Source organism: Berghia stephanieae, chromosome 1, assembly GCF_034508935.2.
Source record: "Berghia stephanieae isolate SIO BIC M18660-M18661 chromosome 1, UCSD_Bste_1.3, whole genome shotgun sequence".
Taxonomy (NCBI): Eukaryota; Metazoa; Mollusca; class Gastropoda; order Nudibranchia; family Aeolidiidae; genus Berghia; species Berghia stephanieae.
In genome coordinates, this window is record NC_088360.1 from 96,465,041 (window position 1) to 96,537,129 (window position 72,089).

At 35.3% G+C, this 72,089-nt stretch overlaps 2 protein-coding genes across 4 annotated transcripts in view; one reads left to right on the plus strand and one right to left on the minus strand.

Annotated features, from left to right (window-relative positions):
* Positions 1 to 4,437, minus strand: part of LOC144964880 (uncharacterized) — a 28,465-nt gene extending 24,028 nt beyond the window's left edge. Inside the window, exon 1 of the mRNA XM_078899615.1 lies at positions 4,400 to 4,437. The gene's annotated coding sequence lies outside the window, so the exon portion shown is untranslated. The remainder of the gene's footprint in view (positions 1 to 4,399) is intronic.
* A 2,288-nt stretch (positions 4,438 to 6,725) lies between these two features.
* On the plus strand, positions 6,726 to 58,374 carry LOC144962463 (microcephalin-like). Of its 3 annotated transcripts, none has more exons than XM_078895425.1 (13): positions 6,726 to 6,810; positions 20,015 to 20,057; positions 23,039 to 23,243; positions 23,933 to 24,038; positions 24,306 to 24,491; positions 28,867 to 28,981; positions 41,508 to 41,579; positions 44,191 to 45,760; positions 46,403 to 46,565; positions 51,020 to 51,097; positions 51,873 to 52,013; positions 53,721 to 53,808; positions 55,066 to 58,374. In XM_078895425.1, exons 2-13 carry the CDS (start codon positions 20,033 to 20,035, stop codon positions 55,152 to 55,154), a joined length of 2,838 nt encoding a protein of 945 aa, XP_078751551.1. In that variant the 5' UTR covers positions 6,726 to 6,810; positions 20,015 to 20,032; the 3' UTR covers positions 55,155 to 58,374. The 3 variants fall into 3 exon arrangements, with proteins under 3 accessions (XP_078751551.1, XP_078751553.1, XP_078751552.1); XM_078895427.1 differs by having other exon boundaries at positions 6,746 to 6,894; XM_078895426.1 differs by having other exon boundaries at positions 6,762 to 6,934.
* The last annotated feature ends 13,715 nt before the right edge of the window (positions 58,375 to 72,089 follow it).

Consider the following 72,089-nt stretch of genomic DNA (forward strand, 5'->3'; position numbering starts at 1 on the left):
CCTTAAAGTTTTAATCGAGAAGCAACAACAGCGATATGACTCGAGTTTCATTCAGAGCTCAAATTGCATTTCACTGCTGTCTTGATGATTAGAGTGATTGTGCCGGTGGTGGTAGTGGTTGGAATAGTGGTAGCGGGTGGTGGTGGGTGGAGGAGGATGTAATTATGGTAGTGGTTTTGGTGGTGCTGTTGGTTAGAATGATAGTTGTGGAGACGATGACGGAAATGTTATGATGATGTTGATATTGTTTTTATTGCTATTGTAGTACTTGTTGTTAATATTGTTGTTGTTGTTAATGATGAAGAAATGATGATGATGATGATGATGATGATGATGATGATGATGATGATGATGATGATGATGATGATGATGATGATGATGATAATGATGATTATGATGACAACGACGATGTCGTCGACAATGATGGTTACCATACGATATTACAAAGTTTATTCAATCTTAGGCTTTCGACAATAAATCATACAATTTGATGACCACATGAAAGTGGGAAAAAAATGGTAAATGGAACCAAACAATAAACTGATACCATTAATAACCACACAAAAATACAACAATAGTAATACCACCAATACGTACAATAATAATAATAATAATAATAATAATAATAATAATAATAATAATAATAATAATAATAATAATAATAATAATAATGATGATGATGATGATGATGATAATAATAATAATAATAATAATAATAATAATAATAATAATAATAATAATAATAATAATAATAATAATAATAATAATATAATAATAATAATAATATAATAATAATAATAATAATAATAATAATAATAACAATAATAATATTACCATCATCATTACTACCACCACCATCATTACTACTACCACCACCGCTACCACTATCACTACCACCATCACCATCATTATTACGTTTCCAATCATTTTTTCTCGTTTAAAAAAAATTGATATCTATCAAAACAGTCGAAATTCCGGTCATTTTTTAAAAGGGTAGTTAAAATATCTACGATTTTATTAGCCCTGAAAACTACGATTTTTATTTTCCTATTTCAAGTAGGCAGCTCTGCTATGACAAGTACTCGTATCAGTATCAGTTCCATAGTCAAAATAAGACAAACAAAAACAACGTTTATTTAATCTTAGGCTTTCGCCAATACTTCATACAATACAATTAAGACAAAATAATGTTACGAATTTCTCCTCATGCATTCGTTAGACTATAACAATAACGACCGTGTTATCTTTACTCCTTACCCAACCAACCCCGAGCTTCCCGCCTCTTCATCGCGAACTATCTTATGTATGTATTAGCTTCAGGACGGGCAAGTACGGAATCTGCCCACCCTTCCGTATTTCCTCTATAAGTCAGTTAGAATTCAACTCTCTCCTTTTCTCAGAAGAGTATTTCTCGTATACTAATTCAAATGTTGAGCAAACCAAAATGGTGGTTGTATTTTATATATTTATTTAGTCGTGACTTTTGAATAAAAGTGTTTTGTTTTATTATACGGAATACAATAGAAAATTACATTGTTTTGCAAAATTATTTTGTCTGGCAATAAAAATACAGGGGTAATTACTTTAAGAATTAAAAAAAAAAAAGAACTAACAAATTAATTTGTTAAAAAACAAAAAAAAAAAACAACAAACAACAACAACAAAAAACAAATAAGAAAACAATTTAAATAAATGAGTTTTGAGAAGCACTAAAGAAAACGAGAAAAAAAAGAAAAGTTTAAATGGATAAACAAATATATAAAAACAACACAAATCAATACTAAATTGATGTAAAATTAGTAAATTAATAAATTTAATTCAATACTGGAACATTCCCAAAGTCATTACATCAATGGTACCAGCACAAGTAAGGCAATAAATAAGAAAAAGTTCGTTTGCCAAAATCTCTATTTAGTTTTCACTGGTTAATAATATGGGCTCATTTGAATTAGCCCGACCTAGTACTAGAGAGGCCAGGCAGCAAAAATCGGAGTTAGTTCACCGTCAGGCGACGAGACGATGAGATGACGATGTGGGCGGAGTGGAGTGGTTGGGGGGGGGGGGGGGGGGTGATAAAAAAAGAACAGGAGCGTATCCTGGTTTATGCATTAAGGGATGCATGGTGATTCGCAATCTATCAAAAATACACACAAATTGATTTCAGTACGAAGTATAAAGTTTAAGTAGTAACTTTTGAAATTATCTAATTTAAATTTGATTATTTCAGACCTGGTAATACAGCATATAACTTGAAAAAACAGGCTGGTATTTGCCCACCCTGCCCATTATTACCAGCCGTCCCTGACCATGGTTATACAAACCCATGGCAGGCCGCCAAACGTCACTTGCTATCCTTCACACAATGCAAGGTAGAATGCGTGAAGTACGTTCGGGGCCGGAAGATAGCAAGGCATAGTGAAGGCTACTGTACTGTGTACGTCCGTGAATGGGTGACCAAATCATAGTACAGAGAATGCAAATCTGTTACTATATGTCCCAATAAAAGTATAACACAGAGAAGGCCGAAACTGTGTTATACAAGCCGGTACAGAATAAAACAAATATAACACAGGAGACCAAACACTGTGTTGTAAAATATCAAAAGCTGGTCGGCCGGTGACGAATAAAAAAGCGACATATGTCGTAATATCACATCTCAATAAAAGAGTGTGATAATAAAAAGGTGCCCGTTAACAATTGAGTCGGTCAAGTCTCTATCCAGATCCAAAAGGATTGAGCTAAACATAAAACAAATTTGAGAAGCACGGTTATTCTCAATATTTGTTGGGTCGTGATCCGGACAGAGTGAAATAGTGACCACGTTACACATATTCATGAAAAATCAGAACAACGCTGTGTCAAGATTACAGAGAGCCAAACTCGAGGCGACAACAAGACAAGATTTGTTGTATTGTATTGTCTTTATATGTTACTGAATAGGTACTTTTTGGTTGTCAAAACTTTCATTTTTATTTTGACATTTTCTTTATTTTAAAAAAATAAAATTATAATTTAATTTAATCAGCAGACTTGTTTAATAATTTAAAGCTATACTTTTGTGGGGACCTTTTGTAATATCATTAGTCCGATTGTAGTTGAACATATCTTTACATTTTAATGTCGTAAAATCAGTGACACTGTGTGACCCCCGAAAGGTCAGATTCAAGTTCCAATCGGACAAAAATATTATTTTGTATCTGCTTTTCTGGCTTATGAAGAAAGTTAAACTTTTACACGAATCCGAAAAGCGAAAGGCCTCGAGGGCCGTACCATTACTGTTTCCTGCATAATGCATATTTATTTTATAACAAGATGATAGGCAATAATAATAATATAGAGCAGTAAAGTTAGGTGCCCCAAACGTAAACAAAGGTCGAGAAGCACGTGGCAAACCACATGTTCCTGTCTTGACAGCTCACGTTCCAATGTAAATAATAGAAAAAAATAACCTTTAAAATTTGGCTGTTAGGTGGCAAAAGAAACACATATTCATAAATACTCGATCATGCATCAAATAATGTCTAGATATGGATATTTTATGGAACAAAAGGTAAAATTTTCTAAAATTTATCAAAAGTTACAGTCTATCTATTGTTAGACCAGAGCAAATTATTGCGCTGGTGTGAACAAAACGAGAATTATTCGGAGCCTGATTTTCATAATAATTTAGCCTTATATTATTATTTCTGCAACTGTTAGATTTTATGTAAACATATTTTCAATACTGAAAGTGTATTGCCTACAACTCAAACTACAAAATTGGGAGACCTATATTGTGCGTAAATTATTCCGGTCCCTAACGGAAATCACTAGCAACTTGTTATTGTTTACGTTTGGGGCACCTAACTTTACTGCTCTATAATGATCTACCATCGTATCGAATCGTACGGTATCGTTTAAGAGCTAAAGGGTTCTAAAAACCTGTAAGTGCTCTATGTAACTTTTATGCATAGATACAATTTATCAATTATATAAATAGTATACACTGGCAATTAATTGACAATATTGAGAATTAAATATCTTGTACATAAATAAGTGTCATATTCAATATTCGTAGTATAATTTACTCTTTTTACATGCATTCGGCAAGTTCAAGTTGTAGGCTACATTCGCGAGTTTTAAATAATTGTTATACAAAAGACAATAATCCAATGTCATTTTACATTATTCATCAAAATCAAATGTTATGCGATAAGCTCTTTTTCAATGTCATTCTTAAAATTATTAATTGAATCAGAATTTCTTGTCTCAAACTTTAGATAATTCCAAATATATATCATTATTATGTCATTAAGTATTATAACATAATAATCTACCATCTTGTCATTTTTATTACATGAAAAGTAAAATCTGAATGTCAGCTGTCAAGAGAAAATTGCAAATTTTTTCATCGACTTACCTTTCTTTTTTTTTATGTGTGTGTGTGTGTTGATTGTGTGTGTGTGTGTGTGTGTGTTGATTGTGTGTGTGTGTGTTTTAAAATTCATTTCCCAATACTGTCATACTCTGAAAAGAAAAAAAAAAAAACACTTATAAAAACGTTTGACCAGAAGTCTCGTCCTTCTATAGGGAATGAGATTAGCGGAAGAGTAGCGTCCCTTGATTGGACGTCACCCATAGTCTGTGACGTCACCGGCGGAAAAGTTATTAGAGAGAGAACGTCATGTTGGTTGTGCGCATTCGTCTCTCGTCCTCCTGACGTTCTCTCTCTAATAACTTTTCCGCCGGTGACGTCACAGACTATGGGTGACGTCCAATCAAGGGACGCTACTCTTCCGCTAATCTCATTCCTTATTATCAATCGATGAATAAGACCTTCATCTTTTCAAAAACTCTAAAACTTGGGACGTGATTGAAATCAAAGAGTTAAGAATTTTTGTCAAACTGAGGGTCATTGATCGATGTTTGGAAGGCATGTTTCTGGCCAATTAATTTAAAAAAAAACAAAAACAAACAAACAAAAAACAACAACAAAAACTGTTTTTAGAGCACTCAAAATCCTAATAGATATATCTTATATCACATAATATATCGTACACTAAATTCCAATACCTATAGAGCAGTAATATTAGGTGCCCCAAACGTAAACAAAGGTCTAGAAGCACATGGCAAACCACATGTTCCTGTCTTGACAGCTCAAGTTCCAATGTAAATTATAGAAAAAAAAATAACCTTTAAAATTTGGCTGTTAGGTGGCAAAAGAAACACATATTCATAAATACTCGATCATGCATCAAATAATGTCTAGATATGGATATTTTATGGAACAAAAGGTAAAATTTATCAAAAGTTACAGTCTATCTATTTTTAGACTAGAGCAAATTATTGCGCAGGTGTGAACAAAACGAGAATTATTCGGAGCCTGATTTTCAGAATAATTTAGTCTTATATTATTATTTCTGCAACTGTTAGATTTTATGTAAACATATTTTCAATACTGAAAGTGTATTGCCTACAACTCAAACTACAAAATTGGGAGACCTATATTGTGCGTAAATTTTTCCGGTCCCTAACGAAAATCACTAGCAACTTGTTATTGTTTACGTTTGGGGCACCTAATTATACTGCTCTATTAGCCTAATTTGTGCTTCTGGTGTTAAATCTAGAGAAGGCTTTTTCTCAGGTTGTAAATATTTTTCTCCGGTTGTTCATTTTTTAACACCAGGACAAAAATTAAAAGTGAAGAAGTGTTATATTATAAATGTGCTAAAGAGACATAATTTGCTTTCTACTTATTCTACTTATAATTAATTCATTTTGCCATAGTGCAGAGGTATAGCTGCACCGAGAAAATCACTGCCCGGACTTACACTTTTCTTGTATATTGTAGGCACTAACATCATCGTCGTCGTCATCATCATCATCATCATCATCATCATCATCATCATCATCATCATCGTCGTCGTCGTCGTTAAGTTGTTATAAACTCAAGTTTAGGAGAGAATGGCATCACCTCATCGTCGTCGTCATCATCATCAGCATCATCACCAACAGCAGTAAATAGCAGTAATCATTTATTACTGATATCACTATATCACCCTCTCAATTTCATTGTTGCTGAAGGGACAGGAGGAGGGGGGGGGTGTAGAGAATAAGGAAAAAAAAATAGAAGAAAAGAAAAGTAAAGAGCAGTAAAGTTAGGTGCCCCAAACGTAAACAAAGGTCGAGAAGCACGTGGCAAACCACATGTTCCTGTCTTGACAGCTCACGTTCCAATGTAAATAATAGAAAAAAATAACCTTTAAAATTTGGCTGTTAGGTGGCAAAAGAAACACATATTCATAAATACTCGATCATGCATCAAATAATGTCTAGATATGGATATTTTATGGAACAAAAGGTAAAATTTTCTAAAATTTATCAAAAGTTACAGTCTATCTATTGTTAGACCAGAGCAAATTATTGCGCTGGTGTGAACAAAACGAGAATTATTCGGAGCCTGATTTTCATAATAATTTAGCCTTATATTATTATTTCTGCAACTGTTAGATTTTATGTAAACATATTTTCAATACTGAAAGTGTATTGCCTACAACTCAAACTACAAAATTGGGAGACCTATATTGTGCGTAAATTATTCCGGTCCCTAACGGAAATCACTAGCAACTTGTTATTGTTTACGTTTGGGGCACCTAACTTTACTGCTCTAAATGTTTTTTCGATTTAATCGAAATCTCACTATGAAAGATATCGATATTTTTCTTCTCGGGCAACTCTTTTACGATTGAAGATTTAAACTGTTCCCAGGAATTGTTGCGGGATTTTTGACAACGTTTTTCAAGTAGAAATGAATGCGAAAAAGTTTCACAAGTAATACAATGTTACAATTCCACTTTTATTTTCATTTTGAATTCTTCTCATTTCACACAGATTGAAGCTGCTGTTTGTTAGCAGGTTAGAGAAGCATAACTTGTCCCCTTGATTTGACCAGCAGGTAGAAATCACATGATTAATCGGTCTTTGTTTGTCTCTACAGAAGGCGATAATAATGAATCAATGAATGATAAGGTACTGACTGATGAAGTTGGGAAGATATGTTTCAATGTTTCAAAATCAAGATTAAAGAGCACATGCTGTTCAGTAGTTGTTGTTTTTTAGTGATTGTCGATGTATATCGATTACAAGTACAGTGATAAATGATTTTTCAGAAGGTCTCCCCCATTCCACGTCAAGTTCAAGTGGACCAAGGGTGGGAACCACACCCCTTTTGATTTTCCTCAAACTGGGCTCAATTGAAGATACTTATGAGATATGAAGAAAACCAAATTTTCAGTTCAGAATATAGATATTTGAATTTTTTACAATTTTTTGAAATTTTGTCTCAAAACGCGTCAAAACCAGATTTGTTCATGGGTCCATTTTTGAGAGGCTATAACTTTTTTATTAATCAAGCTAACTCTTTCAAATTTGGTAATCCTGTACAACTTTTAGCATAGATTACAATTATTTAAAAGAAAATGAAAATATTTATCATTTTTTGGAGTTATCTGCCCTTGAAGATGGCTCCCCGTGCTGTTCGACAAAAAAAATGAATTTTTTCAATATTTTTTTTCATGACTTTTATGTTTCATTTTTGGTCATTGATGATTTTTATATCAATAAATAACATGGTCCAACATAATATAGCAAAAATATTTGTCTGGTACGATAATATTTCGAACAACAGCGCTTGCGTAATGCAACGTTCACCAAAATCGCAAATTTTTGTCAACTTAAAGGCTCAAAACGGTCAAAGATGTCGGCTGGGATTTTTTTCAAAATTTGATATATTGTGCAGATACACTATTTCTATAAGCACATGGATTTCCTTGTATTTTTAGGTGCTTCGTGGTAAAAATCACCTCCAAAGAACCTAAGTATCTCAATCTTAGGTTACAAAGGGGCATAACTCAATAAATTGTTTAAACCCCCGAAATCAACTTATATTACACTATACTGATAATAAAAAAAAGCTTAAAATATTTGGCTTATGACAAACTGTTAAAAGAAAATAAATTCAATGCTTTCAGTTTATTATAATGCATTAACTGTTCAATAATTGTAGACTACACATTCATTCAGATATATCAGGGTGGCATCGATGAAAAAAAATATCCAGCTCCTTTAGATTTAACATTTTGTGTGTTGGAATGTTCTCCAGTTAAAAATGAAATGTAAAAAAGTGAGAAAGTTAAAAAAGGAGAAAGGACTTTTTGCCGAACCCGATTCTAAAAGAGGTAAAAGAAAAGCAAATGGGATTAAAGGAAAGGTAATTTAATTTATATAACAACAATGAATATTTCCGACTGTGTCCTGGAAAGAACAACTGTGTTTCATTCACAATTGATGGGGAAAAACCTAAAGTGCAAAAGCGTTTGATACTTGTTAATTTGAATGAACTACATGCTGAATGTTTTGAAAAGTTCCTACCATCGATATGATATTAGTTTATCAACATTCTGTGAACTTAGACCCAATGGTACTGTAGGACCATAAGGATTGCATTCAGTTTGTGTTTGTGAAATAAATCAAAATTCAAAATTAATCATATATAGCTGTTCCTAGGGATAAATTCATTAATCTGAATAATTAAATAAAATTGTGTGTAATATTGGAAATCCAGAATATATACCTTGTCCTGAAAAATGTGCAACAGACAATCTGAAAGCATTTCTTTCATTTTGTGGCCAATATAGATGTGACTGCAGGATGCATGAATTTGATCAGACCATCAGAATTTTCCTCAGAGGTCAGCTACAGTTACTATATTCCACTTTCATTCCTGATCATAAATCGCTGCTGCATACATGCCTACTCGAAAAGAAATCTGGTTGACACCCTCACTCATATTCATATCTAGAAATGAATTGCTAGGGCCATGATCCACAGAAATTCTACTAAAAGAAATTTTTTTAATATAGATATTGGTCTAAAACAACTCTGATGACTCTGTGTTCCAAGAATTCTCTGTGCTGATTCAAAACATGTAGTGGGGTTATAGAATTAGCTTCCACTTCTTCAGAAGTCTCATATGCGATCTTATGCCATGTATGTAGCTGGAGCACCATTCATAAAGTTGTTTTGAACATAAGATCTGGTTGTCATATAGAGCTTGTAGACTTGTTCAAGGTGCTAACTGTTTCACAGTTCCCCTAATTCCATCACAAGGCGATTTCCCCATGGATTGTTGCAAAAAAGTGACATTCCGCATGCAATCCAAAATCTTCATGATGATGACATAGGTTTGAAAAGTTTTGTAGTTTTTATATTGTGATGCTGCTCCATCACTGAAGTTAATCACTTTATTTTTGTGCTAGGGAGAGATGACTTCAAATGTCCCACTATGAGTCTTATAAAAATGTGTGCACTGGTGCAATGTTATGTGATAAATAGTCACTAGCGATACAAAAACTAATGTGATTTAATTTTCCATTCTCCCTGTAATAGAACAAAAGGATGAGGTGTCAATTGTGTATTGTCCCAATGACGTCGTTGGACAGTATCTTGAATGATAAAAGAATAACTTTCAGCAAAATCTAATAGTAATAGAACTATGGCTACAGTATTATCACTCAGGGTGTCTTTCACATGGTTTAGACATGCAGCTTGAGACTCTGCAATAAAACGATGTCGTGTATTTTTAAGGTAATGAATTGTTTTGCAGATTTTTTCAGTAATATTTTCAACAGTATCTTCTAGTATTAATAAAGTAGCTTTGTCAGTATGCACGACTGTTTGAGTGTAAGAATATCACCGTGATCAAGATCATTTTTTGAGAATAGAGATTATTAAGAAATGCTTTAAGATTGTCTGTTCCAGGAGAATTTTCACAACGATGAACCATACATTCTAGATTTTCAATATTGCACACTATTTTACGTAATTATTCAGATTAGTAAAATGTATCCAGAGGAATAGCTAATATGATTAGTTTTGAATTTTGAGGAATTTCACTAACAAAAGCTGAATGCGTTCCTTTTGGTCCTACAGTAATATACCATTTGGGCCTAAGTTCACAGAATTTTGATAAACCAATATCATATTGTGTAATCCTTTAAACCATTCAGCATGTAGTTCATTCAAATTAACAAGTATCAAACGCTTTTGCACTTTAGATTTTTCCCCATCAATTGTGACTGAAACAGTCTTTCTTTCCAGGACACAGCCACGAATATTCATTGTTGTTATAAAAATTAAATTACCTTTCCTTTAATCAATTTAATCCCATTTGCTATTCTTTTACCTCTTTTAGAATCGGATTCGGCAATACGTCCTTTCTCCTTCTTTAACTTTCTCACTTTTTCTACAAGCTATTTTTAACTGGAGAACATTCCAACACACAAAATGATAAATCTAAAGGGGCTGGATATTTTTTTTCATTGATGCCACCCTGATATATCTGAATGAGTATGTAAGGATCTACTTATTCACGTTTTAGCCATATTCCGTTTTTTCATTATAACAAAAGCCGTTATTTATCCAACTTCGTTTGTCTGTCGTCACTATTCCAAAAAAATTTAAAAATTTTTTTTAAAGAAGAAAAAAATCGAGATTTGAGCCGACTTTTCGCGGGTTAACAATTTTGGGCTTCACCGCCGCAATTTGAAATAAATGGTATTATTCTTGCCATGCATCACATTTCCTCCTTTAAAAAAAAAATTCATTGATATAAAAAGTGATTTCTGAAATTTCTCAGAAATTTTCCTGAATTTCGTGTCAAACAATTCCCAAAGCCACAAAATCACCATTATGAGCCTTAAGTTGACACATGCAATATCTGCGAATTTTAGGGGACGTTCCGTTTATGACGTCGGCGACTGAATTTGCACAATGTACAATTGACACAGACGACCATGTTATTTGATTGCAATTATGTTGAGGGGGGACCATATGTTATTCTCTCTGACTTATACAATCTCATGACCAAATCGATACTTAATCATGACATATTCAAAATTCTCATTTTTTGCCGACCCGGGGAGTCCATATTGAAGTGGCGTCATCTCCGTCTCTTCTTCATCATTCTCTATTTTCCTCTCAATATTGTATCTCATGCTAAATCTCTCTTACTCCAATCTTGACGTCCTCTTGCATTCTCTATGTCTCTCTTCTCTCTCATATTGCTCCCTGCTCTCATTTCTACGCTCTCTCTCATCTCTCTTCTTCAAATCTCTCTAAACTCTCAATCTCTCATATTCTCACTCATCTCTCCTGCATCTTTCTTTCTGTCTCATCTCTTCTCTCTCTCTCATTGTCTCAGTTCTGTCTCTCACAAGTCTCTCTCTCTCATTTCTCTCCTCCTTGTCTCTCTCTACTCTCGCTCTCTAACGTAGTACATAATTCTGCTATCATCACTTATCATACTATGATCATCGTCATAATCACACTTATTTATCATTTTCTTCAGTTTACATGATACGCAATCTATCTCATCTTTTTCTTTTCTTCTCTCTCTCTCTCTCTCTCTCTCTCTCTCTTCTCTCTCTCTCTCTCTCATCTCCTCTCTCTCTCTACCTCTCTTCTCTCTCTCTCTCATCTCTCTCTCTCTCTCTCTCTCCTCTACCATCCATTAAATCTTTACAAGAACTAAATTTATGTTTAATGATAAGAATGGATTTATACTAGTAATAGTAATAATATTACATAATACCAATACAAAACTATGTTCCTGTTATTTTTACACTTTGCTTGCGTTTGACCGATAGACGGAGACATTATCCTCCTTTTGACAAATTGCTATTATTATCACTGAAAAAAAAAACACTCACCAAAACCACTACATCATCTCTACCACCACTACTATTACAACCACCACCACATCATCATCCCTACCACCAGTACTACTACAACTACCAGCACATCGTCATTCCTACCACAACTATTACAACCACCACCACACAATTATCTCTAAAAGACCACCACTACTACAACCACCACCACATCATCATCCCTACCACCACTACTACAACCACCATCACATCATCTCTAAGATCACTACTACTACTACTACTACTACTACTACTACTACTACTACTACTACTACTACTACTACTACTACTACTACTACTACTACAACTACATACTAACAACTACCACTACATCATCATTCCTACCACAGCTACTACAACCACCACCATACAATCATCCATACGACCAGTACTACTATAATCCTACCACATCATCCTACCACCACTACTACTACAACCACCACCATCATCATCCCTACTACAACCCCCAAATTTAATTACACTTTCAACTTTTGAAATTCTCCGAGTCGTGTCAGAAATTGCTGCGAGACAAATTTTGGATCGAATCTCAGTGAATTTGAGTGAAGTTTAAATGTATAGGTTATAGTTGCATGGGTGGGTCATGATCTTCACAATGAAAAATTTTCTCCTTTTATGTGACCAGTCATTCTCACCCCTGATAGCTATTGATATTAATTTTGTTTTTAGCACCTTATTTTATCAATTTGAAAACTGTTAACTCTCCTTTCTTTTGTGTGTTATTTGCTCTCAATTGCAATAATAAGTACTGAAACAATATTCCATATTTGATATTTTTCAAATCCCTACAAAGCCCTTGACGTTGATTTGTATCTCGTCCGCCCAAGTTTTCAGGCTTTTTTAAATTTGCCTGGTGGCATCCCTGATGTAGTCTACAATTATTGAACTGTTAATGCATTATTTCGCACTTTTTTCAAAAATTAATAAACTGAAAGCATTGAATTTATTTTCTTCTAAGAGTTTGTCATAAGCCAAATATTTTAAACTTTTATTATTATCAGTATACTGTAATATAAGTTGATTTTGGGGGTTTAAACAATTTATTGAGTTATGCCCCTTTGTAACTTAAGATTGAGATACTTAGGTTCTTTGCAGGTGATTTTTACCACGAAGCACCTAAAAATACAAGGAAAGCTTCCATATGCTTATAGAAATAGTGTATCTGCACAATATATCAAATTTTGAAAAAAATCCCAGCCGACATCTTTGACCGTTTTGAGCCTTGAAGTTGACAAAAATTTGCGATTTTGGTGAACGTTGCATTACGCTATGCGCTGTTGTTCGAAATATTATAATACCAGACCCATATTTTTGCAAAATTATGTTGGACCATATGTTATTCATTGATATACAAATCATCAATGACCAAAAATGAAACATTAAAGTCATGAAAAAAATATTGAAAAAATTCATTATTTTGCCGAACAGCACGGGGAGCCATATTGAAGGGCAGATAACTCCAAAAGTTGATAAATATTTTAATTTTCCTTCAAATAATTGTAATCTATGCTAAAAGTTGTACAGGATTACCAAATTTGAAAGAGTTAGCTTGATTAATAAAAAAGTTATAGCCTCTCAAAAATGGACCCACGAGCAAATCTGTTTTTGACGCGTTTTGAGACAAAATTTCTAAAAATTGTAAAAAATTCAAATATCCATATTCTGAACTGAAATTTTGGATTTCTTCCTGTCTCATAAGTATCTTCAATTGAGCCAAGTTTGAAGAAAATCAAAAGGGGTGTGGTTCCCAATTTCCGAAAATTTGGTCCACTTGACATGGAATGGCCCTAAAGTAAAGGTACAAAATTGGCATGAGACACAAATAGTCAAATAGTGATCAAAGTCAAAGTGACAACAGCAAATTATATTATCATTTTTTGAAAGATTTTAAAAGTGATAAACGCAAATGCAATAACGAAAGGACTTTTGTTGTTTCACAGCACGCCTTAAAGGGGTGATTTTTTTTTTAGTTGGGGGGATCTCCTCGAACCCCCCCCCCCCCCCCCCCTTTTATCGGGGATGGGGTTTGGGGGGGGGGGGGAGATCTCCTTCCTCAACCCTAACTAAAGATACTATAATCTGATTACACATAACGTTTGCCATCACTTGCAATATTGAAATACTCTAATGGCAGTACCGGTCAGGCGGTCAGGGCCACACAAGAATTTTCATTATTGAATTGGCTGTTGAAGTTGAAGGAGCAACATACCAAGAAGTTTTTGAAACAGAATGCCTAACACTAATACCAAATAAAATGAGTAGATTATTGTCACTTTAACAGCCACGCCCACGCCTCCTTCTGAAAAAAGTCCGCGAAATTAAAGTAGGGAGTTTAATAGAAATTCTAAATGCACCTCACACACTTGAAACCAATGTCATATATGAAAGAGCTGGCAACACAGATTACAAAACAGTTTGAATTTGTTTCTATCTTGATTAGAAATGTAGTTACGGCAGTTCACAGTCTGAAATTTCAGACCGATTTTTACCCCAAAATTACCATTGCAAAGTTGTGACCGAAAACGCGTGATGTTAATAAAAAATGGTTTAAAACAGTCAATATGGAGTTCTTATCATATATTGTATACCAAAATATTCGTCTTATCGAGGACAATGCATTTACATCAATAAAGAGGAAGATAAACATTTCAAATTAACACATTATTACATAATATGACGCAAATGTTACATAATCAAAAACTCGGCTAGGCGTAAGAAAGAATTTGCTCTATCGCTTTTCGATTTATCCCAAATATCTCACTGAAACAATTGCAAATAATTACCCTCTTTTAATTAATACATAGAAAATAAAAAAGGGTTTGAGAGTATTTAAATGAAAAGATATAAACATGTTGTGTAATGACATAATGAGTTTATTTTTACCTATGGCAATTTAATTGCATATAAATAAAATGGTAGATTGAAAAAGTTCAAATAAATTGAAACAGATTCCCTTTTATAATTAGAAGGAAAGTTCTGGCTTTTAATACTTTAAAAAATTCTGCTGAACCACTTTGGGTTAATTGCTATTACATCATTTGAACTGACAAGTAATATAATTTTATCCCCCCCCCCCCCCACCACCTCTCTCTCTCTCTCTCTTAATGTATGGGGGTGTCAAAACTAATAGAACTTTTTACCATAATAATTATTAAGGCTAAGGCCTTTAAAATATGGATACAAATGATAAACATATCTAAACATATGGGAAAGAAACTTGATGACTTGATGGCAAAGTAAAATAAAATAAAATTAAAGCAATTGGTATTTTTAAAATATCGATATTATTAATATCGGATTTCACAAAGAGAAGAAATATACGAACTTTTAAAACAAAGACTATAAAATGCCTAAATAAAGTTGGAAAGTATGTATTCAAAATAAAAACATAGTAAATAATAGTACTGAAAATATTATGGACTAAATTTAACATAATAATAATACATAACTAAATTTAAAATATCGATATCGCCCGGCAGCCATGATGAGAAGATAATGTAAACAAGGCATTTCGGCGCAGAGTTAAAAGGTGTCTGCGCATCGATATAGAGCCCTGAAATTTGGCATGAATAAAGTTTAGATGTTATTCTAAAAACAAGCGTTTAAATTTTAAAAACACACGCGGTAAATAAAAAAATAAATGCATTTGAAAATTGCCAAATTTTAACTTCATATAACTTCTGGAATTATTAATGGATTTTTCCTTAATTGGCACCATTTAAAAGGAAATTGAAAGGCGAAAATAATGATACCAAATTATCTGCGATATTCCTCTTTATAACGAAGTTATGCATCTTTAATTGAACCCCCCAAAACGCGAACGGCAATTTCCAGTCACAACTTTCCAATGGGCGAGTTGGGTCAAAATTTGACTGCCACTGCTGCTGCTCACTAAACTGCCTAATGAAAGGGGAAGCAAAAGGAAATCAGCTGATCGTTTAAATAGTAACAGTAGTAACAGAAAAGTGGAGGTGCTCAGCAATGAATGCAAGAAAGACATTTAAAACGGCGTAAAAAATAAAATCACTTAATGTTATAATTACCATCTATAACAACTTGTCAAATTCACGTATGTAAGATGCCAAGCCAAAATTAATAATAAAATAATAAAGAACACGATTGACCGGTGGTCCATTGACTACACATGCATACGAGTACGAGTACCAGAACTATTTTGTAAACAATGTAACGCAATATAATGTTTAAGTTTCAAAGCAAATGCAACCACAAATAACATCAAAGAAATGTGAGACTACTGTTTTAATTTCATAAAACCAAACGCATATATCTGTCATCTGCATTTTTTGCGGCCGCAAATATCAGGGCGATCCGCAAATTTTGGCAAATTTCCCAAAATTGGCAAATCGTGGCAAATTTTGGGGAAAAAAAAGTGCGAAACTTGATAAATGTTGCAGCTTTGCCTGGGCCCAAACCAAGGGAAGCTATTCTCTACGGATAATGATCCTTTAAAATCTTTGTAACAACGCTATTGTGTAAATTAATAAATGTAGCCTCCTTAAATGTAATAAATTGTCTTTTATATATATTTTTTTTCTGTATCGCGTGTTAATTTTTACTGAAACGCTTAGTTCTCCTCTGCAAATTTTTGGGCAAATTTTGGTCTTTTTGGCAAATTTCTTGGTAAATTTTGGGGGGTTTTTTGGCAAATTTTAGGTCCCAATTTGGCAAAAAATGCAGATGACAGATATATTGAACGTGTAGTTAGTATGTATCGTACAGACAACATTCGTTTAGACAGGTAGTCGGGATTCTAGCACCAGTTTTATTTTGGCAACTATGATTGGGATTTCACTGAATGCACTTATTATTATTATTATTATTATTATTATTATTATTATTATTATTATTATTATTATTATTATTATTTAATAATTATTATATTATTATTATTATTATTATTATTATTATTATTATTATTATTATTTATTATTATTATTATAATTTCTTATAATAAATGCTTCAAAACAAAACAAAACTTTTTTTTTTAAATGAATAAATGAATAAGAATATCTATATCTAATAGTCTTGAAAATCACAATCACAATCCATGAAAATTAAATATCCCAAAATCCGAAGAAGAAATGAATTTAATCCAAAATCCAACACAGGAATGTATTTTAATAGGGGACAGATATCCTATTAAAACCATAGCATTACTTGCAAACAACAGTACCCCACTCTGCGTTTAACGGGCTTGTGACCGTCACATTGTAAATTGTGGCTGCATTAGGGTAATCGGTGTCCTAAAGACTGACATACTGACATACAATCAATGAGAACTATAAAGAATCCATTCTAGAATTCAACTACAAACTGAAAAGCGTGATAAATACCTGAATAATACTTCATTTTAATCTAGAAAACAGGTCATGGCTTACTGTTTCACTCATTGATTACATATCTCTCTCAAATAATTTCTTTGCTCAGGTTCACACACACTCCCCTTTATTGCAAAACATTGATTAGTGAGATAAAGTGTGTATTTCAATCATAAAATTAATCACATAATCTAAATGGTGGGGAATAAAAACTACTAATTATCCAAAATTTCACGGATCAAGTTATCTTCTATTTGAACTTCACATATTTAGCTTAATTGCTCAATGAACATATATTTTTAAAAATTGTATTGCATTGTTTCATTTAAACAAGACCATGACGCCTATGTCTGGACCGGGTATTCGCAAATTTTGCCGTAGTGTTCCACTTTTCAAATCGAATTAATCTCTGGTTTATCCGTTTATTTGCAAAGTTTATGCACTTTATAAATAAGACCAGGACGCTTATGACCGGGTATTCGCAAATTCTACCTTTGTGTTCCCCTTTTCGAATCGAATTAATTTCTATTTTATCCGTTTATTTGCAAAGTTTCTGCACTTTATAAACAAGATTATGATGCTTAAGTGTGGACCGGTCAATCGCAGATTCTACCCCTGTGTACCATTTCTCAAATCGGATTCTTTATTATTTAAAATAATTATAATCACAAACTTTCTACACTTGATAATTATAAACAAGACTATAGTGCTTAAGTCTACACCGGTTAATCGCATGTTCTGCCTAAGAAGTACATTTCTCGAATTAGAATCTTTTCTAGTTTACCATTTTAATTGCAAACTTTATATTATAAGCAAGACAATGACACTTTAGCCCATATTGGATAATCACACACTCATCTCATGTATTACATTACATATCCTAAATCAAATTCTTTCCCATTTAGACACATTAATTGTAAATTTTCTGCACCATATATGCAAAGCCACATTTTAAAAAAATAATAGACGTACAATCTGCTTATTCGCTCATTCCGTAAGAGAAACACAAGAAGAAACACAACTTTTTACTTATCTTCTTCAATACTAAAAATACATATATAACTTTCTAAAGAAATATGATTGCAAATTTGTGGATATGGCAATCCTCTGAAAGGCATAATGAATTATTACATGCTCCGCTGTACATGATTATGTTGTGGTAAACTAAAGAATGAATTTTTATTGTAAAATATATGTATTATTGAATTTTAAAACAAAAATAATTGTAAATTATCATCTTAAGGCGGATGTATTGCCTATTCACTCTGCGTATTGATATGATACTTAATTCAATTCTACAAAAATGCATACTGGTTGCAGATGTGAAAAAATCCATTTTCTTCTTTTCTCTGTTTTTCTGACAAGATGATTTTTGAACCATTGTGCTAACAGTACCATACAAAAACTTTTAAAAATCCCTCGAGTCCATAAACTGGATGATGCTTTTTCTTGAAAAGTCTGCCTATAAAGTCCATTTTTCTTTTTAATGAAAAGCCTAAAAATTATATTGGACCAAACAGTTGAGATTGTGACTGTGACTCTGTATGAGAGTATGTGTATGTGTGAAAGTGAAAGCGAATAGTAATAACAATAAACGTTGTTGTTGTAGTAGTAATAATAGTAGTAGTATTGCACCACTGCTCTTTCAGAGACCCTGTTGTCATCTTGAATTTGAATCTCAGCTACTAAGTAGAAGATAGGATCAGTTCTCATCACAGAGAAACCATCCTATGTTGTTTTTTCATTGTCCAAGTCGACAGCCCATCTTAAGCGGACAGAATTCTTTTTACAATCTACTCAGATGAAAAAGTAGGGAATATAAAGTTGACATGCACACCACAACCCACACTTCTTACACACCTCGACTTATCGCAAACTGATCATGTTGTGACCACAGCAAACTAGACTCAGAGCTAAGGTCGTAACCCAACCTTTCCTTACTGCCGTGCCGATCTTAAATCCTATAGAATAAGCGGTAGATATAATAGTGATTTATGGATAAATGAGTAAAACGTACATTCTGATTCGATTCTAGCCTGTAATGAAATATTTCCCAAGAACTAGATAGATTTAGATTAGTGGGGTGACGAAATGACTGTCAGCGGATTATCCGAGAGAGGCTGGTTTCGGTTATGTTTGCCATGTGTCTATAGCGATTAAGTAATTCGAAGGAAGTTTGTTTTCCTTTCTTCGATCTGTAACTACATTAAAAATAGCACCAAACATGTGAATTGTTTGCAGATAAGTTTTAAAGAAAGAGACACAGGGTAGAGGATGGTTTCTCACATGTGCTTTTGTTATTGTTTTTCTGCCGCCACCACAACTGCGCATCCAGCTGGGCATCTCCTATTGGATGCAATCAACTTTGCTATATAGAAGGGCAGTTCTATTTAACTCAGACACAAAAGATGAAGACTTAATTGGGTTCGCTGATGATTTTGATCAATCAGATTAAATTGAAGAATGTGTGGTTTTACCCCGGAGTGGCTTAATAGTATAGAAGGATAAAATCAATTTCTAGTTCTAGTTTTTTAAAATTTGGGTGCTGCAACTTGAACATGTCGTAATTTTTATCAATTCATCTTGTTCATGGCAAGCTTTGTTCAAATGCCTGTTTTATCTGCTTTCCAACTACCAGGTATTTACATTGTGATTTCTTTCTTTCCAGCCTATTATTGTTCAGTGTGTGTGTGTAATATGAAGCCTGGCTCACAAATCAAATAAATATATATATATATATATATATATATATATATATATATATATATATATATATATATATATATTATATATATATATATATATATATATATATATATATATATATATATTCTATTATTACCTTACAATTTACATTTTCAGTTTGCACATCTCTTTATTTATGAGACCTTTACTTATATTTTTGTTCAGGTGATTTTGAAGATTATTATGGAACCTGCTAATATCTTAAAAGGTAAGTATCACATTTTATGCATATTTTCTTCTTTTTATTGTCCATGTTATCGTCCTAATATTTAATATCCTGCCTCAATCTGGTATTTTATCAAATGTTTAAGACCTACCTAACTTTATTTGTTAAATTTGAGTTATATTCACTGAGATACCCCACAGCACACCTGCCTGTATTGCTAACTGGGTGATGAAGTGTATTAAATCCATTAGAAATCTATTTGTTATATATACCACACATACTTTTCCAATATCCAGAAATAAGTTGTATTATGAGAATTTACTGAATATTCTTTTATTTTAATAATGAATGTTGTTCACGGTGAACTAAAATTCTGTAGCTCTGATCTTTTTGACTTTGTTGTGTTATATTTTTAAAAAAATCTAGTTCATCTTTATGCTTAAAATACAAGATTGAATCAGTGAGTTGCATCATGTGTTTCGTGGAGATCCATCCTCAAAGGGCAGGAAAATGTCTACTGCCTTGTTCTATCCTCATAATATATCTGTTCTCCCTTCCTTTATCTTGATAAAACTTAAGAAGTCTCAGATAACATATGATCTTTATATAGCACAATATCCAAAAGATGTCCTCAAAGAGTTTTACAAGGGGTCTGATACCAAAAGCACCGCTAAGCATTGGATAGATAAGAAATTATGCCTATGAGGCACGCTGCATTTGATGGAAATGATAAATAGATCAGATAGATATATAAATAAATATGAACATTTACATAGAGCACATTTTCATTTTTGTCATTTACGTACGACCGAAGGGCTAGAGTTCAGGTGGTCACTGGTTTCGGATAAGTAAGTATGTAAGTCATTTTCGCACTAACACTCTTACAATATCTGTCACTGCCTATACCCAGTACTCATTCACACCTGAGTCGAGTAGGATGATGTGAGTTAATGTGTCTTACTCAATGATGAAACATTAAGACAAGAGTATTCCACGATCACTATCACCCAACCAGCCTCTGACCATGCTTAACATCACCCAACTTTATTGACAAGATGAGACACCATACCGCATAGCCACTGAAGCACAGATGATCTGTCCATGACATTTTTTTATATACAATTTCTATTGGTCAATGGGAAATGCTGGTTAATTGGAACTATATATTTCAGAGCTTCATTACACTTCAACATTTTTCTTTTCAATCAAGAGTCTCTCTTTCTATGGCAATACTAATGGTATTATTGTAGGTTAGATTCACAATCAAGAGTCTCTCTTTTTATGGTAATACTAATGGTATTATCGTAGGTTAGATTCACAATCAAGAGTCTCTCTTTTTATGGCAATACTAATGGTATTATTGTAGGTTAGATTCACAATCAAGAGTCTCTCTTCTTATGGCAATACTAATGGTATTATTGTAGGTTAGATTCACAATCAAGAGTCTCTCTTTTTATGGCAATACTAATGGTATTATTGTAGGTTAGATTCACAATCAAGAGTCTCTCTTTTTATGGCAATACTAATGGTATTATTGTAGGTTTGATTCACAATCAAGAGTCTCTCTTTTTATGGCAATACTAATGGTATTATTGTAGGTTAGATTCACAATCAAGAGTCTCTCTTTTTATGGCAATACTAATGGTATTATTGTAGGTTAGATTCACAATCAAGAGTCTCTCTTTTTATGGCAATACTAATGGTATTATTGTAGGTTAGATTCACAATCAAGAGTGTCATTGAGTCACGGTAACTAATTTTGCTCTTCTTGCTAATGCTATATTTCACAAATTGAATATTTTGGGAGCATTGCATAACAATAAAAAATAAAATCCCCTTTGTTCATCCCATAGGGGAAATTTGTCTCTAGAGTCTATTTCAATGGAAGACTGTACTGGAATAACCCAGGCATCAGCTGCTGTGCAGCGATGCAAATTGAGCTAGGGCGAGGTGACCCTTGCTCAAGGCCACAAAGCACAGTGGGATTCAAACTCGATCTTTTGGGTACAAAGCAAAGATCGTACCACTGAGCCACACTGCCCAATGATAATAATGCAAAATGTTGTTTGCTTTGGTTGAAATTGTGTTCTTTGTTGTAAACTATGATGGAACAGATGGATTGATGTTGGATGTCTAAGGGATATTGACAGTATCCTAATTATTGTTAGACAGCCACTCCAGTCAGTCATCAGATTATAAAGACCTGCTTAAATAAAATGTTGAATGTTTCACATTAATATTATACAAAAGGGAAGACGACATTTTGCACAAGCTATTGAAAAGAAAAAAAGACTTTATCACTTTGTTATAGTTACTCAATTATTACAATCACTACACATCTAGGGTCTTAATTGTGTATTCCTATTATAAAGACGTCTTACAGCATTCATTGATTGGAAGGCTGCTTAGTTGAACAATTTCTGAAGATCAGTCTACTTCAATCAAGTGGCTTCGCTGAATTACAATTTTAAAATTACTTTTTTTTTGGACAGAAACGGCACTGCGTGTTAAATAGAGTGTCACTCAATAAGACCACAAAAGCTGAACAACCATAGACATAAGACCATAGGTTTGCATAAAAGTGAGATCGCCAAATCGGTTTTTTTTTTTTTTTTTTTTGTTTATTTTTTTAGTTTGAACAATTTATAAACATAAATCCTAAAAGTAGCTCAATCTGTAGAGCACTTAATTCACATGCATATTTACTAGGTTTGAATCCTTAACTCACTCAATTCTAGAGATTTTTGCTTCTTTCCGAAATTGGAAAAAAAGTGCATTAAAAATGAACATGTCCCTAGATATTCTTCTTCATCAACTAAAAACTAAAAACCTTAGCTTTAATACTACGCCTATAATTTGTCTTAGAAAAATTTAATAAATAGACATGGAGTAAAAGTAACTCGAGGGTAAACTACGGATATAGTCGGTGTTAGGATTGAGTGAGTTAAGCAGTGAAAATATTTTCCAACTTCATGCATTGCATGGCTATATTGATACTAGTATTGCTTACTTCTGAATTCCAGATGTTATTGCTTATGTGGAAGTAAGGAGCAACAATGATAACAGAAGTGCAGCTGTTTGTCGAGAGCTGGAATTATTAGGGGCCAAGGTGGAAACAAGTTTTACTGATGATGTGACTCACGTCGTGTATAAAGAAGGCTTGAAGCGAACTTACCTGAAAGCTCAAAAGAAAGGCATTCCATTAGTGTCTGTGTCATGGCTAGAGAGGTAAATTAAGATTTGCTAACAAATGAATGACTCATTGCCAGAGGTACTTGTCTCATACCTTTTTCTTTTCGTTTTTTTTTTTATTTGTTTACTCGTTCGTTTTATATTAAATGATTCGTTGAACCTAGGAAAATGGATGTGATTTTTTTGACCTCCCAGGGTAAGTGCGGTGTTTTCTACTTCTATCCCCCTATATCTGATTTCCTTTATTGCTCTTGGCAACTGGATTGCTCGGTTTATACCTGGTTCTGCAGGGATCCTTAGCTGTGAGATAGATAGTCAAATGTATAGTTTATTGGGGGGGGGGGGGGGTTGAGAGAGATATGTTTTTCCTTGTAAATAATTCCTCTGTTATGTACTATTATAGTTTTAGTTTTGAATAAATTCTACATTTAAGCATTTGATTATTTCTCCTTCGTAGCGTTGCTTGTACCTGGATGGGACTTTTAGGTAACAATTAAATAAGTACATTGGTAGATTGGAATCTTCTGTCCCCTATTGGAACCAGTCCCCTTTGCCTTACCTTTTATTCTGTGCTTTGAATTTCTGATATACAATAATCCTTTTTACTGGGACTGAAATGACCTTAAAATGCTGCAAGCACTGTAAAACCTCTTAAAACAAACAAATGAACTAATCGAGATTTCTTACATTGTAACCCCTTTTTGATCTTGATGGTTTGCTTTCAGCTGTAAAAGAAACCAGCAGAAAATGCCAGAGACTGATTTCACAGCACTTGTTGAAAAAGAACCTGAGAATTCACTTATGAAATTGAAACAGAATCGAAGATGGAAGGTACCTATATTTATAAGCTACCTGCATTCTTAACAAAAAATAATCATTTTTTATTTTATTTTTTTCTTTAAAATTTTATCTTATTCCCAAAAAAACATTCTGGGAAATTTCATATTGCCCCTTCCAAATTTATTATGTTTTTCATATGTTATCGTTTTCTATATATACATAGAAATGTTAAATAGTTTAATTTCAATTTCAATGTTTTTTTAAAAAGTCAAGATTTTTTTTATTTTTCTGCATGTATGGCTCATTTTTCTTTCTCAGAAAATGAAATCTATGCAGCCTTGTGACTTTGATGAGGAAGTCGCTAGAAGTGCAGAAAGGAATAAAAAACATCGCAGACGGATTGAATTGGCAAATCGTTTCAAACTTGCAGAGGACACAACACCTCCTGGGGGGTCGCCTGCTATGATTTTGGCACTGGATACACAAGCGCGTTCAAGTTCTCCAGTAAGACTTTCCTTTTGTTTACTTATTACATTGTATAAATTCTAGACCCAAATAATAATTTCCCAGTCTGAGTCAACGGGTTTTCTTTATGTAATTTTATCAGAGGTCTAAGCGAGGTTGTCAATTTTCCGTATATATACGGAATTCAGAATGTTATAAACCGTCATTATATTTTCCAATCACCTGCTAAACAGGGGAAAAAAGGATAATACGTATGTCTTTTTACTGGAGTTAAGAATTCAGAAAGGGGTCGGTCTATAGTCTATGTGCTTGCTTTAAAGTTCAGTAAATTTTTGCCTCCTGACTGAATTGGCAACCCTGGTCTATAGAAGGAGAAATACTTGTGCGGCTATGTGGTCTAGTGGTATGACACCCGCTTTCGGGTCGGAAGGTCCTGGGTTCGAGTCTCGCTCGGCGCATAGTTGAGTCCTTGGAGAAGGCTCTTAACTCACATTCTCTCATCGTACTCAGGTGTAAAATGAGTACCTGGCCATTAACAGCATTGTCTCTGTCCGAAAATATTGTAACATCGCCTAACAGGCGTCATGTACTGACCTAAATGTTAAATGTTGCTGTTAGCCAGGGACTCCTTGTAAAGCGCTTTGTGCACATTTAGTGGATATTGCGCTATATAAAAGCTCAATTTTTTAAATTTTTTTTTATAGTGAAGATGAAATTATAAATTTTGTACCTAAGTGCTCTGGTAAAATGTCCTCAATCATTGTAAATGGAACCACTCTTGTTTACTTTTTATTTTTTGTTTGTTTGTTTTTTTCTTCCTTTTAAAAAAAATTATGTATTTTCCCATTTAAAAAAAGATTATTATTATTAGGCCAGTGTCGCATTGCTGACATAGTAACACAACTTCCTTTTGAAAGTCAGTCTTATTGGTTGTGATTTTATAAGTTCACAAAACTGGCTTTATAACTTGAGTTATTGTGATAGATCCGTAGATTCACATGAAAATCATATTATGCATTTTGATTTAGATTAGGTCAAAGCATTATGTTCACATTACACAAAGAATTGTCATTGCAACAAAGCAGCAAAGGGAGAAAAGGGATTCTGTGATCAGAACAAATAAGGAAACCAACCCTGGCATGTTGGAATGATTCTGTGTAACCTTAAAAGTAAAAAGTTGAATATAGAATAGTACATTGTTTTCGATATAATGAAAAACATTTTTTTAAATGTTACAGTGAATATTCCGCCCAATAGTCATAATATAAGTGTACTTAGTGGGGGCCGTGCTTGTGTCCAGATGAGACTTATTGGTGATCTCAAACTAAGAATATTGATGGTGTGCTCTTGGAGTCTACATCTGATCCCTATTTGTTCCCAGTTCCCCTTTTGTCTTACTTTTTCTTGGATGCTTTAATTGTAATTCTAGAACTTTTTACTATCCCATTTTCTTCCTTTTTACTGGCGCTGATATAACCTAAATGTGTTGCAAGCGCCGTAAAACCCTTAAAAACAAAAAAACATCATAATATAAATTGTATTAGGATTCATTGTTCATCATCATTGCCTTTTTCACCCTGGGTCAGGGTATAGGCCACAGACAAACAGTTTCCATCCTTCTCTATCCTGAGCCAACTTTTTTATCTCATTCCAGGTCTTACCACTTCTCTGTATATCAGCTTCTTTAATTCTTCTCCATGTTCCTCGTGGCCTTCCCCTTGATCTTCTGCCCTGAGGGTTCCAGTCCAATACTTTCTTTGTTATAGTTGAGTCATTCTTTCTAAGCGTGTGTCCAATCCACCTCCATCGTCTTCTTCCTATATCCTCTCCCACTGGTTTCTGCTGTGTTCTTTTCCATACTTCTTCATTTTTTATTCTATCCATCCATTTTATTCTGAGTAGCTTACGCATGCACCTGTTTACGAAAATCTGTACCCTCCTTATACATGCCTGTGATGCGTTCCAAGTTTCACATCCATACAGTAGGACAGACTTCACGTTTGAGTTGAAAAGTCTTAGCTTTAGTTGAAGGGAGATATCTTTAGTTCTCCAAACTCTGTTCAAAGATGTGAATGCAGCCTGTGCCTTTCCTATTCGTGCTTTCACCTCTGCTTCCGTGCCTCCATCCTTGTCAATTATACTTCCGAGATAGCAGAAAGTGTCTATATCTTCGAGTTCCTGATCTTTTACTTTGATCTGCTCCCTTTGACGCGTACCTATCCTCAAGACCTTTGACTTTGCAGGGTGAATTCTTAGACCAATTGATTCCGAGAGGCTGTTTATAATTGTGGTTTTTGCTTGCATCTGGTCCTGGGTGTGGGACAAAAGAGCCAGATCATCTGCAAAATCCAGATCATCCAACTGTGTCCAGGGGGTCCACTGTAACCCATTTCTTCTCCCTTTGGAGGTTTCCTTCATTAGCCAATCAATGACAAGGATGAACAGGAATGGTGAGAGCAAGCATCCCTGCTTGACACCAGTCTTAATTTCAAAGCTGTCAGTAAGCTGATCTTCATGTACAACCCTGCAACTTGATCCTTCATACATTTCCTTAATGAGGTTTACTATCTTTTCAGGGAGTCCATAATGTGCCAGAATTTTCCACAATGTTGCTCTGTCAATACTGTCGAAAGCCTTCTCGTAATCCAGAAAGTTGACAATAAGAGGAGAGTTCCATTCTATAGACTGTTCTACTATGACTCGCAGAGAGGCAATCTGGTCGGTGGTTGAACGGTTTTTCCGAAAACCTGCCTGTTCGTCCCGCAGTTTAGCATCTGTTGCATTTTTAATTCTCTCTAAAATAATACGGTTGAAAACCTTTCCTGGGATAGAAAGAAGAGTGATGCCTCGATAATTATTACAATTACTGAGGTCCCCTTTCTTTGGAAGCTTGATAAGATGTCCTTCCTTCCAATCCTTTGGGAATATCCCGTTATTCCAGATTCTCTCAAATAGTGGGTGCAGGGCCTCAGCATTTCTTTCCGCATCAACTTTTAGAGCCTCCGGTGGAATCTGGTCTGGTCCAGCAGCTTTCCCCCTTTTCATCTTGTTAATGGCACCCACAATCTCTGCTATCGATGGTGGATCACAGCTAATTGGTAGCTCATTCCTTGCAGGCAAAATTTCTGGCTGGTTGTCTGGTGGTGGTCTGTTCAGAAGGCAGTTGAAATGTTCCCTCCATCGTTCAGATTGAGCCTCTTTTCCAAAAATAGTTTTCCCATCTTTGTCTTTGACTGGTACCTCTGGTTTCCCATATTTTCCAGCAAGTGTCTTGGTAGTTTGATAAAGGATCCTCATGTGTCCTCCAGTCGCTGCTGCTTCTGCTTTCTCTGCAAGTCTGTTCATGAATGCTTCCTTGTCTTTCTTCACAGATCTTTTGACTTCCTTAGCTATGGCTCGATACTGCTCTTGTGCATCCAAGGATTCATTGTTGTTGTTATTATTATTATTATTATTATTATTATTATTATTATTATTATTATTATTATTATTATTATTATTATTATTATTATTATTATTATTATTATTATTATTATTATCAGTTTTGTTGTTTTGTTTGTTTTTTAAATGCTATTATTATTTTTGTTATGAATGTTATTAGCTTGCTTATTACTATACATCACATTGAAACATGTTTGAAAAATTGAATGAATCGATTATTACTGCCCTATCAATCATCCATGGTTATTTGTGCATTTATTTTATACGCTATATCAGTAGAAATTTGGTCTTGGGGTATCAATGCCCCATAGTAAATTGTATTGGATTTTTATGAATATTGATTAGTTCAAATTTTAAGGAAATAATAAAAAATGAAGACCTTCAGTTTTCTTTGTGGGGATCCTGACCTCCCTTTGTGCTGTGTCTTCTATCCCCCCATACCCGTTTTCCAATTGTTTCCTGTCATTGTCTTGGAATGAGATTACTTAGTTTTGTCCTGATCCTTGCCGGAGTTCCTTGGCTGGGAGGAAAACAGTTGAATGTATAGTTATAGAGTTTTGGGAGATGATGTTTTTTCCCTTGTAAATCATCTCTCTGGTTATGCATTGTATTATGTTTAGTTTACATATATTATATGATTGGTAAACATTTGAGTGTATTCCTCTTAGTTGGGACCTGTGCTTGTGTCTGGATGAGACTTTTAGGTGATCTCAAGCTAAGGACTTTGACTTTGAATCTACATCTGTTCCCTATTTGAACCAATTCCCCTTTGTCTTACCTTTTCTTTTGTGCTTTAATTGTAATTCTAGAACTGTTTACTATCCCATTTTCTTCCTTTTTACTGGCGCTTATATGACCTTAATGTGTTGCAAGCGCCATAAACCCTTAAAAACAAGAATAAAAACATTTTACTTTGTAAAATAGTCACAAGTAAGGAAAGGCAACGTGGTTTCTCTTTGTCATTTCCTTCCAGTTCTTTGGAAATTCCTCAAGACACAGTTCACCAATCCAGTCTGTGATCCCTGACACTCCAGCCACCCCAACCATGAAGGAAAGGATAGAGAAGATGAGAAGAGAACAAAAGAATGGTAAGTTCTAGTCAGAGTGTCAAACTAATTAAGATAGTAAAATCTTTTCCACTCCTGTAAAGACTGATAGCCGAAAAAAGCTCAAAAGACACCAGCAAAGCATCATCTTTCAACTAAGAACACAACACATACCGCTATTTCTTCCTGCCCCCTATGTCAACACCCCAATGAAACAGTAGCACACCACTTGCTTGAATGTCAACCTCTTGAAGACCTGAGATGCACATTCCTCCCACCAAATCCAAGCATCAGTAACACACTTTCTAGTCACCTGGCACAACTACAAAAGACGTCTAACTTCTACGTCATGGCACAAGACCGAAGGGCTAGAGCTCAGGTGGTCGCTGGTTTGGATAAGTAAGTACAAATTGGTTACGGCACTAACCATACACACTTTTGAATCTGTTGATGATAATATTTGTCTTCCATGTCAATTGGAGAAGAATATTTTCTAATTGATTTTTATTTTTTCTCTGTTAAGCAGATATCCAGAGTTGCCAACCTACTGAAAAAAATGCGGAATTGTACGCATTTTCGGCGATTGTACGCTTGTACACATTTCCCCCAAAATTGTACCCATTTTGAGTGTACAGAGTCACTTCAGTTTTCTTGAGTATTAATTCATATTATTACTAGCCTATTGAGAAACCTTGGTGACCATTTATTTTTTGACCAATTATGATCTTCATGCTGGGAGGTAGAATTCTGAAAGGATTGGATTATAGTCTTTGGAAAATCATTGTTGCTGCAATTGAGCTTGTGCAGTGTGACTTTATGTAATTAAACCTTCCTCTTACTTTCACAATAGTTAGTTTCCGTCGATATCAGGATTGTACCCATTTTTATGAAATCTCCCCCATTTTGAGGTCCCATTGTACACATTCTCATCAGATGGGGTTGGCAGCTCTGGATATCATTTGGAAGTATAAAATATAATTAGTCAGTTTTGCATCTTTGTTTCATGGTTTGTTGCTGTTCCTTATGATTGCTATATTTATTATTCACATTTCTACTCTTCATCGGGTGAATTTGGTGACCAAATGACCAAGTTTTGTTCAATTGATTACATATCCCATTATCTAGTGAGAACAGTGAGAGGTTAAACTACACGAGTGCTCGACTATTGTAGTCCTAATTATAAAATAGCATTATGGTATATTTCATTTTCTCACATCTTTTTATGAAAGCCTACTATGCTGTATCTTGTGTGTTGCTTCTGCAGATCCAAAATGATAAATTTATTTGATGTTTTATGTTCCTGTATGTATGTTGGTGTGAATGTGTAAATATTGTTGACACGTGTTGTGGGGTTTTGTTGAGATTTTTGGTGGTGGCCAGCTGCCAGTTAAAATATTTGTCTTTATGGGCATTTATGAAATATTTTTTTCTTTTCTGAAGTGTGGCTTGTTGTGGGCTGGCGAGCATGTGAATTTTTTTTCCCAGACATAACAGATTGCATATTGTTGTTGTTATGGTTGAGTAAATTTTTACAGCATTTATACGATGTCCCATGTGATGTTTCAATACTGGCCACTGTGTAATGATATAAACTCCCAGCGTATCGACAACAAAATAGGATAATGTGGTCTTGTTGGAATGACACTCGCTTTCCAGGGCTGAGAATCTTCCGCCTAAAGGCGGATTTCCGCCTAAATGGTAGTTTATCTCCGCCCATCCCCATCACAATTCCTCCTTTTTCAAATTTTTTTTTTGATAAACAAACACTGATTTTGAGAATTTCTCATATTTTCCGCTGAATTTGCCGTGTCAAGCATTTTCCTCAAAACCACAAAATCACCATTGTCTTATGTCATATTTTGACACCTGTGCTCAGTCTCGTGAACTTTGGTGGCGGTCCCGTTTTTATGACGTCGGGCCAGACAGAATGGCACCAGATGTCACAGTTGATATAGAAGACCAGTGATGTTGTTTGATTAGCTAGTTGATGGTTGAAGGGGAAGGGGAGAGACAAATGGGTCTCTCTCTCTCTCTCTCTCTCTCTCTCTCTCTCTCTCTCTCTCTCTCTCTCTCTCTCTCTCTCTCTCTCTCCCTCTCTCTCTCTCTCTCTCCCCCTCTCTCTCTCTCTCTCTCTCTCTCTCTCCATTACATCATCTGGTTATACAGAGATAATATATATGTATTAGAATAAAGTAATGGTGATTGGCTTAGTTTACTCTTCTTTCTTTTTACCTTTGGACTTAGCTTTAAATTTGAGAGATTCTTGGGTTGTTTATAAGCTGATTAACCACTCGGTTTCGGTAAAAAATATTTTGTAGCCTGCTTTATAAAGTAAAAATCAAAACAAAACAACACTTTCTGGCCTTTTATTTGAATAACATTGTAGGCCTTTAACATGTGGAAAGGACAATTCATTAACACTCACCAAAACCACTACATCAATATCTCTACCACCACTACTATTACAACAACCACCACATCATCATCCCTACCACCACTACTACTACAAATAACACCACATCATCCCTATCACCACTACAACTACAACTACCACCACATCATCATTCCTATCACAATTACTACAACCACCACCACACAATCATCTCTAAGACCACTACTACTACAACCACATCATATTCCCTACAACCACCATCACATCATCATCTCTAATACCATTACTACTACAATCACCACCACACCATCATCCCTAGCACCACTACTACAACAAATAATACCACATAGTCCCTACCACCACTACTACTACAACTACCACCACATCATCATTCCTACTACAACCACCAACACACCATAAACCCTACTACCACTACTATAACCACCACCACATCATCATCCCTACAACCACCACAACATCATCCCTACCACCACTACTACTACAACTACCACCACATCATCATTCCTACCACAGCTACTACAACCACCACCACGCAATCATCCATACGACCATTACTACTATAATCACTACCACATCATCCCTACCACCGCTACTACTACAACCACCACTACACAATCATCCATACGACCACGACTACTACAATCACTACCACATCATCCCTACCACCACTACTACTACAACCACCACCACATCATTGTCCCTACTACAACCACCAAATGTAATTACACTTTCAACTTTTGAAATTCCACCGAGTCGTGTCAGAAATTGCTGCGAGACAAATTTTGGATTATATCTCAGTAAATTTTAGTGAAATTCAAATTTATAGGTTATGGTGGCATGGATGGGTCATGATCTTCACGAAGAAAAATTTCCTCCTTTTTTGTGACCAGTCATTCTCACCCCTGCTTTCGGATTGGAAGGTCCTGGGCTTGAGCCTCGTTCAGCGCATAGCTGAGTCCTTGGAAAGGGCTCTTTACTCACATTATCTCACAGTACTCAGGTGTAAAATGAGTACCTGGTCGTTAACAGCATTGTCTCTGTCCAAAAAATTGTAATCTCGCCTAATAGGCATCATGTCCCGTCCTACATGTTAAATGTTGCTGTTGACCAGGGACCCCTTGTAAAGCGCTTTGGGCACATTTAGTGGTTATTGCGCTATATAAAAGCTCAAATTTTTAAAACTCGATTTTAGAATAAGATAATATCCCGTTACAGATGTGATGGTGATCATCTAAAAACCTGAATGGAGTTAAAAATAATGAACTGAATTTTAATAACAGGGCTGAGAATCTTCGGCCTAAAGGCGGATTTCCGCCTAAATGGTAGTTTATCTCCGCCCATCCGATCACATTTCCTCCTTTTTCAAATTTGCCGTGTCAAATGTTTTCCTCAAAACCACAAAATCTCCATTATGTCTATGTCATATTTTGACACCTCTGCAATAGTCTCGTGAAATTTGGTGACTGTCCTGTTTTTATGACGTCGGGCCAGACAGTATGGCACCAAATGTCACAATTGACACAGAAGACCAGTAGTGTTCTTTGATTAGTTAGTTGATGGTTGAAGGGGAAGGGGAGGGACAAATGGGTCTGGATTTTTTCCCCTGTTGTTAGGTACCTATTGCCTTTTTAATCTCTCTCTCTCTTTTTTTTTTTTCCCCTTTGCCTTTCTGTCTGTTTCTCTTTTTTCTTTTTTTTATATATAGAACTCAAAAGGTCAATACATAAGTTATTCTGGTAAAGAAGTCTCTTCCCCCCCCCCTCTCTCTCTCTCTCTCTCTCTCTCTCTCTCTCTCTCTCTCTCTCTCTCTCTCTCTCTCTCTCTCTCTCTTTCTTTTGCAACTATCCATTAAATCATCTGGTATATAGAGATGATATATAAGAACAAAGCAATGGTGGTTGGACTATGGCTTTAAATTTGAGAGATTCTTGGGTTCTATAAGCTGAATAACTACTAGGTTTCTTTGCTTGTGTTTGATCGATAGACCGAGAAATTTTCCTCCTTTTTGACAAATTGCTATTATCATCACTGAATAAAAAAAACACTCACCAAAACCACTAATCATCATCCCTACCACCACTACCACATCACCCCTACCACCACCACACCATCATCCCTAGCACCACTACCACAACTACCACCACATCATCATTCCTACCACAACTACTACTACAACCACCACCACATCATCAACCCTACTACCACTACTTCAACCACCACTACTACAACCACCACCAAACCATCATCCCTACCACCACTACTACTACAACCACCACAACACCATCATCCCTACCACCACTACTACTACAACTACCACCACATCATCATTCCTACCACAGCTACTACAACCACCACCACACAATCATCCATACTACTACTACAATCACTACCACATCATCCTTACCACTGCTATTACTACAACCACCACCACATCATCATCCATACTACAACCACCAAATGTTGTAATTAAACTTTCAACTTTTGACATTCCACCAAGTTGTGTCAGAAATTGCTGCAAGACAAATTTTGGATCGCATCTCAGTAAATTTTAGTGAAATTCAAATTTATAGGTTATGGTCGCATGGATGGGTCATGATCTTCACGATGAAAAATTTCCTCCTTTTTTGTGACCAGTCATTCTCACCCCTGAATAAGAGTATTATGCTTGTTCTGTTTTTCTTTTCTTTCTTTCTTTTTTCTTTGTTTTTTTTTTTTTTTTTTTTTTTTTGTTTTTTTTTTTTTTAATTCTTATCCTATTATTAATTTTATTTATTTTTTTAAATTTTGGAACAAATATTACAAACAAAAAATTGGGGAGGGGGTCATAGGTTATTTTTCCGTCCCCCTTTATTTGCTTTTTTAAAATGTGTTTTTTCACTACTGAGATAAATGTAAATACTGGACGACGATTCTAAAAACTGAAAATCTCTTTCCAATTTCTGTGAAATTGGCCTTTTTATTTTGGTCATGATTTGTAGCTTTTTTATTTAAACCATTTGCTATTTTCAACATCTTTGCAGACATGGTGTTGCTATTTGTGTCATCGGAATAAGAATGAAGTTTTACACAAAAGAATTTTACTCCAGACATTTCCCCATGCATAGTAGTACATATTACATACAGAGAGGGAAGGGGGTAACAGGGATGTCACTTTTCCGGTTTTAGCCGGAAATCCGGTTTTTTTAACACCTGTCGGTTTTAATCCGGAACCTCCGGTTTTTGTCCGTCGTCACTATTCAAAAAAAAAAACAATTTTTTTTTTTTGAGAAGAAGAAAAAAATCGCGATCGAGATTTGAGACAGAACTTTTTCGCCGGTTGAATAATTTGTGCTGTCACCGCCGGTCGAATATTTGGGCACCTAAATGGTAGTTTATCTCCGCCCATCCCCATCACAATTCCTCCTTTTAAAAAAAATTTTTTTTGATAAATAAACAGTGAGTTTGAGAATTTCTCAGAAATTTTCCGCTGAATTTGCCGTGTCAAACATTTCCCTCAAAACCACAAAATCACCATTATGTCTTATGTCATATTTTGACACCTGTGCAATAGTCTCGTGAAATTTAGTGACGGTCCCGTTTTTATGACGTCGGGCCAGACTGAATGGCACCAGATGTCACAATTGACACAGACGACCAGTGGTGTTCTTTGATTAGCTAGTTGATGGTTGAAGGGGAAGGGGAGGGACACATCTCTCTCTCTCTCTCTCTCTCTCTCTCTCTCTCTCTCTCTCTCTCTCTCTCTCTCTCTCTCTCTCTCTCTCTCTCTCTCTCTCTCTCTCTTCCTCTTTCCCTTTCTTTCCATTTTTCTTTTCTTCTTCTTTTTTTTTTTTTGATATAGAATTCCTAAGATCAATTCATAAATTATTCTGGTAGAGAAGTCTCCTCCCCTCTCTCTCTCTCTCTTTATTTCTTTCGCAACCATCCGTTAAATCATCTGGTTATACAGAGATAATACATTAGCCTAGAATAAAGCAATGGTGATTGGCTTAGTTTATTCTTCTATCTTTTTACCTTTTGACTATGGCTTTAAATTTGTGAGATTCTTGGGTTGTATTTATAAGCTGAATAACCACTAGGTTTCGGTACAAAATAAAAGATATTGTAGCCTGCTTTATAAAGTAAAAATCAAAACAAAACAACACTTTCTGGCCTTTTATTTGTATAACATTGTAGGCCCTTAACATGTGGAAAGGACAATTCATTAAATGTTTACAAAAAGTAAATTTATGTTTAATGATAAGAATGGATTTATACTAGTAATAGTAACATATTACATAATACCAATACAAAACTATGTTCCTGTTATTTTTACACTTTGCTTGCGTTTGACCGATAGACGGAGACATTTTACTCCTTTTTGACAAATTGCTATTATTATCACTGAATAAAAAACACTCACCAAAACCACTACATCATCTCTACCACCACTACTATTACAACCACCACCACATCATCATCCCTACCAACACTACTACTACGAATAACACCACATCATCCCTACCACCAGTACTACTACAACTACCATCACATCATCATTCCTACCACAACTATTACAACCACCACCACACAACTCTAAAATACCACCACTACTACAGCCACCACCACATCATCATCCCTAGAATCACTACTACTACAACCACCATCAGATCATCATCTCTAAGACCACTACTACTACTACTACTACTACTATAATCACCACCACATCATCATCCCTACCACCACTACTACTACAACCACCACCACATCATCATCCCTACTACAATCACCAAATGTAATTACGCTTTCAACTTTCGAAATTCTCCGAGTCGTATCAGAAATTGCTGCAAGACAAACTTTGGATGGCATCTCAATGAATTTGAGTGAAGTTCAAATTTATAGGTTATGGTTGCATGGGTGGGTCATGATCTTCACAATGAAAAATGTTCTCCTTTTATGTGACCAGTCATTCTCACCCCTGATAGTCTGATAGCTATTGATATTAATTTGTCTATATTTTGTTTTCATCACCTTATTTTATCAATTTGAAAACTGTTAACTCTCCTTTCTTTTGTGTGTTATTTGCTCTCAATTGCAATAATAAGTACTGAAACAATATTCCAAATTTGACATTTTTCAAATCCCTACAAAGCCCTTGACGTTGATTTGTATCTCGTCCGCGCAAGTTTTCAGGCTTTTTAAAATTTGCCTGGTGGCATCCCTGGGGTAAGGAAGGGAGAGAGAGGAGAGAGAGAAACTTGGAACAGTGACATAGTAAAACTCATTTACGCAACATTGAAGCTTAAATTAAGGTTTCATGCATACCCAGAGTCCTTTGAAACAAAAAAATCTTGCCAGCCTGTTCTTCACAGGACCCATGAGATCTCTTTGAAAAGTGGATTTGGAATTCTAGCACTATGCGTTGTGCCATTCCATCAGCGACATCAATAATGATAATAATAATAATAATAATAATAATAAGTTATTTATATAGCGCTCATCTTTCACATAAGTGCTCAGTGGTGCTTTACAATATTAATTGTCATTCAAACATTCATTCTTTGACAATTTTGGGAATACATATGAAGAAACAAACACATGCACACAAACTCACACACAGATACATTTACACTTATACACAGAACATACACACACATACTTACACCAATATTACTCACTAACATTAATAACTTATTCTAACCAAAGACATTTGAATTTATTAATTACAACAACAACAAAAAGTTTAGTTATACTCTGGAAATTGTCGGTCTGAACTTAAGATCGAAGTTGAAGTAAGATAAACTTAAAATTAATATTAGATTTAAGGCTTTTTCTGTGAGCGAAACTATTCGTAGGTTCTGGAAAAAAGTTCTGTCTGAAGGTGTTTTTTGAAAGACTGACTATCCCTAATTAGTTTTATATCTGGGAGACTGGGTGGGGATCCTGACCTCCCATAGCGGGCAGGGGGGTACATACTGTGTCTTCTATCCCCTTATGTCTGTTTTCCAACATGCTTTCTGTCTTTGTCTTGGAATGAGATTACTTGGTTTTGTCCTGGCCCTGGCCCGGGTCCTGGCTGGGAGGGAAACAGTCAAATGCATAGTTATTGTTTTGAGAGATGATATTTTTTTCCTTGTAAATCATCTCTCTGTTATGTATTATTATATTTATTTTTAATGTATGATGTATGCATCTGAGTGTATTTCTCCTTGTTGGATTGTGTGCTTGTGTCCGGATGAGACTTATAGGTGATCTCAAGCTAAGTACATTGATGGTATGCTCTTGGAATCTACATCTGATCCCTATTTGTTCCCAATTCCCCTTTGTCTTACTCTCTCTTGGGTGCTTTAATTGTAATTCTAGAACTTTCGACTATCCCATTTTCTTCCTTTTTACTGGCGCTGATATAACCTAAATGTGTTGCAAGCGCCGTAAAACCCTTAAAAACAAAAACATATCTGGGAGAGCGCATTCCACAAGATGGGGGGGGGCACTTACAGAAAAAGACTTATTACTAAACTAAGGGATGATCTGGTTCTTGGGACGATGAAGAGAGAGTCTTCAGCCAACCTTAGTCGCCGTCTTGGATTATAATGTTGACATAAATCCACGAGAGACACTGGAGCTTGATTATTTATGAACAATATTACAAATTTTAAAACCAATCCTTTCACTAACTGGCAACCAATGGAGATTATATAGAATTTCTTTTGTAGGGTCATTTGATTTTTTAAATAGAATACAGACTAATAGATCTGGGTGGGGTTCCCGACCTCCCATAGTGGGCAGGGAGGTACTATCTGTATCTTCTATCCCCCTGTATCTGTTTTCCAATTGCTTTCTGTCTTTGTGTTGAAATGAGATTACTTGGTTTTGTCCTGACCATGGCCAGAGTCCTTGGCAGGGAGGGAAACAGTCAAATGTGTAGTTATAGTTTTGGGAGATGACATTTTTTTCCTTAAATCATCTCTCTGTTATGTACTGTAATTTTTTATTTTTAACATATGATTTGTAAACATTTGAATGTATTCCTCTCAGTGGGATCTTGTACTGGTGTCTGGGTGAGACTTTTAGGTGATCTCAAACTAATACACCGATAGTGTGGTCTTGGAATCTATATGTTTCCTATTTGAATGAAATCCTCTTTGTCTTACCTTTTCTTGGGTGCTATAATTGTTATTCTAGAACTTTTTACTATCCCATGTTCTTCCTTTTTACTGGCACTGATATAACCTCAATGTGTTGCAAGCGCCGCAAAACCCTCAAAAAACAAAAAAAACAAAAATTACTAATAGATGACTATGCATTCCATAAATCCTTGTTCTCACCACTCATTTCTCAATGCCTGGTCAGCATCTAGCAGCGTGATTTCCATTTGTGATTGGAGTGGGAGGAGCCTGCATGACTTACTTTGTTGATGTCTGCTGCTGAACAATTAAAATTGTCCCTTTTCAGCAGCCAATTGGAAGAAGACAATTGTAAGAAGCTGATTGGACGCTACATGGAGAGAAAGCAGTTTGAGGGACATAGGATTAAACTGCTGAAAAGAGTGAGGGTATAGCAAATATGAAATGATTTGATATTGTCATTTGAGGCAGTGTTGTTAGATGTCAAATCAGGCTCCTGCAAACAGAGAATGAATCAATTATTTTGACCGGAAACTGATTTTTGTATTTTTTTGTTAGACCTTTTTTGGAGCGGGGAATTAGACTAATTCCTATTTGGAAAGCAGGCATTTAGAGTTATATTTTAAAGAGAAATTTTTCCTCTTCACCAAATTGGCAGGCATCAACAGACCTGCCTATCAGTACGATTAATCGTATTTTAGTACGATTTTTGGATCCCGAATACGCGGATACGATTTTCGTGGATTTAATACGATTTTTTAAAAGATATGTGATGTGAATGATATTGATGATAAATTTGATGCATTGATACACACGTGTTGTGTCGTACACCAACTGTAGACTGTTTCTGAATGAATGATGCATCACATTTAATACTATAGTTATCATTTCAGTTGCTTATATTTTGCCTGTTTTCACCAATATTTTTCTCATACATTTTTGAGGATTTGCATAGCATTATGCATATAAGCTTGTTTTATACTTTAAATAGTCTCAGACCACATTTAAACTTTTGCCACTTATTAAATAGAAAATTCTAAGTGAAAATTTAATTGAACCAACATCTTTGACTTTGAAGCCTTCAATTTAAAACTGTATTGCTAATTAACATAAATGGGTTATTTCCCTTTATAATAACTAAATTACTTATTTATAAAATTTATAATGATCTTTATTTTTCTTTATTATTTTGTACGATTCTTGAATTACAAAGTGAGCAGCTCTAGGAACGGTATTTGGTTCAAAATGATTTTTTAGAACCATTTTAGAAGTATTTAACTTGTCTCTGCATATTACATACTTTGCGAATTTCCTATGATTTGACCAAAGTAATAGTATTAGTAGTATATAGAAGTAATAGTAGTAGTAGGAGGAGTAGTAGTAGTGAATGCTCAAAAAAAAAAGAGAGAGAGAGAGAGAGATGTCATTTGATAACATATATATGGAAAATATCTTGCTACTTACTGTTGCAAATTGTCATCTACTGAATTGAAGACCATTCTCCCAGATATTTTATCTCAAAACTTTCTCATAACTGATGTACTGGGCTAGCAGATATCACCATCACCATTTGGTACATCAGCATCTCTTACATCAACATCATGACATCACCACTTCTATAACTGCCATCACAGCATTGTCACGGCCACAACCACCTCCACATCACTTCTACCACCACCGCCACCACAGCTTCATCATCATCACCACCACCACCACTAGAGCACCATCGCTACAACAACCAACACTTCTTCCACCGAGACTAGCATCAATACTACCAACATGTTAAGGGTCTTTTGGTCATTTCTTTGAGTGTTTCGAAAGCAATTTCCTTTGATATTACAATTTCTGAGCCTTATGATAATTTTAAATGGCATTAAGTTTTAGTTTCTCGATAAATCGATAATTTTGTAATCACAAGAGATTGCTTGAATGATGAAGATCAGAGTTTATTTTGATTTGGGATTGATGTTAGCTTTTATATAAATGTTTGTATAGTGCGCACTTTTTTTCCACATGTGCGGACAAAATACACTTTTTAGGGTCATGGAATACACTTTTCATCCTGGGAAGGTTGGCAGGTCTGCATCAAAGCAAAACAGGCACTAAGTCAGCAGGCATTTAGGTGATCACCACTGTATTGCTCTCTTGTTGAAAATCGTACCACTAAACTAAAGTAAAAAATGAACCCTCTTAGGAAATGGTTAATTATAAGTCTGTTGACATTGGGCTTCAAGACCTTTTTGAACAAGATTTATTGCATATGTCATAGACTCATGTTCAATCCTAATGTTTTTATTTGGGTTGAATACATATCTCGTAATTTAGAAGAAAATGAGATGCAATCTAACACCGAACCTGAAACCCCCTCAGCCATGTCTTGACCTGACAAATCTTGTGATGGTCGCCATCCAAGCAGCGTCAACTCATTGAATTAAATAAAGACAGGCATTGATCAGATTGGATAGAAGAACTCCTCTTGATGAGATAGCAGGTACAAATAGACATAGAAGCGACTGAAAGCAAGAATTTGTTTAAATAGACCAGATTTGGAGGTGGAACGAGTATGAAAATATCTTTCCACACACAGGTATCAGGAAAAGGGAGGTAATTGATGGAGAACACCCTCCGTATTCACCAGACTTGACACTTTCAGGCTTCCATCTGTTTGGTCCACTGAAGGAGGCAATGAGGGGACATCGCTTTGAAGATTATGAAGAAGCCAAGACAGTTGTGAAAATTGGCTGAAAGTTCAGTCAACTCTGTTTTACGAGGACAGAGTACATGGCCTTACAAAAAGGTGGACTGTAGCTTTCGAGAGCGGCGGAGACTATGTTGAGAAGTAGCTTTCTACTCGGCTAATGCCAAGTTTTTATTTGAAGTATGATGCATGGTATTGATTCATTTTGGTTTAAAGTAATACGCAAAGTCCCATTAATTTTTTAATCACCCTTGTATTACTGTTCTTTATCCAGCTTTGGCAAGAATTATTAAATGGTATTTATCGCTGTTTTAAATTTTTATTTTTCCTTTTCTTTTTTTTTTTTTATTTCAGTAATTGGAGCAGGTGTGGAATCCCCAAAATCTTCCATTCTCGAGACAGCCACGTTGCAGAGAAAGCTTTTCGGTGAGATATGAAATAACATCCATTACTAACTCATGAAAGCATTCTAATGTTGTTGTTTTTTCTGATTTAAGTTTTATATTAAATTGCTCTCAATCCTGTAACACTTTAAAATGACAGCAGCTTTTCATTACTTGAGTAAACATATGTGAGTCCTTGAGGTATATGTGTCTAACAAATCATCTTCCCTACCACCATTACTACAACTACCACCACGACCACAACCTTCACCACCACCACACCCCTACAATCACTACTACAACCACCAGATCATCGGCCATCAACAACCATATAATTTGGAAATTCGTTAGCTATTCTCTCTCACAATGGTTGGAGAAAAATATCCTTTTTGTGGTCAGTCATTCTCACCAGTGGTCGTGTTATCTTAATGAGTTATCTAAGTAATATAATATTAAATACCCCTTTTGTTGCAAGCAGATTAGTAACTACACATACTTAACCTCAAGCACCATTGTAACCATACTATTCTCTTGATATCAGATGTTTGACTGTCTTTGAAGACATTACTATTGTACAACATATTGTCTACGCCAGGCACACACAAGTTTCACATTATTATGTAAACAACCTTATCGGCCCGCCCACCGCTCAATACATCCAACTGGGTGGGGTTCCCTACCTCCACAGTGGGCAGGGAGGTACTTACCGGGTCTTCTATCCCCTTATATCTGTTTTCCAACATGCTTTCTGTCTTTGTTTTGGTGTGATATTGCTTGGTTTTGTCCTGACCCTGGCCGGGGTCCTTGGCTGGGAGAGAAACAGTCAAATGCATAGTTATTGTTTTGGGAGATGATATTTTTTTTAAATTGTAAATCATCTCTCTGTTATGTATTATTATATTTGTTATTTTTAATGTATAATGAAATGTGGGCATTTGAGTGTATTCCTCTTTGTTGGATCTTGTGCTTGTGTCTGGGTGAGACTTATAGGTGATATCAGACTAAGTACATTGATGGTATGCTCTTGGAATCTACATCTGATCCCTATTTGTTCCCAATTCCCCTTTGTCTTACTCTCTCTTGGGTACTTTGATTGTAATTCTAGAACTTTTTACTATCCCATTTTCTTCCTTTGTTACTGGCGCTGATATAACCTAAATGTGTTGCAAGCGCCGTAAAACCCTTAAAAACAATCAAACAAACAATACATCCAAATGTCACAATAACATGTAAACAACTGTATCGGCCCAGTCCACTGTTAAATAAGAAGTCTTAATGAATTCAGTGGTCACAGATTGTAAATTTTCCATATGACAACGTGTTGACTATTTGGTGTGTCACCAAATTTTTACAAATGTACACACTTGATGGATCACTGGTCTGTTGCACACTTAATCTATTCAGAAATATAGAATACTCACTCCAGCAAACAACGGCTACCACAATCATCACCATCTTCGTCATCATCTGAAATTTGAGGTTTTAATCATAAAATGTCCCAGAAATTTGAAATTGATATTCTATGTTTGTTCAGGAATAATTTGACATGGGATGTCCACCCCCTCCTCCACCCCCACCAAGAGATTTTATTTTCTTCTTTTCATGCTTCAATTAAACTAAGAGTAAGTGTCTAAATACTGAGGCAAAGCATATTTTGCTTAACTATGCATATTTTTGTTGGCGTCAATCTAAAAACTCTCTCACTGTAAGTTTTGATCACTAAAAAAAAAGCAGAAGCAATAAACGATCCCCTCCCTTTATTCTCAGACAGGCTACTTGATTTGTGAGTACTAACAATATTCTTTTAAAAGCATATTAGGTTGATACATCTAACAATGTTATACATGTCATACTATTATCAATTTCTGCTGAGACCACCGATGGTTAACATAAATTTTCAGACAATTTTGGAAAAGGCGATTTACAGGCCTGAGTTTAGTGATATTTGTGCTCGCTACAATACTGCTCCAACTTGAATGAAAATTGGTGAAGCTTATTTGCCTTGGGAGGTACCGATAACTCAGTTGGTAGAGCATTTGCTTCACATGCAAAGGGACCGAGATTGATTCCGGGTGAATTGAGATATTTTTATGAGAGCCCCCATTTAACCAGCAGTGCTGGTTGCTAAGTCTATAAGATCTTCTTCTTCTTCTTCTTCTTCTTCTTCTTCTTCTTCTTCTTCTTCTTCTTCTTCTTCTTCTTCTTCTTCTTCTTCTTCTTCTTCTTCTTCTTCTTCTTCTTCTTCTCTCTCTCTCTCTTCAGCTGAGCTTCCTCCTGACTCATCAGATCAGCATTGTTAAGTGTATTACTGGTGGATCTGGTGGAAAGTACTTTGCGATAGACTATGGTCCTATCCAAAGGGTAGTAAGCAATTGCTATTGTCCTTTTTCAAACTGTAGAAATCGAAATATACACTGGCCCTACAGGTCTAATAGCTCTGATGGACTACTTTTGTATTTGGCATATGGCTCAATGCTAGACTGACATGAAAATGGTCTGGATTCAATTCCACAATAAATCAGATCTTTTAAGCGTTTCCCATTGTCCACTTGGCAATGAATTTGCAGCTAGGTCTTAAAATTCGGTAATTAGTATTTTACTGAATGTAATTTTTTTTAAATAATTGTTTTTTTTAAATGTTTCCCTGCTTTTAGAGAAACTTGCTAAAGATATATTCAGTGTGGGCAGCAGTGATGAAGAAGATGATGGCGAGACTACAGCAAGAGTGATTGCCAAGCTCATTGGAGGACTAGAATCCCAGGGTGACTCATCAGGAATATCACTGTCTGATGCAAAAGGGGCTACTGATAGTGCAATCACAATGGATGATCAAATGGAAAGCAATGAAAAGGAAATAGATAATATTTTTCATTCAGAATCTCCCTCCAATGCAAAAAGCAACTTGGATCAGTCTTCGGAACACGGAAAAAGGAGCAGAAATAATTCTAGATCTTCTACCCCAGGGTCAAGTAGAAAAAGTATTGTATGCCGTAAAGAAAATGAACAAAAAATAAGAACAGAGTTAGTGAGAGAAACTAGGCACTCTACTGGTTCATCATCTGATGACTCTTTTGTTCTGAGTCCTATGTGTAATAACGTAGTTCCACAACTAGTTACAGACAACTGTGTTTTAAAGCAAGCATCAAATATAGATGAAAATGAAAGGACATTGACATGTCACACAGAAGTATCTAGTGCATCAAAAGTGACAAGGTTAAAAGCAAGTGGATCTAAGGATAAATCTTTTTCTGAGGATAGTACCCCCAAATCGTCGAAAGCTGTTCATAAAACTGAAACTCAACCCACTAAACCTAAGCCTATCAAAAAAAGAAAACTTTTTTCAGATCCTCTTTTCTCCATGGCTGTTCTACAAATTGGAGAAGAGGAAGCTCCATCAAAACAGTCACCGGAGGTTCCCACATCTCACACAAAAACATTAAATGATGATGGTAAACACCGAGCTTCTAAAGCTAAGAGGAAAAGAAATACAGAGGCTGCTGAAGTATCTTTTCTGTTTAGTGGTGCCATTGGTAATGAAACGAGTAAAGAAAAAGACACAAATACATTACGAAGACGAAGTAAAAGACTAAGTGTAAATAATATATCAGGTCTTTCATGTTCATCTACAAGAAATGCTGATTGTGGTAATCGAGATGCTTCTACTAACAAACTTGTTAATGATATTAGTACTGCTGAAACAAGTTCAACAAATATCCAACAAAATCGGCATAGTCTAGGAACATCAATGTCCATTCTGTACGGAACAGATTCTAAAATGTTAAATTCTAGTTTAAATAGTTGTTCAAGAAGAAGTTTAGAAGAATTCTCCATGAGACCTCTAAAAAGTAAAAACAATAAAATTACCTCTGGCAAACAGTGCGATAAGAAAAATACTAGGATTCCAAGAAAAAGAACTTTAGCATCTCATGACAATTCTTTAGAGGACGTCACGGAAAGGATGCAAAAGTCTTTAGAAATTACAAATACTGGGAAAAAAGTTGAAAGTATTCCTCCAACAAAGAAACAGAAGACAGATCAGTCTTTATCAGAGAAGAGATCAGATTCAGGATCTATGGATTGTAAAGACACAGGTAGTGGTAGTAGTTCTGAATCATCAATAGAGAGATTAGCTGCTCCCTGCAGCCTGCGGCATGCCCATTCTTTGATCATAGAGAATGCTGGAAGAGGAAAGCTGTCTTTGGTGATGACGAGTTTACACAGGCAGTAAGTGTCTTCATTTTTCTATTTTCAATTGTCATTTTATATAATTTTGAAACTAGTCGTTGAAAAATGTGTTTTATTTAGTTTTTAAACTTATCGTTGAAAAAAAGTTTTTGTTTTTTTTTAATTTACCAATTAGAAATTTAGTGATTCACTTGATCATATACACACATTTTACAATAATTGTTCTTCGTTCATTGTGCATTAATTACTACAGTACTTGATGGAATCTAGCATGCTGAATCTCAGCATGCTTTGCAATACTGCACACTGGAGCTGGGTGACCGAATTTTATATACATAGTAAGTGGTTACCTCGCGTGGGCATCAGATTTTGGCTTGTTCAGATTCTAACCCGTTTTTGGTCTCTCCCGACAGCGTGCTATTATCTGGTGAGTACTGTATCACTATTACTATTATGTACCTTAAATTGCAACACAGCTTGTTTTCCTGCAACGTAGATCATTTTCTTCGACTCCACTATAAAGTGGTGTTTCCATGCCTCTTAGACTTTCTGACAAAGTTAAATGCAGACACTTTGTATTTGGTCAAGTTTAAAATAAATTCACCTTTCCTGAAAATGATATTGAACTAGGAATGAACTTTATTAACCATGCTACACTGTTGTATTCATTTTACATTGCAGTGAACAAGATACCATACATTCTATTGTAAAGAAGCTGGGTGTGTTTAGACTTCTGGATATTGTGGAGACTTCTACGACACATGTCGTATGTGGAGAACCAAGAAGGACACTCAACCTGCTACGTGCAATAGCTGGAGGCTGCTGGATCTTGAAGAAAGAATGGGTTCGTTTGTTTGCTTAAATATTTGTTGTACAAATAAGAATAGCGTGACATCTTTTCTGTTAATTAATCCAAATCTTGTAACTTTCTCAAGCAGCTCAGTGGTGCAGCAGTTTCGTGTCTCATCTTGTCACAAAAGTCAAGCAATTTAAGCAATTATGGAGGGGGGAGCTAATTTGGTTAAATTCAGATTTTTGGATAAAATAATGAACATATTTTTATTTTGCCCAGAAACGGATATATGACTATATTGAATTACACTAGATCTACAACAAATTTGAAATATTTTAATGTGATTATTTTATGTAAATGAGGATGGAAATCTTAGATTTTTCTTTAATGCAGATTTTTTCAAAATGGAAATTTGGAAGTTGTTTTCTGAGTGGGTTGGCCTCTGTGCATTCACAGTCAGAATTAATTACATTGAATATTTATGTAAATATGGGTAAAAATATTTCATCTTGGGATTATGTGGTCAAGTGGTACGACACTCGCTTCCGGATCGGAAGGTCCTGAGTTTGAGCCTCGCTCTGCGCATAGTTGAGTCCTTGGAAAGGCTCTTTACTCACATTCTCTCATAGTACTCAGGTGTAAAATGAGTACCTGGCCATTAACAGTGTTGTCTCTGTCCTGAAAAAAAATTGTAATATCGCCTCAGGTCTCGTTCTAAATGTTACGTGTTGCTGTTTGTCAAGGACTCCTTGTAAAGCGCTTTGAGCACATTTAGTGGATATTGCGCTATTCTTCTTCTTCTAGGTTCCATGCCTGGTCCAGGCTTCGGATACTGCATGAATTATCTCTCTCCATTCCTCCCTGTCTCTTGCTTTTTCAAACAGCTCTTGGATTGTTAGGTTGGTGAAGCCCTTCAGTAGGTCTATGAGTGTTTTTCTTTGTCTCCCCCGGGCGCGTTTACCAGGTATTTTTCCACAACTTGCCAGGTATTCATTCTTATCTTTCCTTACTATGTGTCCGAAAAAGGATAGTTGTCGATCCGCTATTAAGGGCATTAGTTTCCTTTGTTGGTATGTTTGTTTTAGCACTTCTTCGTTCGTTTTGTGTGCAGTATACGATATTCTCTGCATCCTTCTCAAACACCACATTTCAAAAGCTTCAATGTTCTTTTGTGTTTCTGCATTTGTAGTCCAGTTTTCTCATCCGTATAACAAGATTGGCCACACGTAGCACTTCAAGACTTGGAATCTAATCCTGAACGACATGTTTGTTTTTCAAAATGTTTCCGAGGTCCATAAAGGCCTGTTTGGCTTGAGTTATTCTTGCTCGTATGTCTCGGTTACATCTTCCATCTGTTGTCACTATTGAACCCAGGTATTTAAAACTTTCTACGTTGGTAAGTTGCTCACCGTGAATTGTTATATTGCAGGTGTTGTTGTTTTCGGGGTTTTTCTGTATTATCATGCATTCCGTTTTGGTGATATTCACTTCCATTCCCTTGGCTTCACTATCTACTACCACTTTGTCAACAATCTTTTGAAGTTGGATTTCTGATGTTGCAACGAGTACCGTATCGTCTGCGTATCTTATATTATTTATGTTGTGACCTCCTACTTTTATTCCCTCCATATTAGTTATGCCCCTCATGATTGTTTCTTGGTATAGATTAAACAGATCTGATGAGGCAACACACCCTTGATGGACTCCTTTCTTAATAGGAATGGAATTTCCTGTAGAGTGTCCGATTTTGATAGATGCCTGCTGGGTGTAGTATAATGTTTGCATGAGTCTGAGGTCTTTCTCATCAGTGCCAATGGAGTGCAGTTGTTTTAGTATTTCTTCGTGGCGTACTCTATCAAAAGCTTTTTTATAGTCGACAAAACAGAGGTATAGTGGGGTCTGAACCTGTATAGCTCTTTCACTTAAAACACGGAGGAGGTATATTGCGTTCCTTGTCCCTCTGTCAGGTTGGAATCCATATTGTTCTTCTGCGATTTCGGGGTTAATCTTATTCCTTAGCCTGTTGATAATTATACGCAACAGTATTTTGTTGATGTGGCTTATTAAACTTATAGTTCTAAAATTTTCGCATCTGACTGCACCTGCTTTCTTTGGTATTGCTATGAAAATAGAGTTACAGAGATCTTCTGGAATTTTCCCAGTGTTGTATATATTGTTGAATAATATGTGAAGTTCATCAATTGCTAGATCTCCTAGGCTTTTTAATACCTCTACAGATATTTCATCAGGGCCTGTTGCTTTACCATCCCTCATTCGTTCCATGGCATGTTCAATTTCACTTTTGGTGATGTTTGGTCCGCCTAATGGTTCTTTGAATTTCAGTGGTGGTTCATTTCTATTTGGATCATTGTACAGTTCGCCTATGTATTCTACCCATCGGCTTTCTATATGTTGTTCTTCAAATAGCAGTTCCCCTTGTTTGTTCTGGATACAACTTCCTGCTGCTTTGCTTTTCCTTTTCCCTGATAGTTGTTTTATTCTTTGGTGAGCTTGTTGGGGGTTGGGTTTGTATTCTCTTTAGATTTCGCAGCATTTCCAGTCTAGATAGTTCTCGTGTGCCTCGATGCATTTGGATTTTATGTGGTTGTTCAATGTTTGGTATTCTGCAGACCCTCTGTTGCATTTTCGTCTTTCTTCAAATAGGTTTAGAATTTCATTTGTCATCCATTCCTTTTTGCTGTTTATTTGAGCTACTGGTAAATGCTTTTCTGCAGTTGCTTTGACACACTTTTGGAATATATCAAATTGTTTTTCACATTTTTCGTTATCAGGTTCACTTTGGCTTTGTATCATGAGTGCACTTTCAAATTCTTCTCTCATTTTTGTTTGTATGCCATTGTCTTTGCATAACCTGTAATCCCTCTTTTTTCTACCAGCTGTTCTCTGAATAGCTTTAAACTTTATCCTTACTGTACAAACAACTGGGACATGGTCACTGTCTACATCGGCGCCTGGGTAGGTTTTGCAATTTAATATGCCATTTCTGAATCTTGATGATACTGCTATAAAGTCTATCTGGTTCCTTGCTCTGTCCCCTGGTGATTGCCATGTCCAGGTTCTTCTTGGGTGTTGTTGAAACCAGGTGTTTGAAATCATTAATTTATTTGTTCTACACCAATCTGCCCAGATGTTTCCTCGTTCATTTCTGTCTCCGAGTCCATGTGGTCCGATTATGTCACCATCTCTGCCTCTGCCAATCTTAGCATTTAGGTCCCCCATTACCATAAGGACTTTTTGTGATTTACACATTCGTTTTGCTTTGTCTAGTCAATGGTAAAACTCTGTCATTTCTGCATCTGTCACCTCTTCTGTTGGTGCATAAACTTGAATAATATTGGTGTCAACTACAGGTCCTCTTAGCTTAACCAGCAAAACTCTGTCTGAAATTGCTACGTGCCCTTTGTAAAATTTGGTTGATTGTTGGTCTAAGATCATCCCTACTCCTTTTTGGAAAGAGGTTCCACCACTCCATATGATCTTGTATGTCGTGTTGTTTTCTTGTTTTGACATGGTTCCCTGCTCTTTCCATCTCATCTCTGCCAGGCCAAGAATATTTATTTTGAGCCGTTTCATTTCTTTTAGAATGTTGTTTAGTTTTCCTTTTTGGGCACAGGTCCTGACATTCCATGTCCCAATTTTGGTTTTGTCACATTTGTTAAATTTATTTCGCCTAGTAACTGGCTGACGGTTCGGTGTGACCTGACGAACATCACACTCCCAACCGAGCGAGGCAGCAGTCTTCCGTGAAAACGTGCTCCCCTTTACGCTGTCACCGTTTAACTTTTTGGACTTATTCATGCAGTTAACTCGGCAAAGTTACAAGAATGGTTTGCCATTGCCTATTCTTGTCGCCCTCTGCAGTTAGCCAGCTTGACCTGTTACCGTTCGACACCACGAAGAGGTTGCAGTAGGGCTTGATGATGATCTATCTTTGCAGACTTGGCATCATCCATTTGTCGAACATTGCGCTATATAAAAGGCCAATTAAAAATTATACAGATTTTTTTCTGGAAATTTGGAATTTTGACTTTAAATATAAAATACAGTTTGTTGTTGTTGTTGTTGTTGTTGTCTGTGATGGGTACAGGGTTGAAAGTTGGCTGGAAATTTCCCTCACTGCTAGTTTCTAGCTATTAAATACAGGTGACAGTTGGAAAACAAAAGTCCTGCTGCTAATGGCTGATCAAAACAAAACTAAAAAAAAAACCCAGCAAATCTCATTTAGTATTAATTCAACTAAATTGTAAGGGGAAATTAATTATGAAAAATATACAGACTGTTGCTTCTTTTTTACTACGATTTGACAACACTAGATATATTCCTAACCATGGATATAGGAATTAAATTTTGTTTTGCTTTCATTTCTTTTCTATTCTGCACAAAAAAAAAAAAATGCCCCAAAACCAAAGACTATAATTTAATTTTAAAATTATAAATGTTGTGTGTCTGAAAGTAGTGCCTTTTGTTTTCTTTCTCCTACACAGGTGTTGGAATCACTTGAGGCAGGCACGTGGTTGATGGAAGAGAATTATGAAATGGTTGAGGAATTTCCAGCAGCTAAGGTCTGTTACGTTGCTAGTCTAACCTGTCATTTGTAAGATAAGATTAAAAGACTGTTCCTGAGATACTTGACAGAACACATTTAAAAAAATTAAGGGGGAAAATTGACTTCAAATATTGATGAATTAAATTGAGCTTCAATTTGTCAAAAGTCCCAAAGCTGAAATTTCAAAGAGGAATTCAGTTTTGAGACTTTTTGACAAACCGATGGCCTTTTAATTGATTGGTGCAGGGTTCCCGCGGCCTAAAATTCAAGGACTCCTTGAAAACACAATGATTTTGGTATTATGGGTTTTTATAGAAAGTTGATGGTTTGGTAAATGTAATATGAGCATTGATTTCAGAAGAAAATATTTTAATTTCTGAGGTCGTAAATTTGACTCTGAAATTTTGCTATGACTATGATTGAAGTTTCAAATATTTGATTATCACAAAGTTCTTATACAACAGTTTTGTGTTGTTTCTTTCTTCTTTTTTTGTTTTGGTTTGTTGTTGTTTTTTTAACCCCTAGAATTAGAATATTTAAACATTTTTCACCCTGGATTGCCATGTAGGAATATTTTATATCAATATTCATTTTCTTAGAATTCCCTCTGTGAGGCATCAAGAGATTCTGTCCACTAGACATCCAATTAATAATGTCTAAATAACAGGAATCTCCCATGTTGTCCAAATGAACATATTCACTTATTCAATTATTCCTTATTAATTTTGGTGAGTATTGAAATTTTTTTAGTTTAAACTGATTTGTCCCTTTAATACTTTTGTTTCACACAGGAATTCCGATTGAAAAGGCAGAATTTGGGTAAAATGTACAGAGCAGATCTGTTTTCACACATAGGTCCCATTCATGTTTCTAAAGACTGTGTGCCACCACCCAAAGAACTTGTATACCTTATTATGCTGTGTTCTGGACAGGTAAGATTATTTTTTTTGATTCACCTTTTTTTTTCAAAAGTGTTGAATGACTTATGGAATTGTTTCTCCGTTCTAAAAGTAATTTTCACTGTTAACTAACCTTTGTCCCCTTCCAAGAAAAATATAGAAAAAAAAATTTTTCAAGATAAAATTTTTCTTTACGTTATTTTGCTCAAATTTTAAAAGTTATTAGAGCACATTGTGGCTATTTTTCTTCTTTATGGAAGATCCTGGATCCTTGTTGGGCATAGCTAGCTTCCCAAACAGCCCAACAGAACTCCTTTCTCGTTTTCAACTGTGCTTTGCATCCTGCCTCTGAGGTTGTTCTCCCCATCCAGTTCTGCTATGTCTTAAGAACACTTCTGCTCCTGTTTACCTCAGAAGCTCCCTCCATGCAAAACCATTACATTCAGTGGTGATTATCTTCCACGGATCCTCAGAATTCCGGGATTTGAGGATTTTTCAGTAGTTTTCTGCTGATTTTTCGGTATCAGACGTATTCCATGATTAAACCCGAGGCGACTAAGAGATATTTACAGGAGAGAAAAAAACACATCTGTGTCTTGTCATATTTTGACACCTGTACTGTGCTCAATTGTATGAAATTTGGTGACATTCCCATTTCTATGAAGCTAGCCTAGACAGACTGGCAACAAATATCAAAATTGACTCAAGACCAGTGGTGGTCTTAGATGAGTGTATGGTCCAAAGTGAAGTGGATGTCGCAAATGAGTCTAGATTTTTTGGATTTTTTCTCTGTAGCTGTAGCATGATTGTCCAAATGGCGATCTCATAAGTATTATGGGCAGATTTATTTTTTGAAGGGGGATTGGGGAGTTGTTTTACTTTTTATTTTTGTTTTTCTTCTTTAATTTATTTGATTTTTATTGATAAAAGAATTCATTACAACTCCCTTCCAACTGCAATAAAATTAATTGACAAAATATTTCGGCTGAGTGGTCAGTCTCTCTCTCTCTCTCTCTCTCTCTCTCTCTCTCTCTCTCTCTCTCTCTCTCTCTCTCTCTCTCTCTCTCTCTCTCTCTCTCTCTCTCTCCTCTCTCTCCCCTCTCTCCCACTCTCTCTCTCTCTCTCTCTCTCTCTCTCTCTCTCTCTCTCTGTCTCCTGCTTCTTTTTCCATCGTTCATATTTCTCTCTCAACTTTCCTTCTGTCTTCATGATGTGTTTGTAGAAGTCATCTGGTTATAGGGAGAATGTAAACAATGGTGATCAACGTAGGAAGGCAGTAATAAGACTTATGTTGAATTTCTTTGTTATTTTAAAAAGCTTTGTTAAATAAAGTATGTTTCACAATTTTTTGAGATTCATGAATCTAATTTATAAACCACGAGGTTTGGAGTGACAAATAAATTGTAGTCTGCTTTGTATTTTAAAATCAATTCTTTCTGGCCTCTTAACACAATCTCTGGAATGCAGCGGGTCGTATATGTCATATTTTAGGCCATTTGAAATTGTTTTGTGGAAAGGATCATTCATTTAAAAATTGCAAAAAAATTATCTAATGATAAGAATAAGAACTGATATGCACTAGCACTAGTACATGATGATACATGCCTTTGATAACTTAGCACTTTAAATATTTCAGATGGATTGACACATTTTCGCCCTTTTTGACCAAATGCCATTATCATCACTGTACTTTATATTAAGCTTATTTTTCTTCAATGTTCCATTTTACTTTATTTGCAGGTTACCAATTCAAAGCAAAGAGCATCTCTCTTCCTCGGTATGGAACACCTGCCAGATAAGACTATAGTTAAACCAACATGGGTGTTAGGTATGTTGTAAACTTCTTTCATATGGGTATTAGGTATGTTGTAAACTTCTTTCATATGGGTGTTAGGTATGTTGTAAACTTCTTTCATATGGGTATTAAGTATGTTGTAAACTTCTTTCATATGGGTATTAGGTATGTTGTAAACTTCTTTCATATAGGTATTAGGTATGTTGTAAACTTCTTTCATATGGGTATTAGGTATGTTGTAAACTTCTTTCATATGGGTATTAGGTATGTTGTAAACTTCTTTCATGGGTATTAGGTATGTTGTAAACTTCTTTCATGGGTATTAGGTATGTTGTAAACTTCTTTCATGTTTGGAAATGTTCCTTTTTATTTTCTCTGTATATTCTTTTAATTTTTTTTTAAATTTTAGAATCAATTTTGAATCATCCAGAACAGCCACTCTTACAAATGTAACTGATATTTACAAATTTTTCATGTTGTAAACTTCTTTCATGGGTATTAGGTATGTTGTAAACTTCTTTCATGTTTGGAAATGTTCCTTTTTATTTTCTCTGTATATTCTTTTAATTTTTTTTTAAATTTTAGAATCAATTTTGAATCATCCAGAACAGCCACTCTTACAAATGTAACTGATATTTACAAATTTTTGATGGCCAAATTCGGAATGTTTACCCCCAATTTGGATTTTTGATTTTTAAAAATATAGAGAAAAATTGGTAAAAATGTGATTTTTTCAAACAGAAATGGATCATTACCAAATTAAAGTGCATTTCACCTATTTTAACGTGGATAAAAGTGAAAGCACTGCTAAAGCCAAAATAATATTGAGCTGCTATCAAAGTAACGGTTTTTATGGAAGGTTAGAGATCTTGTATCTTGTTTTGTATGTGTCTTTAGTTTTTCTTGAAGCATAAATTGTCACATGAGGAGGTGACTTTCAAAGTCTGTTAAGTCAAATCCGGAAAGAAAAACTGAGTTAAAACCCTCAAGCAATCTACTGGATGCCTCAGAACCTCCTAGATAAATTTGAAGTTTCAAAACACTCTGGGTATTGTTTATATGAGGCAAATAAGACAAGCATTTTCCTCTTTATGAAACTAGATAAATGACACAAATATGGAGTTTTCTATGAATGATGAAAATACTTAGCACATTTGGAAGGCCCCCTCCTCACATACAGTTTATGTTTGTCGCATGTGTCAGGCCATCAAATCGGTATACAAAACATTGATAGGAGTAATCAGCCAAATACTATTCTATTTATGTCCCTTTTTTTCATTCTTAATCCAGATAGTATAATGAAGATGTCGTTAGAAGATCCAGGCAATTACATCATTCCAGCTTCATCGAGTCGCAGAGAGAACAGTCCAGAGTTTTAATATATTGGCCACAAAAACAAATCACCAGTTACGGATTCTGAGTATTTTTCTAAGTTTCATAAATGAACTAAGAAACGTGAAAAATACTTTACATCTTGTAATATGGAAGGTGTCTTTATTGATTTAACCAGTGGGGAAAACACAATTTATGCCATAGATACTCTTTGTCTTTGACACATGATGGGAATAAGTACAAATATTTCTATTAAAACAATACATTGAAATCAAGTTTTGTTTCACGCATGACTGGTTGGACAGCAGACTTGTTTGGATGTTTTCTACCTTTTTCTATTGTATATACAGTTGATGTCAGCAGGTCCAACAAAAATTATAATTTGATGGACTAATATCACAGAGCCTTTCTTCACCCGGGTATCTCAAACTATACCTCTATTCGATAAGGTACACAAGAGGTCACAGTAAAATCCATGAAACAATCTGCATTTCATGACTGCTGATTAAAGCTTAGGTCTTCTGATTGCTAGTACCTAGTGCTTGTACTACATTGCTCAAACAGACGGACATAGTATGTGGACAAAAGAGGATTCAAAATTATGAGGGCATATAGTTTATTCCAAGTAGTAACCTTTTTCTCCTTATTGACCAACTACATTCAAAACGAACACACTGTCCATACAGGTTATATAGAATCATCTCCTTTCCTCCAAGAAAACACATTTAGTCATTGTCTTATAAAGTCATCTGATATACCATTGAACTCCAGTCAGTCAAATTTAGAGATAAAACAATTGAATAACAACCAGAGTCAAATCAGTACAACACCACAGGCATACCACAGCAAGATCATTAATTTTTGGGAAATCACTGCCATATATATCTGGACACTTCAGTCTATAAAAAGTTAACACATTCACTTGTGCACAAAAGGAGAACTTGAACATACATTATATTACTTATTCAACATGCAAGAATACCCTAAACATTGACACCTATATGACACTATAAAGTCGGCATTTCCTGAGACAACCACACAAAAGCAGTACCGTATACATCTTCAAACTATAATGCCTAACAGTCATTAAAAAAATATATAATTTTGACTTGAATGGTAAGGGATTTAAGTATAGAAAAAAGTTATCAAGCCATTAAAAAGTTGGCTTTCAAATGTGCCCAAAACTCATAATATTTAAATCAGTTAAATGCTTAAAAAATAATATTAGTATTATTTTCGTCTAATGGTTTATATTTTATTCCTAAACTGATATTTGGACATAATTCATTGCATGGAGTACTATGGGAGAGAAAATAAGGATCTCACCAAGTCATGCCAAATAAGAAATTTACACTAAAAAATTCATATCTTTTAAGGTTTTACTGCCCGGACAACAAAACTTGGCATGTGTCAAGATCATCATTTTTACTTTACAATGATGCTTGTTTCAATCATTTTCTGCCGCTGGCAATTAAATTATTGATATGCAAATTTTTCCGGACAAAATGGCTGACACCTGTTGACATTGAGCTTCGGCTCAGTGGATAGTCTTATGTTTCCATTTATTCACTGTGTGGAATCTTTAATTTTTACCTGATGTGGACTAATCTTAATATTGGAACTTTTAACTTAAGATCTATTAAAAGTAACATTCGAAAGGAACAACTGTGTCAAGATTTAGAAAGTTATAAAATCGATGTGTTGTGTTTACAAGAGACGAAGATCCAAGATGGCGTCGACCAAACAATAAATGGTCACAGACTGCTGTGCTTTGCTTCCAGTTCACCTCACTATGGATGTGGATTTCTCATAAATAAAAACTGCAGGGATTTGACTAGTGACGAATGGAATGTTTCGGACAGAATATGTGTTCTTGAGCTTAAGTGTAAGATCAATTCAAGGAACCAGAATAACGATAACAAAGACGATCACGGTAAGAAGACGTTCACTATCTCAATCGTAAATGTTTACGCACCAACAAGTCAACGCGCAAAACAATACCCAGAGGAAACTGATAAATTTTACAAAGACCTAGACGATACACTGAACAAAATAGGAAACAAATCAATATTAATAATTGCTGGAGATTTTAATGCCAAAGTAGGAAAACGTCTCGACAGTGACACACTATGTTTAGGATCATACTCAAAAGGAAAACGTAACGATAATGGAGAAAAATTAGTCCAGTTCTGTGAACAGAGAAAACTTTTCATAACAAACAGTGCTTTCAACCACCCATCAAGACACCAGACAACATGGGTAGGACAAAGGAAAGACCAAACCCAAGACAAAATGATAACAATACACAACCAAATAGACTATATCATATGTCGACACCGCCATAAACACTACTCAACCAACTCGCGATCATACGGTGGTACACTGCTAACATCCGATCACAAACTTGTAAAAACGAATTTCAACATAAATGTGTACAGACAACGAAGACAGAAAGGTAAAACGGCAGTCAAAATAAACACGGCAAAAATAGTAAATGAGCGAGAATGTCGCATTCATTACCAATATGAACTTAACTCAAGTCTATGGAAAATAAAGCAAAACAGTAATCCAAACAATGAATGGAAAGAGACGCAAGCGGCAATGAAATATGCGGGGGAAGAAAGTGCAGGCTCTATTAATACAACTAAGAACAAACCAAATCGAACGCCTAACATCGCTATTAACGATCTATCGCGGCAACAAAAAGAACTTAGGATCAGGATACAAAACACGAAAGACTCGGAAGAAATAATAAACCTGAAAACGGAACGAAACAAAATACTGCATTCAATTCGATCACTTACAATAAAACACAGAAACGAGGAATTAGACAAAAAAGTGGAAGACATAGAAAAGTCCAAAAATAACGCATCGTCTATGTTCAAAGCGACGAAATCTCTGAACCGAAAACCATTCGAGAACCCAAAACTACAGGATAAATTTGGCAAACAGACAACAAATCCCAACGATATCCTTGACATTGTAACTGACCACTTCCAGCAGAAATTTCACAAACAAGTCTCACAAATATCGCCCTTCTCAGGAAACCCTAGAGACCTAAACAACCGCATCACAACAACTGAAGTTAGAAATAGCATAAAGTGCCTAAACAATAACAGATCCCCAGGCGAAGATGAAATTCCCGCTGAATTGCTGAAATGCGGTACCCTCTCCCTGGATCTGAGCATTGCAAACATAATGAACAAAACATTCTCAACACACAAAGACTGGGACATAAACAGCGGTGTCCTAATTACAATACAAAAACCAGGAAAAACGAAAGGACCCGTAAACAACCTGCGCCCAATAACATTACTGAATACCCTAAGAAAAACACTGTCAACTATTGTCCTCAACAGAATTAGACCGAAAATAGAAAATTATCTATCACATAGCCAAAGCGGGTTTTGCCAAGACCGAAGCACATCGGACGTTGTATGGACACATAAATGGTTGGCAGCAAAGGCACTCAAAGAAAACATATCCATAACAATATCCGGAATCGATATGTCCGCAGCCTTTGATACGATCGACAGAGGAAAACTTTTGGAGATATTAACAGAAATAGTAGACGAAGACGAGCTCCGAATAATCCGATTTCTCCTCAGCAACACAAAGATACAACCAAGGATATACGGGGCCACAAAACAGACGCAGTTCGAAAGTAACATCGGGACCCCCCAAGGAGATAGTCTGAGCCCGATTCTGTTCACAATATACTTAGAACACGCTCTGAAAGAAGTTCGAAAAGTCATTCCAAAACCAACGACTCATATTGAGAACGCAATCCCTAGAGAAATCGCCTATGCAGATGATGTCGATTTTATTGGATCAACACCAGCAAATATAGACATCATACAAAATACCCTCATGAAATATAACCTCCAAGTCAATGCCAATAAAACCGAATTTACAACAATATCGAGGAACAAAGAGGAATGGAAAAGAACAAAGAAAGTCGGCTCACTAATTGGAGACACCGAGGATGTACAAAGAAGAAAACAGCTATCAAACGCCGCACTCAGTAAACTCACCAATGTATGGATTAGAGGTGACAAAATAAAGAGAAAAACCAAACTGAAACTGTACCATGCTCTTGTAAAACCGGTACTTCTGTATAACTGCGGCACTTGGGCGTTGACAAAATCCGAAGAAGAACATCTGGATGCCTTCCATCGCACACAGCTAAGAAGGGTACTGGACATCAAATACCCCAAAAAGATCTCAAATGAATCACTCTATAAGATCACAAAAGAAAGACCAATCTCCCTTGACATTTTACAACAACGATGGCAACTTTTCGGTCACATACTACGCAGGGACAAAAACATACCAGCAAACCAAGCCATGTCGGGATACTTCCAAAAACACGGGAACCTTTTCAGAGGAAGACCGATCACAACACTCCCCGTGATCCTAAACAAAAACCTCACAACACTTGGACAAAGCATTAGTCTCATAACGGCAGGGGACCTTGAAAATCTGAGAACCCTAGCAGAGGACCGGCAATATTGGAGACACCTCATACAGGAAATACTGGAAACAGCCAAGGCGACCCGATCTTTCGGTCGAGACGCGAAAGGCATCTAAGTAAGTCAGTAAGTGATATGCAAATTACAACAAATTAATTTCATTGATAGCTCAAAAACCACTAAATTGACACCTCTCTTATGAGCAGCCTTAAGAGGATACATTATTATCAACCATGGCATATGATGAAAAAAATCCTTGCTTTGCTTGTGGTGAGGGACAGTTTTCATATTCATGTTAGCAACTGAGCAATACCATGAAATATTGCAGCAATTAATTACCATCAGAAGCATCACAGATTCCTACTGACTGCTACCTGTTCCACCCATGGGCTGACCCCACTAATGGGGTCGAGTTGACATAGCACTGAAATACCGCTCAGAGGGGAAAATGCCACACAGTGACTAGTTCATAGAAACAACCATAAGTCTGGAGGTTCAATCCCAGTTTAGGAAGGCTGTTTTGTTTTCCTTGTATTTTTTAATGAATACTTTGTTATTATTTTACCCAGCACCAGGACGTGCTCCTCAATTTCTCAAATTTACATTTTAACGGTATAAATCTATGATCAGGAAACAGAAATGTCTCCTTTTTCAAGTGACTTTTTCTTAGTGCTACCATTAATAGTGGCTGCAGGAACAAAATATTTTCAAGCACAGTTCATACAATGTTATGCCTTAGCAGTTTAGTCCAGAATGAATGTTTATTTTTTATTTTATATATATATATATATATATATATATATATATATATATATATATATATATATATATATATATATATATATATATATATATATATATATATATATATATATATATAAACATTTGACAGATATTAAGATTGTTTGACTTCTACAACGTTGTTATCGAGCATTGCTCTCATCAGGAAGTGGAAGTGAAAGTGTAGATTGTTGTGTTTTCGTATTTTTATAGATTCGTGTTTATGGAGGTTCGTAATTACATAAAAGTTGTTTGTTTCTATGTCTGCATGAGGAAGTTAGTTCGTTTCTTCAAAATCTGCAAAATCTTCCAGGACAACAATCTGAAAATTACAATCGAAACCAACAAAAAAACATTCGACTTCCTGGACATAACCATCAACCTAAACAACGGCACCTATCAACCATTTTCAAAACCCAACAACATCCCATTGTACGTTCATAGACACAGCAATCATCCGCCATCTATAATAAAAAACATTCCCGAGAGCATTAACAAACGACTATCTAAAAACTCTACAAACAACAACATATTCAACGATGCAATCCCACCGTACACAAACACACTACAAAAAAGTGGATATAACTACAAACTAAAATATGAGGAAGAGACCATTACCACCCCAACAAAAGAACGACAAAGAAAACGACACATAACATGGTTCAACCCACCCTACAGCAAGAATGTGTCAACTTCTATCGTTAACAAATTCTTCAATCTACTACAAAAATGCTTCCCTCCCGGTCACGTTCTACACCCAATCATGAACAAAAACACCATCAAAATAGGATACACCTGCATGCCAAACATACAAAACATTATTTCCTCCAACAATAACCGAAAACTATCACTGCCAGATCGGCCCAGCAACAACCTAGAGAAAAAATGCAACTGTAGGACCCAGACAACATGCCCACTAAACGGCAATTGCCTGACTCAAAACGTAATTTATCAAGCCACAGTAACACAACCAGACACACCAAAACAAGAAACATACATTGGCCTCACCGAGTGTTCATTCAAAACCAGATACAACCTGCATATATCTTCCTTCAGAAACATACACAAACAACATTCTACTACACTAAGCGAACACATTTGGAACCTCAAAGAAAAAAACATACAACACAGCATCACATGGAAAATCATCTCCAGAGCACAGTCATACTCCCCCTCTTTTAAGATTTGCAACCTCTGCTTGGAAGAAAAATTCTTCATCATCACTTAACCAAATATAGCAACACTCAACAGAAGAAACCAACTAACTTCCTCATGCAGACATAGAAACAAACACCTTTTATGTAATTACGAACCTCCATAAACACGAATCTATAAAAATACGAAAACACAACAATCTACACTTTCACTTCCACTTCCTGATGAGAGCAACGCTCGATAACAACGTTGTAGAAGTCAAACAATCTTAATATCTGTCAAATGTTTATAAATAGCTCCTTTAATACAAAAGTTGAGCACTATTATTTCATGGTTTTTGTTTTTATAATTTATATATATATATATATATATATATATATATATATATATATATATATATATATATAATTTTTCCATGAATTGGCAACAAAAACTAATTAAAAGAAAATTTGATTAATTGAATAGATTATTTTTTATGCACACATTTTATTTTTTGCAATACCATAATTTATTGTATTTAAATGAATTTTGTATAATTCAACTTATTCATACGCCATAAAGATAAACTTGGTTGTAACTCGTGTGACATTTACATTATTCAACCTGACAATTGTGATGAGGACATCAGTATGTTAGTTTCCGGGCCGATGGGTGTTATTTCACATCCTTATTTTGTCATTCCCATTTGGTCCTGTGTCCATATTCTAGAATGCGGTCATTTGTTTTTTTCCTAGGACCTTCTCTTGTGGGTGTTATGAAAAAATCAGGTATACACATCTTTCAGTTTTTGTTACAAAATAATTTTTTTGAGAGTTAATATTTTTTTTTAAAGTCAAACGTCTCTGCCTTATTATTTATTATATTTAGTTAAAGTTAGTAACATTGTATAAACCATGTTATGTTTTGACGTGCTTTCATTTTTAATCTAAAAATTCAGCTGTTATCTGTTTTGGTCAATGTATTGTAAATTATGATTCTCAAAAATGTAACAGTAAATTAATTGTTTTATCCGTTTATGAAATGGTCTACCTCATAAAAATTTGTCATTCTGTACGGGGATTTTAAGCCCATGTGTTTACTTAATTTTGGGAATGTTGTATTTTAGTCGTAGTCATTTTAATACAGAATTAAATGCTTTCAGTGAAACCTCAGTATAAAAGTGATGGAGGGGCCAAACTATGATCCCTGTTATCACCGAATTTCAAGAGAAACAACCTTCAGGGGGCTCGATACTAAAATTTTAAAAATCCTTAATTGATTAAACTAATGATGTTTATAAGTCAGGTATCCTGTCAAGAAATATGTGTGGTAAAAAAAATACTTGAAAATCTCTTCGTTGCCATGGAAATGGTGGCCATCTTGGAAAGTTTTTTGGGACTCCACCATTTTACTACTAATTCTTCTTTTATTTTGATTTTTAAAGTTGTTATGTAAATTTTAAGCATAGTACAGTTCACTCCGGCTAATCGCAACACCTTGGGATCAGCAAAAATGTTGCGATTAACCGAAGTTGCAATTAACTGAAGCTGAGTGTCCAGTCTACTATTGCAACATTTTACGCATTAGTGGTAAACACAAACCAGTTATTGTGAACATTGTTCTTAGTCCACCACAGACTGGGCAATATGATTGAATAAAAAACAAAAAAACCATATGACAGCCCTGTATAGATTTGTTAAGCAAAAGCAGCTTTGATGCAAGTCGGCGTTTTATTCAGATTGGATTCACTTTCAATCTTTTGTTCTTAACATTTGTAAGAGTCAAATAGTTTAGCCGTGATGAGAGACAATAGAGCTCTCACCAAACTCATTGATCACAATGCACAAATGTCAATCCAAAAACAAAGGATTGTCTAGCTGTTGTAAAGACTATGCCCAGCCCCCTTGCCTCCTATCTAATGGAAACAGATTACATCACAAACCCATACTGCAAAGCCCCTCTTTTGTCTCTCTAACTAATAAAGTGATCACACAATGCAGTAGCATTAAATCCCGCTCACTCTCGATTTTTCAACTCATCACGATGTCTTCCACTATGAAATTTAATCATGATATTTTGTTTGATTGATTTCTTGAATTTACAACTTTGGAGGGCGAAAATTTGTTGCGATTAACCGAAGTTTGTTGTAATTAACCAGTGACTTTTATATAGAATTAATTCCGTTTCTTGGGAAATGTTGCGATTAACCGAAAGTTGCAATTAACAGAGTTGCGATTATCCCGAGTGGACTGTAGTTGTAAATAGCTGGCCATTTAATTTTATAAATATTCACTCTCAAGGCTTAAATTATGTTTTATGAAATGTGAATAAAATCCCTTCACTTTTATGACACTATTTAAACAAAAAATAAAAACAAAATCAAAGTAGCCAGCTCTGAGCTATTTATAGTAATATTTCAGCTATTTTAATTCCAATTTTTCAAAGCTCTAGCATTCAATTATTTAAAATGTCCAGTCCCAAAAATCTTTATGGTGATTAGATAACACTTTAGAGAAAAATGCAATATTTATCCGATTTTGAGCCGCATAACATTGGGTAGGGTTTTTAAAATGCATTCTTTGACTATTTTATTCTATTCATTCAGCAAAAATATGAAATGAATAAATTGATTAAAAAAACAGCCACTTCCAAAAATTGATAATTTTAACCCAAACTGAACCAATTTTCACCCGCGAGTCCCCTTAATGGCCTTTATCAACATTTCAATAATTTGTAGTGTCTCCTAATGCATCATGTAGACAGACAATTGACCCAAAAGGAAAAGACTCTAAACAAAGTGGGCATGGTCTTCTTTTCGTTTGTTCAAACACGATGACTTCCACCATGCGCAGAGCTATTTCCATTTAAATAGATTAATGGGTCTAAATCTCAGGTGTTTACCTTAGATACCTCTTAATTCTCAATCAAATACTCTCCGAAGTCTTTGTGATTTTTGCAATCATAAGAGTTGCTATGATATAAATCTTTATCTCAGTGATAATGGTTAACTCTAGGCTTATAAAATTCATACTACTTTTCCCTTACAATCGCTAAATTAGTTTTAAACTAGATTTAAATATTCATGTGACAGGTGGACGCGCCCCTTTTACTGCAGACTTTTTAGCAAGTCAGTATACTTATATGTATAATTTTTCCAAATAATAATTGTAATGAAAATTATCCATGTTTTGTTTTGAAATAACATAAAGTATTTATTTTATAGCCAATAAAAACAATCTGTTTACAGTCAACAGTTCTAAAGTTACTTCCTGCTTGTTTTTACATTAGTGTTGGGCGATAAAATAAATTTTCAACATCAATACGATACGATATAGCAGCGATACTGATATTTTAACATGAAATAATTATGATCACTTCCCTCGTTTAATCTTATCTATGGAAACAGCGACTTCTATCAGTCGCAGCCCGATTGTTAGATTTATAAATGCAACATGTACGAAGCTTGATGGTTTTCTAAATATAAGTCATTAACTCCGTGAAAAATATCTGTTGAAAAAGTTTAAATGAATCGAAGAGAGGGAAAATAGCGAAAGATGGTGCTTCGCTCAACTATTCACCAGACAAGAAAATTGTATTGACAGCCGATCTTCCTATTCATCAAACGAAAAGAGCTACTTCCAGTATGATACAGTAATAACAGCTGATCGACCCACAGGAAATTCCTCCTTGTTGGCCATCTAGTCAAATCTATGAGATAGTCCCACGTTGATTGGTTGATATCTGGTTGGGGTCCCTGGCTTCCCATAGTGGGCAGGGAGGCACTTATTGTGTCTGCTATCCCCTTATATCTGTCTTCCGACTCACTCTCTGTCTTTGTCTTGGAATGAGATTGCTTGGTTTTGACCTGTCCCTGGCCGGATACTCTAGCTGAGAGGGAAACAGTCAAATGTATGGTTTGTTTTGGGAGATGATATATTTTCCTTGTAAATCATCTCTCTTTTATGCATTGTATTATGTTTTCTTTGTATATACGATTTGTAAAACATTTGAGTGTGTTCCTCTTAGTGGGGTCCTGTGCTTGTGTCTGGATGAGACTTAGTGATCTCAAACTAAGTACTTTGATAATAATAATGTACTTTATTCATCCAAAAGGAAATTTTTTACAGACGTATAAAATGCCGACAATGATACATACATAAACATAATATACGTAAATATAATGTGGTAAAGTAAAATTTGGTAATAGGTATATATAGTTTAATTATATTGTAGGCTGTAAGAATAATTACATAGTATAAATTAAGGGACATACAGATTATAAAAGTGTAAAGATATAAATATCTAGAAAAGGTATATTGATGTCAACATATATAAGAAAAAAAAGATTAGTAAAAGGCTAAGAATTAGTTACAGTATAATACTACTGTAAATTGACTGAGAAAAATTACATAGTATAAAATACATGGCACGTAATGTAGAATAAAAAGGTCAATAGAAAAGTTGTAGTAAGCGATTTTATAAATTGATGTTTAAAAATTGTGGGTATGGAGTAATTTTAAAGAAAAGGTTTCAAAGTTAAAACAAACGTCGACCAAAATTTATTAATTATTTTCCTTATTAAAAATTCTGCAACTGTAAGGTAAAAAGGATCGGAGGTGTCTTTCACTTTTTGTTCGTATAGACAACAATCGGTCACTTCTGTTCGACTTAGTGATCTGAAGATTTAAAGGATGTGTTGGATTATCTAAATTATGACCAATTTTTCTTGAGCAGTATTCTGAATATAAATCATTAAAAGACATGGATCCTGTGGTAAATTTATTAGCTCTTTTAATAGTCCTGTCAAAGTTAGCTTTTGCTGAGCTAAGACCCAGGCAGTAATGCAAAAAAACCAAAACACTTTCTATTACACATCTATAAAATAGCGTACAAAGTGTTTTGTCAATGTTGAGTTGGGACAATTTCCGTAAAAAGTACATTCTTTGATTAATTTTACTATTATATAACTGGAATGTACGTCCCACCGTAATTTGTTGTCCATGGTGACTCCTAGATATTTGTATTCTACTACCTGCTCTACTTTTTCATTTTTAATAGTAATATGGTCTTTTGTATTCTTATCTTTTCTAAAGTCTATAATTAATTCTTTGGTCTTACTAATATTCAATTCAAGGTGGTTATTGTTGCACCAGGAAACAAATTTATTTTCTTATAATTTATTTCGTTATTATTATTATTAGTAATTAGTCCTTGGTAGAGTTGTATCGTCAGCAAATTTTAAAAGGGGTATGTTTAAATCTGCGCTTTTACAGTCATTTGTATAAAGTATAAAGAGCATGGGAAAGATTACACAGCCATGCGGAGCACCAGTATTTATAGTTATGTTATTGGAGACATTTCCTTTTACTTGTATATATTGTGTTCTATTTGTAAGGAAGTCTAGCACCCAGGAGATGATATAAGGATTAATTTTAAAAGTAGAAAGTTTATGAGCAAGGAGGTGGGGCTGAATTGTATTAAATGCGGATGAAAAATCAACAAAAAGAATTCTGCAGTATCTTTTAGGCGTGTCTAAATGTTTGTAGATATTATTTGTAAAAACTAGGATGGCATCTTCTACTTCTACACTGCGTTTACTTTGGTAGGCAAATTGATAAGGGTCCAAAAGAGGTCTAATGTGGTTATTAATTCGTAACAAAATAAGTTTTTCAAAACATTTCATGACAATTGATGTGAGAGCGACAGGTCTCAGATCATTCATTGATTTTACTTTGTCTTTTTGTGGGACAGGAATTATTTCTGAAGTTTTCCAAATACTAGGGATGGAAGAGCATGAAAAAAACATATTAAAAATATAAGTATAAATATAGAATAATTGTTCGGCACAGGTTTTCAAAATTCTACCTTTTATACCATCCGGTACAGCCGCCTTCCTTTCATTCAGTCTAGAAAACATATATTTTGTCTCACATTCACTGAATTCATTCTCGCATTCATCATTCATACGCTCTATCAGTAATTTTTTAGTCTGTTCAATTTCGTATTCATTATTGGTAGAATCAAAATGGGCATAAAATTTGTTCAGATCATTTAAATCGATATTGTCGGGTACTTTAGATTTGCTTTCATTGTAATTGATATTTGTTTTCATGCCTTTCCAAGTTGTTTTAATGTCGCCTGATTGGAAACTTCTCTCTACTTTTGTTTTGTAACTTTCCTTACATTTAATAATTTCTTCTTTGATTTCTCTTTGTTTCGTCTTTAATTCATCTTTGGTACCATTTATAAATCAGACATGGCGGTTTTTTTGCAAAAAAAATCCCAAATTATGCAAGCTAAAAACAGCAAAATTTGCAAAAAGTTGCGATTAATTTTTCAAAAAACCCATAATTCGTTCATGAAAGAGAAAGGTATTTCCTTGTTTTTAAGGGTTTCACAGCGCTTGTAACAAATGTAAGGTCATATCATTGGGTGGGGATCCTGACCTCCCATAGCGGGCAGGGAGGTACATACTGTGTCTTCTATCCCCTTATATCTGTTTTCCAACATACTTTCTGTCTTTGTCTCGGAATGAGATTACTTGGTTTTGTCCTGGCCCTGGCCGGAATCCGGGCTGGGAGGGAAACAGTCAAATGCATAGTTATTGTTTTGGGAGATGATATTTTTTTTTCCTTGTAAATCTTCTCTCTGTTATGTATTGTTTTTATTTTGAATGTATAATGTAAGCATTTGAGTGTGTTCCTCTTTGTTGGATTTTGTGCTTGTGTCTGGATGAGACTTGTAGGTGATTTCAAACTAAGTACATTGGTGGTATGCTCTTGGAATCTACATCTGATCCCTATTTGTTCTCAGTTCCCCTTTCTCTTACTTTTTCTTGGGTGCTTTAATTGTAATTCTAGAACTGTTTACTATCCCATTTTCTTCCTTTTTACTGGCGCTGATATGACCTAAATGTGTTGCAAGCGCCGTAAAACCCTTAAAAACAAAAACAAACAAGGTCATATCAGCGTCAGTAAAAAGGAAGAAAATGGGATCTAGTAAAAAGTTCTAGAATTACAATTGAAGTACCCAAGAAAAAGGAAGAACACGCTTTCAGTGTACTTATTTTGAGATTATCTAAATGTTTCATCCTGACACAAGCAAAGGTCCCCCAGTGATGATAATGAAAATTTGTCAAAAAGGAGGAAAATCTACCGCCCCGTCAGACAAACCCAAATCTAATGAAAATATAACATAGCTATTCAGTTATTTAATATGTATTATTAGTCCTTAAGCACTTCTGATCAGTAGACACATCCTGACCTTTTGCAAATATAATTTAATGAATTGTCATTTCCAATTAAACATTTTAGAGGCCTATAATGTCGCCCACTATATCAAGTGATTATGATAAACTTTTGGCCAAAAGACCAGGAGGTATTTGTTTTTACATAACAAACCCGGTTAGTGTCTGTATTATTGCAACCTTGTGATGATGCAGCTTATAAATAGAATCTTTAATTAATTGCAAAACATATTCCATCAACAAATCAAATTTAAATTAGCCTTTAAACAATCATTTCTTAAATCGATCAGCCTAACTTATTATCTCTCTATTACCAAATTATGTCTATAAACATACATCGTAATATGAAGATAGAAGGGTGGCTGAGAAAGAAATATCGATATGAGAGAGAGAGAGAGAGAGAGAGAGAGAGAGAGAGAGAGAGAGAGAGAGAGAGAGAGAGAGAATTGATGAATTTATTTTTTAAAAATTGTTTTATAATTAGACACAAGTTGTATTGAATACTATTAACAAATTCAGAACAGTCAAACAAAAACAAAACAAAAAAATCAAAACGGAAGAAAAAAAGACATGCTTATAAAACTTATAAAATCGCCAAATGTTATGTACTATCATGCTACAGCTAAAAGGTAACACCCATTTGCTCCATCCCCTTCCCTTTCGATCATCTTCTCATTCATGGCCACCATGTGTCTTGTGCTACTTTTGACATTTGACGCCAGTGTGTCTAGACTAACGTCATAAATAAAGGGGTGTCACCAAAATTCATGCAACTGAGCAGAGGTGTCAAAAAATGATAGAAGGCATTTTTTTTCATGAACTTCCACTTAGCAGAAAATGTTTGACATGACAAAAACAACGGAACATTTATGAAAAAATCCGCGGAGGATTATCACCACTGGTCCCCACTAAATTTTTAAAAATATTTTTTTTTTTTTTTTGTTGCAAAAAATTTCAAATTTTGCGGCCGCAATGCAAATCAGAGATTTTTTGTCATTTTTTGCGGCCGCAAGCGATGCAAAAAAAAAACTGCCATGACAGATAAATATATGCTTTTTCTCATTTAAAAGGGATTTCAGTTCTTTTGTTATCCATGGTTTGTTATTTGAATAACATTTAACTTCTTTTCTTTCACTCACTTGTTGCTCACAAAACTTTATATACTCGGACACACAATCATTAAGTTCATTCACACCCTCACTCGCGTCACTATAAACATTCCAATCAGTACACTCGAAGCAGCCACGCAACTCCTCACACACACACTCTTTCGTTCATGACCTGAACACACTTCACTACTGGCTTACAACGTTTGATGACAGGGCGATATAGGTAATAATAATAAGGCTAGCACTATTCAGTATCTGATACTGAATCGTGGTTTTGCACTATTCAGTATCTGATACTGAATAGTGGTTTTGTACTATTTAGTATCTGACACTGAATAGTGGTTTTGCACTATAATACGGTTTGTTTTTTTTCCGAAACCTGAAAAAGTTATTGGAAGAGGGCAGCTGTGGGAGTGAATATGGGACTCAGAGAAGTGTACACCAGTGGGGAGTGAACCTGGGACTGGGTTTCGGCGGGTTTCCAAATAAAAAGCAATTACTTTTTTACGAAACACGACGACACCTGGCAATATCCGACAAAGTTATGAGAGGTAGGCAGCAGCGTGTGTGTGTGTGTGTGTGTGTTTAGGGGGGGGGGGGGGGAGGAGAGGATGAACCTGAGATTCAGGGAAGTGTACACCAGTGGGGAGTGAACCTGGGACTCTGGGTTTTGTAAAAAAGCAATAACAATATGGGGGGGGGGGGGGATTACATTTTTACGAAACCCGACAATATGCGGCAAAGTTGTGGAAAGTAGGCAAAGCGTGGGGAGTGAACCTGGGACTCAATGAAGTGTACACCAGTGGGGAGTGAACCTGAGACTATGGTTTTCGGCGGGCTTCAGCTAGTTTCATGTAAAAGCAATTAATTTTTTACGAAACCCGACGAAACATGGCAATATCCGAGAAAGTTATGGGTAGTAGGCAACAGTGATGGGGAGTGAACCTGAGATTCGGGGAAGTGTACACTAGTGGGGAGTGAACCTGGGACTGGGTTTCGGCGGGTTTTGAAAAAAAAAGCAATTACTTTTTGTTTACAAAATGCACCAAATCCCAACAAAATGGGGCAAAGTTATGGAAAGTAGGCAAATAATGAGGAGTGAACCTGAGACTAAGGGAAGTGTACACCGGTAGGGAGTGAACCTGAGACAATGGTTTTCGACGGGTTTCAGCGAGTTTCACATAAAGGCAATTACTTTTTATAGAAACCCGGCAATATCCGACAAAGTTGTTGGAAGTAGGCAACAGTGGGGAGTGAACCTGAGATTCATGGAAGTGTACACCAGTGGGGAGTGAACCTGAGACTCTGGTTTTTGGCGGGTTTCAGCGAGTTTCACATAAAAGCAATTACTTTTTTACGAAACCCGGCAATATCAGACAAAGTTGTTGGAAGTAGGCAACAGTGGGGAGTGAACCTGAGACTCAGGGAAGTGTACACCAGTGGGGAGTGAACCCGAGACTATGGTTTTTGGTGGTTTTCAGCGAGTTTCATATAAAAGCAATTACTTTTTTACGAAATCCAACGAAACCTGGCAATATCCAACAAAGTTATTCAAGTAGGCAACAGTGGGGGGTGATCTTGAGATTCAGGGAAGTACACTTGTGGGGAGTGAACCTGGGACTCTGGATTTTGTAAAAAAGCAATACCAAGGGGGAGGGGGAATTACTTTTTACGAAACCCACCACAACCCGACAAAGTTATGGGAAGTAGGCAGCAGTGGGGATTGAATCTGGGATTTGGACACCGATGAGGATTGAACCTGGGACTGCGAGAGACTGATACCAGTGGACAGTAAGCTCAGAATGTACTTTTATTTCGAAACCTACTGAAATTGTCAAAAGATATGGGAAGGGGGCACCATTGGGCAATGAACCGGGATTCAGTGAAGTGCACACCGGTTGGGAGTGAACCTGGGACTGTGAGAAGAGGATATCAGTGGAAATGAACCTGGGACTATGGAAGATAGATACTAGTGGGAAATGAAGCCGGACTATGGGAGTTGGGTACCAGAAGAGAATGAAGCAATTACTTTTTTACAAAACCCACCGAAAAACCATAGACTTAGGTTTACTCCCCAATAGTCTACACTTCCCTGAACCTAATAGCTTTTTAACAAAAGAGGGGTGTGTAGTAGACAGCTTAGCATTGACACGCCTTTTCATTTCCATTTCACTTCACCTCTGAGTAGCTGCGCATCATTCATTATCAATTATCGCACAAGAACTTTCGATCTTATTTTAG

Bases quoted from the DNA above. Each gene is read 5' to 3' on its own strand.
- LOC144962463 (XM_078895425.1), top strand. From the start codon at position 20,033: ATGGAACCTGCTAATATCTTAAAAG. The intron at 41,580-44,190 runs GTGAGATATGAA...CCCTGCTTTTAG, and splicing joins GTTGCAGAGAAAGCTTTTCG to AGAAACTTGCTAAAGATATA. The intron at 53,809-55,065 runs GTATGTTGTAAA...TTCTTAATCCAG, and splicing joins TAAACCAACATGGGTGTTAG to ATAGTATAATGAAGATGTCG.